The sequence below is a fragment of the Adelges cooleyi genome, unplaced genomic scaffold (genome assembly GCF_023614345.1).
Source record: "Adelges cooleyi isolate 19-005CV unplaced genomic scaffold, UGA_ACOO_1.1 ACOO_flye_CR_arks_rails_tigmint_CR_PRNA_574, whole genome shotgun sequence".
NCBI classification, from domain to species: Eukaryota; Metazoa; Arthropoda; class Insecta; order Hemiptera; family Adelgidae; genus Adelges; species Adelges cooleyi.
In genome coordinates, this window is record NW_026096268.1 from 7,826,590 (window position 1) to 7,898,678 (window position 72,089).

The 72,089-nt window shown below is 30.7% G+C and overlaps 4 protein-coding genes and 2 long non-coding RNA genes across 10 annotated transcripts; 5 read left to right on the forward strand and 1 right to left on the reverse strand.

Annotated features, from left to right (window-relative positions):
* Positions 1 to 455: 455 nt before the first annotated feature.
* On the reverse strand, positions 456 to 2,474 carry LOC126843607 (serine/threonine-protein phosphatase PGAM5, mitochondrial-like). Of its 3 annotated transcripts, XM_050581235.1 has the most exons (6): positions 2,168 to 2,472; positions 1,519 to 1,685; positions 1,208 to 1,425; positions 1,011 to 1,144; positions 772 to 935; positions 461 to 699 (listed from the first exon to the last, which is right to left on the reverse strand). In XM_050581235.1, the coding sequence occupies exons 1-5, from the start codon at positions 2,350 to 2,352 to the stop codon at positions 788 to 790; spliced, it is 852 nt and encodes a 283-aa protein (XP_050437192.1). In that variant the 5' UTR covers positions 2,353 to 2,472; the 3' UTR covers positions 461 to 699; positions 772 to 787. The 3 variants fall into 3 exon arrangements, with proteins under 3 accessions (XP_050437193.1, XP_050437191.1, XP_050437192.1); XM_050581236.1 differs by having other exon boundaries at positions 456 to 935; positions 2,164 to 2,474; XM_050581234.1 differs by having other exon boundaries at positions 460 to 935; positions 2,168 to 2,471.
* Positions 2,475 to 3,866: 1,392 nt separating this feature from the next.
* On the forward strand, positions 3,867 to 8,610 carry LOC126843612 (uncharacterized). Of its 3 annotated transcripts, none has more exons than XR_007686448.1 (5): positions 3,867 to 4,087; positions 4,526 to 4,586; positions 4,660 to 4,809; positions 6,924 to 8,414; positions 8,483 to 8,610. It is a non-coding gene; the product is annotated as an uncharacterized LOC126843612 (long non-coding RNA). The 3 variants fall into 3 exon arrangements; XR_007686449.1 differs by having other exon boundaries at positions 3,869 to 4,087; positions 6,924 to 7,028; XR_007686447.1 differs by lacking the exons at positions 6,924 to 8,414; positions 8,483 to 8,610 and having other exon boundaries at positions 3,870 to 4,087; positions 4,660 to 5,034.
* On the forward strand, positions 8,611 to 11,653 carry LOC126843611 (uncharacterized). Its single transcript, XR_007686446.1, has 2 exons — positions 8,611 to 8,719; positions 10,639 to 11,653. It is a non-coding gene; the product is annotated as an uncharacterized LOC126843611 (long non-coding RNA).
* Positions 11,654 to 16,071: 4,418 nt separating this feature from the next.
* On the forward strand, positions 16,072 to 30,682 carry LOC126843073 (RYamide receptor-like). Its single transcript, XM_050580381.1, has 4 exons — positions 16,072 to 17,160; positions 28,253 to 28,668; positions 28,726 to 28,911; positions 30,407 to 30,682. Exons 2-4 carry the CDS (start codon positions 28,282 to 28,284, stop codon positions 30,680 to 30,682), a joined length of 849 nt encoding a protein of 282 aa, XP_050436338.1. The 5' UTR covers positions 16,072 to 17,160; positions 28,253 to 28,281.
* Positions 17,333 to 25,728, forward strand: LOC126843608 (RYamide receptor-like). Its single transcript, XM_050581237.1, has 6 exons — positions 17,333 to 17,460; positions 21,331 to 21,746; positions 22,256 to 22,441; positions 23,204 to 23,413; positions 23,487 to 23,555; positions 24,478 to 25,728. Exons 2-6 carry the CDS (start codon positions 21,360 to 21,362, stop codon positions 24,802 to 24,804), a joined length of 1,179 nt encoding a protein of 392 aa, XP_050437194.1. The 5' UTR covers positions 17,333 to 17,460; positions 21,331 to 21,359; the 3' UTR covers positions 24,805 to 25,728.
* Positions 30,683 to 31,969: 1,287 nt separating the features above from the next.
* LOC126843609 (UPF0193 protein EVG1 homolog) lies at positions 31,970 to 41,411 on the forward strand. The gene is made up of 4 exons (XM_050581239.1): positions 31,970 to 32,084; positions 34,894 to 35,133; positions 36,472 to 36,615; positions 40,922 to 41,411. Exons 1-4 carry the CDS (start codon positions 31,991 to 31,993, stop codon positions 41,161 to 41,163), a joined length of 720 nt encoding a protein of 239 aa, XP_050437196.1. The 5' UTR covers positions 31,970 to 31,990; the 3' UTR covers positions 41,164 to 41,411.
* Positions 41,412 to 72,089: the final 30,678 nt, after the last annotated feature.

Below are 72,089 nucleotides of genomic sequence, written 5' to 3' on the forward strand. Positions count from 1 at the left end.
ATTTATACATTTTTCTGGCTCAATTATAGGATTTAACAGCTGAAAATTAGTCAGAATTTAGGTCTAAAATATACATATAACAAGTGTACAAATAAAAAAATAAAATGTCAAATTTTTGTTTATAACGAAAAAACCCAATAAGGGATTAAAGGCAAGTTAAACCCAATACCCGTGGATTATTATGGATTAAAAACTTGAAATTTAGTACATGGCCTTCCTATAATAGAATGCTTTGTTGCGAATTTATGAATACTTAAACTTCATGTACTTTTATAATAAAATAATTTTTGTAGGTACAATTCATTTAAATTGTATCACAATAATTGACTGTGATATTTTAGTTTTTTTAATTTTATGGCATTACTTTTATTGTTTATTTTAAGGTGATTGCATGCGATCTGGTTTTAAGGAGTTTTGTATAGGCAATATTAATTAAGAGAAACATTGGTTTTAATAAAATTCTACAATGTCAATATATTTACCAGTAAATTTGTATAAGCTTCTAGGTATTATTTTTAACTTAAATCATTTGCTCTATAAGTAAAAGCTATTTTGGTTTATTTTTGGCCAAAAAGAACTCTTATACCTTTTACAGAATTGAAATCGGACCATCCTGAGTAGTCGAAATTACATACATACATTTTTACAATATTTATTTGAAGAAATCAGTCGACGTTGATTGTGCCGTTAATTGTAAACCTATTGAGTTATTTTAATATCAAAAAGAAGTACATAATAATATCTATCTTGAAAACGGAATGAAATAATTACAGAAAAATAAAAATGTTTAATAACTGATCGCATCAGGTGGCATATAGCCTGAATTGCTGTAATTGAATAAAATCACATGTCCACCAGGAGGAATAGCGAGTGAAGTTATACTGGCATGGTCCAAACTAAGGCGCAACCACGCTTCCGGCGGTAATTGCAACGCCCTATGCATAGTAAAATACAAAAAAAATAAATATATACTTAAAAATTTAATGTTACTAATTTAACACAACAATCACCTCATAACGAAATATCTGATAACGTTGGCGTGGCAAACAATAATTTCATACGAATCTTCTGTTTGTTCAGGAGGCGCTCTATGAAAGAATTTTCTGAAGGCAGCCTCAATTTGAGCTCCTTCTTGATAAAACTCCTAAAATACAATTTTGATTATAGTTTAACAATAATATTTTACTGTTGTCACTCGCTTTCCTACATAATCATCGGGTTTCCAACGTGGATGGGGTGGATCCGGTGGTATTGGAGCCCCTTCTCTTAGTAAGTCGGTCGAACTTACAGGTATATCTCCAGGTAAATGTTTTTGAATCAACGAACAAGTTTCCATTGCTCGTGTCATGGTCGACTGAGCAATTGAAGTCCATGGTAATTTTAATGCACTTAAACGTTCTCCAGTTAACAAAGCTTGTTTTCTCCCTTAAAGCAAAAAAAAATAAAGGTTACACAATTTTCTTTGATCAATAATATTATAATAATTAACCATGTTCCATATTTTAAGATAAAACATACCGAGCTCAGTCAGTTGTCGTTCTTTGTCAGTTTCACCTTTTGTATTGTATTGGCCGTGTCTAATGAGAAAAATGTACCTGACTGCTTGGGATACTTTCCCATCCGAACTGTTATGATTTTGAGTGTTATCCGGGTAAGGTGATTTCACGATACTGACCGGTTGACGTCTAGAAATCAAACATTCAGATACATAAAATCACATACTCACATGCTTGAAAATGTAATTGAAATAAATAAATACAAATCATATTTTATTTTGACGACCACTTGGTTTATTTGCTTCAATTATTGTGCGTTAATGTCAGTGGTTTAGTTAAGCATACAACGTTTACAGCGGACATCATATTATAAACACATAGGTATGACATTGACACAACAAAATAAACAGTTATTAAAACTTGAATGGGGTATTATATTTACACTATTTACACGCCTTGCGGTTACTCCCATTTGGATATCTTGACTGGTTAGCCAACGTTTGCTCAGTCTACGGGAGAACGCGGTGCGAGCAACATCGAACCAGAGCCCTGAAGATGGAAGTGTTTCGAAACGTTGGCGAACCAGTCAAGATATCCAAATGGGAGTAACTGCAAGACATGTAATTAGTGTAAAAAAATATACAGTATCGACATACGATTGGCTTACCTACCTGTCCCAGTTTGCATCCCACTTGGATTGTTTGTTTTCAGAAATATTGTAATGTCGCTGTTGATTTCCATCGCTTAACTCAGTCTTGTTGAATCCATAATAATAATATGTGACTAGACTACCGCAAGTCGCACCTACGCCTAATGTAACTAACGGACGTAAACGGGAAAACTTGGCCATAATCATAATATGATGAAACAAAAAAACAAATAGGTACTAAAAATGCAAATTAAACGAGTTGCCGTTGGAACTTACTCGAATATTTAAAAAAAAAAAAAAATTGCAGTATATAACTTGAAGAAAGTCCGAAGTTGCGTTGCGTTCATTGATAACAAAATATATTATGTATTAATATTATTATCTACCATGATTGCCTTGCAGCGTTATCTTATCCAAGGAGTAAACAAAAAATGATAACAGCAAATGACACAGATTTTATACAAAACTAGATTTCCAACTAGTGATAAGAATGGAAGTCGATGTTTTTGGAACTAGTATGTTATCTTTGTTTATTAAACAATTAATTCGTTTATTTACGGAATTGAAATCGGACCATCCTATGTAGTCAACATTTTGTCTGGCTTTTTAGACAAAAACTTACCGCTTTCAATCCCTCTGAATAAAATATTGTTTAAAATAATTATAAATGTTAAATAATTTATTACTTGAAACAAAAATTATAAAAATATTTCTTGTACGCTTTTATTTGAGTAAACAAAATTTTACTCCGAATAAAAAAATCATTTAATTTACTAAAAATAATGTAAATTATATGGTTTTATTAATTTAAAATAACTTTTTTATTTGTAATTAAAAAAAAATGTCCATGTTAACCTAACCTAACCTTTGAGTCATTGAGGTATTATATTGAAACCATCTTTTTAATATTTATTGCCATTCTTAATTGTTTATTTAAATCACCGTCAAAATAATTTTCAAAAAAAACAAATATATAAATATTATGTAACTCAAAGGATTAATTTGCTGAACAAATTGAAATCAAATGAAGTATTTTTAAAAAAAAAAAACCCCGAGTGTAGATTAACTCATCACAATAGTCTTGTCTCATCCATATGTAGTACGCTATTCACATAACCTAGCTTAATTAATATACTACATCAAAATGAAATTTACCTAGAAAAATTATATTTTCCCAAAATCAAAACATACAAAAACCAACCATATATTATAATAAGCTGTATATAGTATATTCAAATTCATTATATGGAATGTAGATACTAAACAACGGAATGCCTACCATTTATTTTTTGTTCTAAATTATCAGAATTTATGTCTTACAATTTAAAAACATCTTTGTTTTCATTTGACGTTACATATTACATAGTACATTATATATTATTTTTAATTAAAATAAATTAAATATTTATACTTTATACAATTATTTCATTGGCATTGTAATTAAAAATAATATAATGTTAGAAGTCGGGTCAATTTAATTTCGTTATCAATGCAATTATCAACATGCGGAGTACATACATAAGTGGAAACAACATTTAGATGATTTGACATAATGGAAAAATAGGATAAAAATAACGTAACAATGTGTACACCATGATGGGAATATTTAAATATCATTTAAGTAATTATTATAATATTGAGTGTTTTTTTTTTGCGTTATGCCGCAACATTTATCAGCTATTGCTAATTTAGGTACTTAGCTGTATTTATAGCATGTAAACACGTTGGTATTTGCCATACTTACTCTTCTAGCCCCTCTCCTTTCAAGAATAACTTTGCAATCCGGGCATTTATATAAGGACATCAATTCTACCAACAACACTGAACACTTTTAGTCTGCTTACACATTTCAATCGTCAACGTCGTGTGGGATTACTGAATTTTATTGGTCAAAGCAAATTATATAGGCAATTTCGTCTAAAAAACTCTAAACTATAAATTTGTAAGTCTGTTTTAATTTTTCTATTATATCCATAAGGTTTAGGTTTTCATTTTTATCACTTCATGTAGTATTTAACGGTTTATAAGCTCATTTGTGTACAGACATTATTCGAAATATAATATATTTAATAACTTGAAAATTACTTTTTTGTAAATAATAAGTTATAAACATGTAAGGTAATTTCCAATACGTAATGACAATTAAATTCACTAATTCACTCGTCACTAGACCCGGATATTATTTAAATAATAAATCAATTTGCACTCGAATGAATTTAAACAACTATTAAACGATTAATTATGTTATTTTCCCAAAGTTTAAACGTCAAAAAGCGTCTTTCTAACATCGATTCCAACCCAAATAAGTTATGATTGTATTTAATTTGTTAATGTTTTTTGTTTTGTTTTATAATTTTAGTGTTTTTTTTTTTTTTTACAGCTTTGGAAATAATTGGCCATTAGCTGTTGGTTGATTTTTTTTTTGGGTTCGTTTTGGAAGGGTTTGTATCACAACTTAACGTCGGTTGCTTTTAGCATGTTTTACTTATGTTAATAATATTGTTCTGTTTTCAGCAAAAATGGCTTCCGCTAAAGTAGCGTTACTTTTCATGGCTCTAATAGCTTCGTCGGTCGTACAAGCCGGGCCATTAGGAGCTGGCGCTTGCATGACTGGGTGTTCTGGACATGTTGTAGCATGTTTTTCAGCTGCCGGGTTTTCCTTAGGTAAAGTTCCTAAGGATGTTATGGCGAATACACCTTCTTTAGCAGGGTGCAACGCCGCTTATGATGCGTGTAAAGAGGCCTGTCTGATCTTATCATTTTTGCCAACTCCATAAAATGGTCACACCTAAAATTACGGTTGTGTGGCATACTCCTGAAGACTTAATTTTTTTATTTAACTGTTTATTTTACTGACCCTACAAAAAATAAAATACGAGGTTTATAAATTATAGCATTATCTGTATTTATATTAAGAGGGCGTCGCACAGCCCATTTTTAAGGAGTAAAGTATAGGCAATTTTTTATAAAATCTTAATTTAAAGGTTCAACTGTGATCTGTAATTATTATTTCAATAACTAGGACTCTATTTTGGTAGTTAATTTATTTTTTGGACTATCACAGCATCCTTGAAAGCGATTTAGTAATGTTTTTTCGTCTCTACATGTTTAAGCACACTGAAAATAATTCGCTTAATTTTGGTTTTAGAGTAAAAGCACCCATTATAAAATTAAAAGAAAACAATATGCCGGAGGGCAAGACGGTGCGTTTTTTTCATTGTTTCAATTGTAACGCTCAATTCATAGTTAAGAAATAACGACTATTTTAACATTTTTAAATGACTGTAATTAATTTTTTTTAAAAAACGCACCGACTTGCCCTCCGGAATATTGTTTTCTTTTAATATTATAATGGGTGCTTTTACTCTAAAACCAAAATTAAGCGAGTTATTTTCAGTCTGCTTAAACATGTTTTTAGCACTGAAAATCACCGGTGCGACGCCCTCTTAAGATGTTTGTAGTGTTAATATATTTGTCGGTAAAATACGATTAAGAACGTTTTACCATTTTGGCCGAACGATTGAGAAAACTTAAAACTCACAAAGAACTTACCGCTGACCCACAAAAACAGTACGATTGAGAACGAATTCAACGTTGCCATATCGTTTATTTAGCTATCGAACGATTCAGCACATTGTATGTAAATAAAATATTAAAATGTTCACAAATTATATTAATTATATCAAAATTGAATAAGTATTAATCAGCATGTTGTATTTTTTTGGTCATTAACAATTAATGTATATAAACAAAATGTGTAATACAATTATTCATATCATAGTCATAAGTTTAGTTGTAATAATATTTTTAAAAAATGAGACGCTGAGTAAATGTATTTGCCTTAAAATCATAAAAAAGTTTTTGTAACCTGGATATCGTAGGCCAACATACCTCGAATATTTTAATAAATTAACCGAAGTTGTATTTTCTACATACCACTTATGTTTATTATTAATGTCTAAAAATGCATCTTCGACTTCCTCATGATTTAAAAATTGAAGACCATAACATATTTTAAGCCACTTTTCTAGGCCATCAGACTTTGTATATGCGTTTCGAAGTTTATTTTCGCTATTTATCTAAACAAATTAAATGTTTTAACTAAATTATAATATGTACTTATATTTTATTGTTATAATTTTTTAAGTTTTATACTTTTTTGAATATTATTTTAATAAATAATATAAATACAAAGTATATAAATATCAACAAATTATAGTGTTCGACCGTTCGATAACAATTGCTAAATATGGCAACCTTGGAAAAAAATAAACTCTATCGAGCGTTCTCAATAGTAACACTAAAAATTCCGTTCTCAATCGCCCGATAGCCATAATTGTGCCGTTTAATAGTGTTATTGTATATATTATTATGTATACAATGACAGTATAAAAATTCTGATTTCATAACTATGCCATTACATAGATATTGTAGTATAAACATTTTTACAATATTTAAATTATAACGATGACAAGACGAGATTTAAGAATATTAGTTGAGTCGTTAGAAATATTATTGTTGTAAGAAAACATTTAATTATTAACTTATACCTATACTCATCGAGTATAGACTCCACGGTAACTATGGTTGGCTATATAAAGTGAATATTTAATTAATCTTTATTAACGTTCTCTCTTACTACTTACCCTTTTCAACGACAAACAACAACTGATATTATGTTTTTTAAAGCTTATTTATATAATATTTAGAACAAAAAAAAAACATCAGTTAAACCAAATGTTACTTATTAACGGTAACTTAAATTTATATTCAATTAGCCAAAATTTCCAGTACATATGAAAATGGGCACTGTAAATCACCCCGCATTTAAGATCATTATACTTCAAGTGCACTGTGCAAATTGTGACTGCTGTAAGAAATAGGTACGTATGCTACGGCTGTTAATGTGTTTAATATTTTACCAACACAATGTGTCTGGTGGAATTTCCGGTGCACAATTAACTATTTACCATATTTTTAATTTTTATGTTTTAAGATAACACTGAATTAATATTTATTGTATGCGACGCATATTAGACCTATGTAACATTACATTAAAATATTAAAGTTAAAAATCGGTTACCTACTACTTTTTTGGTTTATCGAACTTATGTCGACGTTTAGATGCTAAAGAAAAACTGAGTATTATTTAAATCGCTGAACCAAATTAAAAAATCTCACCCTTTCTTCTTCAAAATCGATAAAAACACTAAAAAAATACATATTTTTCAACTTAAAATTTCTGTGCTCTAGAACTTTTTTTTTTTAAACAGTCGATTTAGTTCTGAATTTGTATGGAATTTTCTTCAGACGTAGTACTATTGATAAACATTGACAAACCAAAAAAATATCATGAACCCTTCCACCCAGAAGTGCTCGAAACTTCGCCTTTATTTATCGTTTGTTATTTAAAACAATTTTCTCAAAATTCTGTAGTATTTTATTATTTCATAGAAGTATCTGTTACAGTGTACATTGGAAAGAAATAGGATGTCGCCAAAAGTCTGAGTTTGTAGAGGAGAAAGAAATATTGTATATAGTACTAAATACAGTAATTTACTTTTTTATTACTTTTTTAATAGTCAAATAGTCTTAAGATGTAATAAACCTATTTTGTACCTATAACAAAATTTTTTCAGTGTTCATCAATAGTTGTATAAACTTTAATCCACAAAAAACCTTCAAACCTAATTACAATACTTTAGTCATCAGACAATAGCACTCAGTCAATGTCTTCGCCATTTCACTATTTTGATAAAAACACGATATTCTCAACAGCTCTTGACTTTCAAACGGTTTCATAAAACAAATAAAAGATAATTTTAACATAGCTGTAGACAATATAATCAAATACATTTTCATTAAAAATAACAAGTTACTTTAAACAGTCAAATAAAAGTGTATTCAAGGGGATTTATTTGGGGCGGTTTTTAAGGAGCTATGTATAGGCAATTTACGAAAAAAAGTGTATTTAATAAATTTCGACCATGTCAATTTATATTTAGGTTAATTTGTACAAGCTTCTGGATTTTATTTTTAACGTATACCTTGTTTTCTGAGTAAAAGCCATATTGATGGTGAAAAATACTATGACAAAATTGTGAGACTTCGTCTAGTCTAATTTTGGTTTTGTAAAAAGACAGTAATTTGTTTAGCTACTTTACAGGTTTATGTTTATAACCGATTTTCATTTAGAAAATCAGTTTTTGTAATTAAATAAATGAAATAAGAAAATTTGTCATTATCACTACAACCAACTAGCGATATAGGTACTTATAATATTGAGTGTATTGTTTTTTCGTTATGTCACAACATTTATCAGTTATTGTTTTATTAGGTACTTAGCTGTATCTATAGCGTGTAAAACGGTTGGTTTTTACCATACCTACTCGTTAAGTCACTCCTTTCAAGAATAATTTTGCAATCCGGGCATTTATATAAGGACATCAATTCCACCAACAAAACTGAACACTTACACATTTCAATCGTCAACGTCGTGTCGGATCACTGAATTTTATTAGGCAAAGCAAAATATACAACAAATTTCGTCTAAAAATCTCTAAACTATATATTGGTAAGTCAGTTTTGATTTTTCAATTATATCTATAAGGTTTTGGTTTTCATTTCTATCACTTCATGTAGTATTTAACGATTTATATGCTCATTTGTGTACAGACATTATTGTAAATATAATTTATTTAATAACTTAACAATTACTTTTTTTGTAAATAATGAATTATAAATATGTAAGGTAATTTCCAATACGAAATGACAATTAATTTCACTAATTTGCTCGTCACTAGACTTGGATATTTTTTTAATAAAAACTAAATAATAAATCAATTACAAATAAGTTATCACTCGAATGAATTTAAACACCTAATAAAAGATCATTTAAATATATTTCCAATTTCAAATCTTTATAATTAGGTATTAAAATAAAAATGGACATAATAATAAGAATTTAAATTAAAAAAATATTTAAATGAAATTCTAGGAAACTTTGTAGGAGAATTATATTTGGCTAGAGATTAAGCTTCATATGGCTGCTTAGTCTCAATTCCAAGGTGAAAACGTTATAATCTTAGATAACAAAAAGCTTAATTAGTTTAAGGTAAATCTCCTATTAAATAATATATTTTTTTTTTTCAACCTATATTAGGTTGGTTTACAACGTTTTAACTTCGCTCTCCATTTATCACGATCTTCAGCAAGTCTTTTTAATCCGGCGTAAGTATCAATCCCTGCGTCATTTTTCAGTTGAGATATGTACGAGTTTCTTGGTCTTCCTGGTGGTTTTCGTCCTTCAATTGCACCTTCTATTATAGTATGATGCAATTCTTCGTCATGGCGTAAAACGTGTCCCATCATGTCCCATCGTCGTCGCTTTATGGCTTTAATTATGGATCTTGTTTCTCCAACTTGGGTCAGTACATCTTCATTTGTTACTCTTTCTGTCCAGTTTATTTTCTCCATACGTCTCCAACACCACATTTCGAATGCATCAAGGGATCTTTTTTCCTTTTCATTAATGACCCATGTCTCGCAGCCGTATAAAGCTACACTCCATACAAACGTTTTTAAAAATGTCTTCTTAATTTCTCTGCTAATTTTTTTCGAAACCAAAATTTTCTTTTTCTTGATAAAAGCTGCCTTTGCTTGCCCGATTCTTTGTTTAATTTCCTGAGAGCTTTTTCCGTCTGATGTTATTAAACTTCCCAAGTATTTAAAACTAGAAACTTGGGAAATAAGTTGGTTTTCTAAATAAATATTTGCGTTAATTGTGGGTTCACGTGCACAAACCAAAATTTTTGTTTTACCTGTATTTATACGCATTTGATACTTATTTATAATTATTTGCATTTCTGCCAGGGCTCTCTGAAGGTCGTGCTCTGTTTCTGCTAATAATACGATGTCGTCTGCAAACCGGATCATAATAATATTATATTTCAAATTATGTACAATTTCAAATAATTGTATTTAAAACAATACATAACATGTATTTCTAACATGTTTTATTTGATACAGTATATAAAAAAATACTCCGAATAAAAATCCTTAAATTTGCTAAAAAAAAGTTTTGTAATTAAAAAAAAATAACGAGTCCAGGTTTACTTATCACAATAGTCTTGTCTCATCCTTATGAAGTTTGCTATTTACATAACTAAGCTGTTTATAAACGTTGTCTTATTTACCCAGAAAAATGATATTTTCTCAAAGTTTAAATGTCAAAAATGCCTTTCTAATATCGATCCAAACTAAATAAGTTATGATTGTATTTAATTTGTTATTGTTATTTTTTTGTTTTATCATTTTAGTGTTATTTAATTAATTAATTTAATAATTTTTTTTAAAAGCTCCGGCAACTTTGGCCATTAGCTATTGGCTGATTGTTTTTTTTGGTTCGTTTTGGTGGGGTTTGTATCACACCTTAACCTCAAGTTTCTGTTGTAGCATGTTTTACTTATGTATATAATATTATTCTGTTTTCAGCAAAAATGGCTTCTACTAAAGTAGCGTTGCTTTTTATGGCTCTAATATTTTCGTCAGTCGTACAAGCCGGTCCAATTGCAGCCAGTATTTGCTATGCTGGATGTGCTACAGTGGCTCTAACATGTTTTTCAGCTGTAGGTTTTACCTTTGCAGTTCCAGGGTCTGTTATAGCGTGTCAAGCGGCCTGTGTGGCCGCATATGATTGGCCAACTCCATAGAACGGTCACACCTAAAATTACGTTTGTGAGGCATACTTTTAAAAACTAATTTTTGTTTATTTTACTGACCCTACAAAAAAAAAAATTAGGTTTATAAATTATAGCAATATAATATAGCTGTTTATTTTTTTATCTGTACCTATTTATATTAAGATGTTTGTACTGTTATTATGTTTGTGCCGTTTAATAGTATTATTGTACATAATTGTATGTATACAATGACACAGTTAAAAGTCTCATTTAATAACTATGCTATTACATTAGACATTTTTACATTATTTAAATTATAATGGTGACATGACGAGATTTAAGAATATTAGTTGAGTCGTTAGAAATATTATTATTGTAAGAAACATAATTTTTTTTCTAAATTATTAACTTATATATTACTCATTGAGTATAGACACCACGGTAACATTAGTAGGATATATTATGAAGTGAAAATTAATCTTTAGTAACGTTCTCTCCTACTCTTTTCAACAACAAACAACAACTGATATGTTTTTGACATGGTTATGTCTACCTAGTACTATCTTTTAACAGTATTATATGTATTTACTGCGAATATCACTATTTTAAAAAAATACCAATTTAATGGATCTATTTAGACGATGAAAAGGAAATCTTAAAAAAAAAATAGGCACGGAAACAAAATACGAATAGGTACAATAAAATAAAACAAAAGCCAAGACATTTAGTTTCATTTTCCCCTTTTAATTATGACGTAGTTAAGTTAAACAAAAATTACTTATTATAAATAATTGACAAAATATATAAAAATTATACATTCCTCAAAATATTTTGTTTTGATTTTTCCTATGTTATTAGCTTCAGTGCAGAGCTGCGAAGTTATTGTTTTAACAATGATGTGTTTTTAATTTTATTTTTTTATTTTTGTGTCTGCACTCAAGATATCTCGTAAACTGCTGAACCATTTCTTCGTGTAGCAACTCTATAGATCAGAATTCATACCTCGAAGGTACTTTATTAGGCCAGAAATTAAAAAAAGTAAAAATCGAGAAAAACACCCAACAAATTTACAAATTTTACTTTTTATAGTACTTTTTATAGACTTTTTAAAATTGTTTTACTGTAATAAATATTAATTTTTTACTTGTAGTTACCCGCTAAAACAGACTAACTCCTCAGAAATGTTGATGGAAAATTACAACAATAACATGTACGTAAAAACGAGATTAGTTATGTTTAATATGCCCCTATACGGCAAATTAATATACACCTAAAAGCCACAATTAATTCATACCATAATTAGACTAAAATATACAAATACTCGTCTATCATACCAGACTTTGACGGCTAATGCCAAAAAAATGTATTCACTCGAAACTAGTCCAGACATTATTTTAAATATACGGCTAACACTATTTCATGGAACAACATAAGGTAACGTGATATTTAAATAATTACATTTTCAAAATATTTAGTATTATACATATTATAGTAAATAAAACACCATTGGGATTTTATAATAAAATATTTGATGGACTTTTGATACCACAAAACACAAATATTAAAATTTCATGTCGACAATGTAGTTATCTCTTGTATTCCACAGCAAATTTGGGTACGCTTTGTTAATAATTATCTCATTGACCATTTTGGCGAACGAATGAATATACCGAAAAGTGGAAGAAGTTCCGAATACATTTTTCAATTTATCGACAAATTTTCTGGCTGACTCCACAATTGCTTCAGTTGTTGTTTTTATATTATAATCATAAATTGACAACGAGTATCCACTAGGGTATTGCCAAGCATTTGTTATTGTATCGATTTCAAGTTTAATTTGTTTGACTACAATATCCAGTTGCTGTTTGTTTGAGTTTTTCAAATAATCAAAATGTATAGAATTTGTTATCGTTGCAAAGAAATGGTCGTCATCCAATGTCACGGTTTCTATAAAATCGGTTAAAATTGCAACAAACTCATTTGTTGATGAAGTTTGTATTGTAAATTCGTTCAGTTTAAGAGTGCGTATTGATATGACGAAACGACCTATATTTTTCAGCATGATTAATTTCAACAAATCAATTACCATTCGTTGATACTTCCCGGTGTATTTTATTCCTTCTAATCCTGTGTCATTGGCTTTCGCCATAAGGTTATTCAACTCTGGAATCACAAATTCACTGAAATCGTCCGACTCTAGATTTTCTTTCCAAAAACCATCGAACAGACATGATTTGTTCAAACTGTGAAAATACAACTGTGACAAACTGTAAAACGGAGTACCGTAGTTCGTGGCGTAGTCATTTTCGGTATAAGCCTTGAGTAATTCATTCAACATTGTTTTGTTATAAATTATTGCATCTCGAGTGTATATATATTCATAAACAACTTTTGTTTCATTTTTACCTGTAACGGTAACTGCGTTTTCGTAGTACTCACAGTGTTCACAATTTTTATCAAAATAATAATTATCTTCACAATTCAACCTTAAATAGTTTTCTAGTTCGGCAAATACAACATTGTGTATCGCCATGCTCTTGGTGAACGTTGTGTCATAATTATTATTATTGTCTATAGATTTGCCGACAATAGTTTTTTGCTGGAAGCTGGCCATTTGTTGAGCGTACATGTAAAGCAGCCATAGCTCATTCAGTTGGATACCTTTTTTGAAGAACAATACTTTAATTATCTTGATTGATTCTTGAACGAATGAAGTTTCATTGGTCGATAGTTGTATAATACTATTCAGATACAGACACTTTGGTGAATACTGATTTTTGGTCCAGTACATATGGAAATGGGCACTGTAAATCACCCCGCATTTAAGATCATTATACTTCAAGTGCAAATTGTGATTGCTGTTAGGAATATGTACGTATGCTATGGCCGTTAGTGTGTTTAATATTTTACCAACACAATGTTCTTTTTGCGGAATTTCCGGTGCACAATTTACTATGGCAACGCATTCGATTGTAATACAAAAAATAACTCTCCACAATTTCGTTAAAACCATATTTTTAATGTTTATGTTTTTAGATAACACTCTGAATTGATATTTATTATATGCGACGCATTTTAGACCTGTATAATATTACACATATTACATTAAAAATATTAGAGGTAAAAATCGATTACCGACTACGTTTTTGGTTTATTGAACTATGTCGACGTTTAGTTGCTAAAGAACAACTGAGTATCATTTTAATACAAATTCTTTTGTTTGAATGGTACGTTAGGCATTTTTTTATCTTCGACGAGGAGCTGAGAACGTATTGTTCTTACAATGTCGAAAGGTAGGTATACTTTAAACATCAACTGAATAAACATTGTGTATAAAGTTGGTTAGATACTGTTTTTTTAAATTATACTTTGGTAAATTTATTGGTTGTAGTTTATGTATTTTGTTATAGTACATATAGCTACAATGGCTTGTACCTAAATATTTTTCTAAAATCGCTTCTACGCAATGAGACAAATATATTGATAATTTGAATATAAAAGACAAACAGCTTAAATGGGCTAAAAAAGTTATTGCATTGAAGCTAAAAACTTTTGTCAATTTTGTTTTTAGTGGAAACCCGAATAAGTGACTCGAACACTATAAGCGTGGTCTCTGATGACTGTTATGAGTTTACAAACTTGAAATTAGTAAATGACCTTCGTTTTTTGCTTCAATGCAAATCTTAGTAATGAATTTGATTATGATGAAATCACATTCAAATTTAAAAATTTATTTGACCCAACCTAGCTAACTAGGCCTTACATTTTTAAAATTTAAGCCCCCCCTCACAATTGTTTTTTATTTTGTGGAAAACAAGTTGTTTTTCGGTTTATGAAAGTTGAACTTGCTTGTATGACAGCGTACTATATTGTTACAAATATTATAGCGAATTTTGTACACATTTTGTACATAGATATTCTTGAAGACATGTAAGATCTCCGTCCCCATTGTACTGGCTTTTTTTATATTCTAGGCGTGAATCATAAAAACACATATTGTTTTTTTTCATATCGCTTAGTTTAAAGGTGTATACGTTTTAAAGTTGTTGTTATTTTTGTTATTATGTTATTTTATATGATACATTGGCCATAGCTGTAATGTAAACAAATTGTTTACGATTGTGTGCTTGTTAAAGTACGAACTTGTTATTGTAAATGGGTCACAGCAGATGTTCTTTTAGTGTTCATTTCCAGACTTTAGTCGTATACTACACATAAATACGCCTATATAAAATGTAGTATTACAAAAATGTAATACAATTATTTATCCACACTGAGATGGGGTACAAAAAGTACATACTATGGATACATTATTAGCGAGCCATAGCTACTATGGCCTATGTTTAATAGGCTAAATAATTCCAAACAAACTATTAACTTTTTGTACTTCTAAACAAAAATGTTTTTTGTATAATACATTTAAATTGTATCACACTAATTGATTGTAGTTAAATCGAATACAGATATATATATATTATAACTTATATTTATAAATGGTTTTTAATGGTAAACATTGATCAAAATGCTTTTTCAAAGTATTTAAATTTGTAATCTTTTAATATCATGACATTACTTTCATTATAAACGTTTTAACGGTACATTCATTATGTCGATAATATTTTACTTATTTTAATCCAATCTATTATTTAGACTCTAAACTGTTTAATTTTTCTTTTTAATTTGCAAAATAAGTGAACGAATTAACTTTGACAACACAAATTATAAACGAACTTCTCTTTTCTTTCTACAAAGGTCCCTTTACTTGTATTCGAAATAAACTAATTATTAAGTAAAAATCTATACATATAATTGTCCTGTATTGACCAAACTTTTACTTTCTCTTTGGTTTTTTTATCAATTGGCAGCGCTATCACATCTAAGCTCGTTTTTAGAGTCTGAGATTTTATTTTGCAGAAAACAATAACCATGCTTTTACTTTTGAAAATCGAATTTCTGATTGATTTGCTGGCACTTTGTAATTAGCTTTTAAATTGTTTTAGTGTTTCGCATAGATTGCTTACTAAAAAAAATTATCGACTCAAGGCAGGACCGAGGCATGTCTTTTAGAGCAGGGCTTATAACATTTATTATATTGGCGGCCTGTCAGTTTTCGATAGAAGTTCGACATGCAGCCCGCGTTACCTACCTTTTTTATCTTGAAACTTATCGTTGATTTATTCTAAGTAATCCACTAGGTTTTGAAATCGAAAATAAAAAATAAAAAATTATCCCAGAACTCCCAAAAGACTTCTGGTAATCGAAAATGAAATACAAATTTATATTAGCAGTGTAATAATACATTATATTACACTATTATATTACATAGTACTTTACATTGAGTACATTGTATAACACTTAAATTTATTATTGTTGGTTAATTTTGACACAGTTACAACAATATATTTTGATACAATTAACTATGTACTCATCCTTGTTTTGCGGACATATCTTTCGGCGTGGGTCAAACGACAAAAGCTTTTGGGGGGCCGTCTAATGTAAAAACAGGCTAGCCAGTTACAAATCCCTCAGGATATCTTTAGTAGTATAATACATGTGTTACAGAATATAAACTAATTATACGTACACTCTGGTGCTGAGTTGTCTTATCTGGCAAGTTCAACCAAAAGAGACGTTAAATTGTCACTGAAACAGTTCTCTTCGGTGTGGGTAATACGAGTATAAATAGCTATAGTCATAGAATTTATGAAAGTTTTCTATTACTGATGTTTAATTACTAAACTCATTGTTGTAACTGAGTCGTCGAATCTAAAAATATTTATTTTTTAAAATAATGTTCAGTTATAATATTTCGGAAACATTTTAGATTACATTTTATCTCAGAAAGCTGAACACAAAAAAATACTTCAAATTTTTGTACTCTATCTTTTAATTATTATTATCTTTACTTCATCCGCTACAGAAGTAATCATTTTAATCGCAGGGAAGACTTATTGGGCTATATCTATCTTTAACGATATCCTATAGCCACTATAGGATAGTGCAAACCCATTGAAGAAGAGTTGTGGTCGATTATTTTTTTTTTGTCTTTTAATAAATTCTAACCATTAAGGTGTTTTTCCCCAATTATCCAAAATGTACAACACTTTAAATATTAAAATAAATTACAGTGATCGAATAGCATTGTGGCAAGATGAGATATTGCTCGTACAATGCTTATATTTTAATATTGACAGATGACTTTAGAAGTTCAAAGCTATCAATTCAGAGCTGACAACAAACAAAAATGGTTTTATCCGAACGATTTTTAGATGTAACTCGCTATTGTACCCTCAACGAATTAGCGGTCCTGCGCAAACCCATAATACAGTGATATGTAAGTACCAGTATAGTTTGTGAAGTACCGGCCTTGGGTGAAACGTGCGGGGAATGAAAAATAATCAGTCTTCACGTGACACCGGAACGATGAGAGCCGTCGTTTGTTTGTTTTGGATTATGCGCTGTTCCGTTTTTCTAATACACAGTGATTTATACAGTCAATAATATTATGTGCAACAAGTGCATAAAGTCTATCACAAAACAGTGTGTTTACAATACCTACCGTCTTGTCCGTTTGTTGTGTTAGACAAGTATGGCAAGCAATACAGTTGCCACAATCTTAGACCGGATCGTTACAGTAAGTATACTTATGCATAATTATGTCTATCACCAACTGTTCATCTACAAGACATGGTTGTGGTTCGAATGTTAATAGATTATATTTTTAATTAAAGGTGCCATATAAATACTTGAGATTTTCAATAATTCCTAAGCCGAGCTCTGATCTGCTTGGATTTTGTCCAGCAGTGTTTTTACCTAACAACTCAGAGAATGTCATCCCACTGTTATTTTAAACTTACAACCTTTTTCACTCGTGTAATATTATTATAACCAAATCGATTCAATTTTAAATCACAAATCGATTACCGGTTTTCCATATCGTAATTGAAGTATCTAAATACAAAAAATGTTTTTAAGCAAACTACATTTCACAATACTTGTAACTTATCAGATTTATGTTTACAGTATTATATTATGTTGTTATTTACTGTCGAAAAACACTTCCCCGAACCATACACAAGTTTTTAGTAAACTTAATTTTTATTCGATGTCGAACAGTCGAAAAAAAATCAGGTCTTTGCCAGAATAAAAATATTTTAATTATACAAATAATTTAATATAAGCAATTGTTTTATCAAAAATGTTTTATTAAAAGTCCTTTTTTGTTTTTTTTTTGTCAATCCGTAGATTGGTTTAATTATACAATGTTCCTGTATCCTTCTCTATCTGTAGCGACTTCCAACTCCAATTCCAATTTTTTTTTCTAATAAAAATGTTATAAAAATGTTTTAAAAAGTCTACCCACAAAAAGTCAGCAAAAATGGTCAATATAGTTTATTCGTACAGCAGTTTTTAACTTAAATTAAATATTCGGCCTGAACATAACAATATGGATAAAATATTATTTATAATGTGTTGTTATACAATTTTAAGTACCCATAAACCGTTTGGTGATAATTCGTTTGCGATTGTATCGCTTTAACGACTGTTTTTTTCCATAAAAAATTTCCCCCATAGTGGGGGGGGGGAAGGAATTCTCACGTGTGAGCGTTTCATTATTGCACCATTTACATTTATAAATAATTACAAACGTATATTATATATAATATTATGTATATGTGTACACTGTGTTTCATGTATATGGCTCTCATCAAATAAAAAAAACCCCTTACAAATTCTTTTAAGTTATGTACGTGTTATCCTTATATTATATATATATATATATTATAAATCGGTTTTCGAATACTTGAAATTATCAAAATACACACTCGCACGTTAATAATTGTTTTTTTAATGACAAAAAAATATTGTAGAAAAATAATTATACTTTATTTAAACTTCTCTTTAGGTACTTGGTGATACTGTACTATTCTTGTTGATATTATGTGAAATTAGATGTTACATTGACCGTCTTGGGAAAGCAATGTAAAGCACGGCTACAGCTGTATATAGAAAAACAAATTTGAACATCTTATTATAAACTATGCTTCTCATTTTCCCATGTAGACGCACCTTCTTTCCTCACTTTTCTTATTCAAATCTCTTCATTAACTCTCGTTTTATGTTCCACCATTAAATTATAATTATTGCTGGGTTCCTCATTTTGTGTATACCACTAATTTTGTTTTATTATTTCTTCATGTTACTGTCATGCTATTAAATATGTAAGCAAATTATATTAAGAAAATATTGTATAGACTACTTTACAAGCTTGCTTTGTGTACTCCTTTTGTATGTGTTTTTTTTTTATATTAAAGGTTGAATTTCATCGCTACCAAAAGTAAACGCATAATGAACGTAAATTATTAAATCTAATTTAATCTATTCTCTCATAAAATGGTCGTGTAAGGCTATTGTATGCTTTGAAAAGGCCAGGAGGACATACATGTCACATTTTTTATGATTTATATATCTATTCAGACAGATTCCCTTTTTCATTTACTATTTTTAAAATTTTTTTTTTAAAGATAATACGTTATACAATAAGATGTATTACTTAAATTTCGATAAAGAAGCCGTTACAAACTTTTGTTCCAGGTCAACAAGTGTAACAGAAGTTATATATAAAACCAACGAGACTAAAATGTTATAACGTTATACAAATTTAAATCGATCTAGAAATTGCCAGATGGGTGGTTTGGGGTGAATACGGATTTTCTCTGGATATTCACAAAAACAGTGTCTGCTTAACATGACTAAAGTTGTGAATGAAAGTCAGTGAAGTGAATGTGGAGGGTCTAAAACGGGAATGAAAATAAAATATATGCCACGTGTATCCCACGTGAAGCCGGTCACGTACAGATGAATGTAAAACAAATAATAATGTAATAAAACCAGAGATAATCAAAAGGCTTAAACCCATTTTAATGTGTTTATTTTTTATTATTTTCACACGTTTGAAGTTATAATAGGCGCGACGGGAAAAGGAAAATTAATGACAATACGGCCTTGGATAAGTTATTTGAATAATATACACCAAAAAATATGAATAATAATTTGACAAAAAAAAAAATCCTATCGGCGTTAAAAACGCAAAGAAGTTTAATAAGATTTTACCACGTGGTTGAGGAAACAAAAAGTATATAAACAAATGATATTGTGTGATAAAAATAGATTGGATAAACTCAACCTATTGGCCGTGTAACAAAAAGACTAGATTAATTTATGTTAATTTATTCTATTACATTAAAAGGGAAGAGGTACAAAAAGTTTTATTAGAAAAAATATGCACTACTTATGTTTAACGACGGTTTTAGGAAAAAATTCATCAATTTTCATTTTTTAAAATTAACGTATACCTAGTTTAGTATTTTTACCTTTATTTTTATTCTTTAATCGCAGAATAAAAAAAGGAAATTAGCTGAATCGAAAACGTCGAGTAGCTGATGAACGGTGATCGATCAAGAAGTATGGCGAGTAAAGATAAGCCGACGGCCGAATTCATACTTATAAAGTTGATGAAATATGGTGTCCATGAGTTGTAATCCCATTTAAAAACAAATCTAATGATTTATAGCCCCAGTTCAAAAGTGGACTTAGTGAACAGTGAAATTGATAACTCAATATTACGACGCTAGGGAAATTTTAGTATTTTTATTTTAATTTTATTATCGGATGAAAAATTAAAATATATATTTGATTCGCCGTTCGAAAACCCAGTAAATTATTTATTTACATCTTTGCCACGGACAGCTTTAATTTCTTAGCTGATTGACGGTGCACTACCGCAAAAATAAGCATATCCTACAAAAAATGTCTCATTCATTAATTTATTTTGTCGGCGCTGTAAAGTTATATTCAAAAACAAACCAACGGCGGTATGCATAATGTACGGTTAGGTATAGAAACGCGTTAGGGTATATTAAAGATTCAAGAGTCGACAGCCGACGGATAATAAATTATACAATGAAGCAATAAAAGTTGAAGCACAATTGAAATTTAATAGACATATTTAAGTAGGAGAACGGCGCGAGTAACGATAATCGAAATAACGCTTTGATTTGACTACATTATAATAGTAATAATTTAACGGTAGGTGTTTGACATTGTAAAAAAATAACACAGAGCGATTGGGGAGAAATGATAAAATCTCTTTTAAATATATGCTTCGATGCGAATCTGTGGGTAGCCGTAGGTCCAATAACCAAGCACAATATAAACCAGCACAGTGGGAAAGAAATCGTTTCAGCGATTTAAAAGATATCGTGGGTACAGACAAAAAAAAAAGACAAATCATTGTAAAAACAATACCTTCTCAGTTTACTATTTAGAGTAAACCGTTACCTATAAAAGTCTGAAAAAAGACCATTTTTAAGTATTCAAATATGTTCTAAAATATTGAATGGACCATAGTTAACCAATCGCCCTATATAATATTTAAAACATAAATAACACAATAAATTCGGTGTTTTCGTGTGAACATTTTTTTTTTCTTTTAATTTTTCAGTTGGTGTAACACTTTGGGGAAAAACAGAAATGATCATGCCAGAAGTCGTGAACGTTTCCAGTATTGACGAAGTGAGCTCTTGGAACGTTTCTGACATTGTAACGGACATTTCGTGCCAAATGAAACCATACGAGGAAACACTTGGCTCGGTTGTGTTCAAATCCATAGCCTTTGCGATAGGTATGCTCGTCATAGTCACTGCGCTCGTCGGCAACGGTCTGGTTTGCATTGTGATCACATCTTCCACACAAACGATATCCGTCATCAACACGTTAATCCTGAACATAGCCATTAGCGATATGATCATATCGTTGTTCTACTTTCCATACTTGGTAAACGTCATTTTCATGAACTACTGGCCTTTTGGCGAAGCTCTTTGCTGTATTTACACTTATTTGAATACGTTAGTCATTCAGGTGAGTTCCATTCAAACGTACCTATATATTATATAGTTTAATAGTGTGACTGCAACGAACCGTTGAATTAACTGGGAAATCGAAGAATTTGTCAAGTAATAATTGTCTCAAACAATATCAAAAAACGTACCCAAAGAGTTGCCTAAACGCCCTAAGTTTAAACCATCCAACGTTTGTTATGTGCTATAAGGGTAGTAAAATAAATCATTTGTAATCTCCAAAGGCACAAACCTCGTCGGATGTCCCTTATTAAATACCCGACAGGAGTTTGCCTTTGTCAACAATTGCCTATTCAACTCGGTCAAGTGATACCTAATAAAATAAACCACTGACACAACTGAAGACAGATGAGAATTGACAGTTCGTTAAAGGGTTTTAATTAATTATTATCTAACTAGAGTGCAATGTTCTCTGTAGAATGTCGTGAGTTGCAAGTGACACCTAATTTAGGCGTTTTAATTATTATTCATATATTGACTCACTTGTCAAATGTTAATATGTTTCTTTAGGTCAGTACCTACACAATGGTCGCCATCAGTATAAACAGGTACGTGGCAGTTATGTGGCCTTTGAAGACGCGAGCGAGCAAGCACAACGTCAAGTCGATAATCTATTTGGTTTGGACATTGTCGGCGGTTACCTCGTTCCCGTATCTGATCGCTAACGGATTGCAACAACCGTTTGTTTGGTATAAGGTAATAGTGCTTGAAGATTTATAGATTAAAAAAAAAACCTACGAACCCTTTGCAACAAATTGACTTAAATTTTACAATATCGGCCAGTGAGCCAAAACGGATCTGTTAAGTAGGATTTAAAAAGCAGGTAGTAAGTATATGATGCAACTATGATGACCAATTTTAAGTTCATTGATGTTTATGTTTTATCGGTCCAACGATGAACGTCGACTAGGTCGTTAAGGCGGATGTCGTTTGCTTGAAAAATGTTCGGAGGAAGTCTTAAAGGCCGGAAATCTTTTAGTTTTTTTTTTATTTCAAAGCAACTTTGCGCCAGTTCGATGAAACAAAACTCAAATTCCGGTTTGGGCACATTAAGCTGACGAAATTGAAGTCGTTTGCCGGCAAAAATCGTTGTACAGTTTCATTTCCAAATTAGTTCCAACTTATATGGAATATATTCTTTAGTATTCATAGTATCATCGTTGACCAACCAAACATACATTGTAAGCCCTTTCTACCAAAAGGAGTGGAAACTGTATTTCCTTATTTCGCTTTTTAGATGAAATTTTAGGGATTAAGGTACGACTTCTCGTTTATAAAATTGCTACACGAAGAAATATCAAAGGCAGAGAATTAATTGAGGTGGTTCGAAAATATCAAAGACAATGTAGTAATATCTCATAATGGCAGCGTTGGACCTTAAAGGCTCGTTAGCTCGATGATGATGACAATAGTAATATGAGTGACACTTATTCGATTGCTCTTAATATTATTTTCCAGAAATGCGACTTGTACATTTGTAATGCGACTTTTTCGAACAGAAAACTTAAGAAGTTGTACATCGACACATTGGGCGTGCTGCACACTTGTATACCGACGGCGGTGCTTTTGTTCACATACATCAGCATTGGAGTGGTTCTGTGGCGTCAAACGACTCCCGGCGAAGCACAGAACTTAAGAGACCTGACAATAGTGAGATCGAAAATAAAAGTAACCTCTGACCGAATGAAATAATAATTATTGTTAATTGCCAATGACACTATCGGTCGATTGATTTTTGCAGATGACGAAAATTATGCTTATCGTTGTGTTGGCATTCATAATTTGTTGGTTGCCGTTCAGCATTCTGTTCGTAAGTAAACGTGTTGAGTTTGCAACAAAATAAAAAAAAATAAACATTTTTAGACAACCTCTTAATTAAGCATAACATTTCGGTCGACTCTATTTTTTCAATTGTGCAAGAACAATATAAAAAAATTTTCGTTTAAACTGCTGGCTATATTAGTGCCGAAATAAATTGCATTTTGGTTTATAGTACTGATATATTTTACGGGTTCGCATAAAATATGACCTTTTTAAACGTTAAGTTAAAAACCAAGCCAAACTGAGTAAAAAAATGTTTTAAAAAAATAGGTTAATCATAAAATTATAGGAAAAATACTTTAAAAAAGTTGTATAATTATTTTATTGTATTTTATTCACTCAAATCATTTATTTATTCGAATAATTCATATTTATTCAACTGAGAATTGACGAACACATAATAGATTATTCGTTTAAAATATCAGGTATAATCTTTTCATTTTCCATAGCTGTTGTTGTTACTGGCTATTTAATTAAATTTCGCCAACTAAAATGCCAAAACATGAATATTGCATTCCATAAAGCGTTCGGGTTGGATATATGCTTTAGGGGATGTGGAAATATTTCAAAAAGACCTTTCTCGTTCACTTATATTTGTTACAGTCAACATATTATAAATATATTAAAGTATACACAGTATGAACCATCTGATGTCTTACATTAATTTTCTCGGAAAATGTGAATATTTTAAGAAAATTATTATTTTCCTAGACTAGTAGTATTTAATTTACTATATATTTTCAATAGAAATTTTAATCTTCATCCCTTATAGCGCAGCGATTTCCCGTTAAACGGTGGATAGAAATATAGATATTTTCCGAGAACACAGACAGAGGTGTCTTGCATCAGACGGATCACCTTTTTGTAAATAAATATACACATTTTTCACTATTGTAATGCGTTCTTTTCAGAATACTACGCCGTACGAACCGATAGTTTCGATGAACACGTGGGATCACAGAGCTCCTTTTTGCTTCATGCTGTACTGGCTGGGCATGTCGCATACTTGTCACAATCCTATTATCTATTGTTGTATGAACAACGAATTCCGGAAAGAACTCGTGCGCTTGCTGCGAAAAAATCCATTGCTCGGAAGGTGCCTTTGTAGGGTAAACACGAGTGCAGCCGAAGCCATGCCGTTGCAGGCGAATCATTGTCAGTCCGACAGGAGTTCATCGCGAGGACAACCGAGCAGCGTGGCCACTGTTCCTGTGGATTTACCATTTCGAGTCTTCTAAAAAAAATGTTTTGTTTTTGTTTTGTTTAATTTAAAACAGTGTTTGGAATATTCGATTGGCATTTCGAAAACCGTCTGTGATGTTGTAAAATTGTTGTACACTATTAATATCGATTCCAGTGAGATATAGTTCCTAAGACAATTAAACAATCATCAAAATATTATAAATATACAGGTTAATTATTTTATCGTGAACCACTCAATATCTCATAGGGTTTACTAAGAGATTACATTTTTTTTTTTCATAATGTTTTTATACAGTATGATCTCAATTTTTCACAATTTTTTTTTTCGTTTTAACACCCTTCCCAACTTATAATATATATTTTTTAAACCCAGTGAGATATTGTGTGGCCCACGATACAAAATTCACCCTGTGTTTATTAAAAACGCACGCTTTGGCGGAGTAATGTAAGAAATATCATATTTGAAGGGATCAGTGGATAAAGGTATTAATACTAAAAAGCTTTGGAACTTGTTTGATGTTCAATATATGGAATAACTTATAAGAGGAAAAATATAGGTCTAGGGATGCTCTATAATGCTTTTATTACACTATAATAATTTTAGTCTCATGCAATAAAATGCTTTTTTGAAAATATGTCATTGAACACCTTTAATCCACTGACCCCTCTTCATTTGTAAAAATCCTTTATTAACTGTGATAGTCACAGAGATTAGTGAAGTATTTAAGTATTTTGTCGGTGGTCGTGTTAAACTGATATTTATATATATATTTTTAATAGAAACCTTCACGACCACAACTGTAGTACTTTATTACTATATTTTATTTTTATCAATCAGACCATGAACGGCCAAGTTGTAGCCGTTAATAATATTTGAAACATGCAAATAATAATCACCGATGTGTATTTATAATATATTATTATCTACTTATGAATATTGTTTGATACACAGTCATTTTTTTTTTGTTTTTAACTGATTTTTTTTTTTTATTCATTTATGAAATTTTAAAGAAGTGTATAAGTGTATAGTTTAAAAAATAAATAATGCATCACTGATTTTTTAAATTAAAATAAAATAAATTACATCTATGTTGTTTCCACACGTTTGGTTGTAAATGTATCAAATTATAATGTTACTATAACATATTGTAAGTTTAAAAATATTGCTGTGTCATACGTTGTACAGAAAGGAATTTTACATATTTTCCTAATTGTCATGTCAGAGTATCTTTGCTTCATTCAATATTTCATCTGCGGTCAGTGGCAAGTCGATTTTACAACACAAAATACAATTATTATTTTTACAGATTATTTCTTCTTTTTTGTCGTTTATTCAATTTTATGTTTTTACTATTTCCGACGAATAAGTCCATACACTGGTCTGCGTATCCGGTTCGAAGGACCACCGACATCATGGGCTTAAAATAGTTGTCATGCTGTACCTTATAAGAATATAATCAGCTAACAGAAACCGGACAATAATTGTGTTATGCCGATGCGTTTGTGTGTTTCTTCTACTTTATTCTCGACCGTGTGTACTAACTGAATTAAGGTACTAACTGAATTATAGTAGGTAGACGAGAAAATATGCATTAGCGAAATTGCCGTGTAAATGTGACAAACACATTATTAAATGCGAACAAAGGTTTATTTTGTTAAACTCGCGAGAATTTCTAATATAATAATAATAATAGCGGATTTGCAGAATACAAAGATTCACATTTAATTTAAAAAAAACAAATTTCAATTAACGGTGGCCAATGCAATGTAATAAACTGAAGAGTATTTGCAATGAGATCAGAAATAGTAGTACAGCACTAAAGCAAAAATATGAAATCATTTATCACTTTCGTTTCAAAGTGGAGAACAATTCCTTCAGGAAAACTGACACACTTTTCAGCTAAGCAATTAATTACCTCGGTAGCAATAAAACGTTGATTTTTTTATACAAGCTATAATAGTAATAATAATCGACCGTTTAGAATAATTTCTTTAGGGTTTCCAGTGTTAGGTGAACATGTATTTACATTATAATTACAAGTATAATTAATTGTGTGTAATTAGGTAAGACATTAGCTTAGAAACTAACAATGTACAGCTCCTCACTATCTGCATGCAATATAAAATATAGTATATGAAAAGTTAAAGTATTCATAAAATATCAGTACTAATTTCAAGCAAAATTAAAACTCAGATATTTTGACTTTTGCACAACCAAAATGAGACCTGAACCAGAATTGGGAATTATTCGAATATTTTTTTGTTTAAATAAAAAATTATTCATACAAAAAATATTATTCTATTGAGTAAAAATTGATACTAATTATGTTGTTAGTTTGTTCAAATTTTTTTTTTTTGTTCAAAGAAAAATATAATATTCTGTGAAGTGAAAATTTGTAAATATTTTTTATAACTCAACATTCTAGTTTTCTGTAAGAGTTTTCTGTAAATGACCATAGATATGTTAATTATTTTGGTTATCCGAATAAATGTATGTTTTGCTCGTAGATTGTAGTATTTGTTAATGAACCTAAAACAACACTACTCAAATGATGTACGATTTAGGTGTCATGCGCAAACGCAGAAATGTGCCAATAGCTTTTGGGGCAACTTGCAAAGGCCGGACGAACTGACAAGGGAAAAATACACGAAAAAGCAGTCCTCACCTGACATTGTAACGACGAGAAATACTCTGTTTTTTTATGGTCTTGTTAACCAAGTACAAAATATACTTGGTGATTTTTAAATTAAATTTGATCGATATTTTTATACAATAAATTATAATAAAGTGTGCGAGAAACACTACCTATCGTATTACTAACAAGGATGGATTTACCTGTATTAGAGTTGACCCGGTCATAGATAAAGCATTCACACTCACAGTAAGTCAATTGTTTATACATTATTCATAGCGACATATTAATAATGTGATAGTTATATTTACTTGGCCCGGTTGTCTGCTTATAATGACTGTATTCATAGAATTATTATTTATCTGATGACAATTTGTATAAACAGGTTCATTACATATTTTGGCTTTTGTGTTTAAAATAATAATTATAATCCCGTCAATATCATAAAAAATATAAGATTTTACATTTTTGCCTCGGACAGCTTTAAATTCTTAGCTGCTTGACGGCGCACCATCGAGAAAAAAATAAAATTAAAGAATGTCGCATTAATTAATGTAACTTGTCGGCGCTGTAAGGTTTCTTCGAGCCGAAAGTAATTTAGGTCAAATTCAAAAACAAATCATCGACGGTATATACATTTAGGTATGCAACGTATAATATTAGGATTACTATTTAGGGTAAACTGTTACCTAAAAAAATATGAAAAGAAAATAATAATTTTAATTAGTCCAATATGTTCTAAGTTATTGTCTGGGTCAAAGTTAACCAATCGCCCTGTATATTTAAAACATAAATAATACAATAAATTCGGTTTTTTCGTGTGAACATTTTTTTTCTTTTAATTTTTCAGTTGGTGTAACACTTTGGGGAAAAACAGAAATGATCATGCCAGAAGTCGTGAACGTTTCCAGTATTGACGAAGTGAGCTCTTGGAACGTTTCTGACATTGTAACGGACATTTCGTGCCAAATGAAACCATACGAGGAAACACTTGGCTCGGTTGTGTTCAAATCCATAGCCTTTGCGATAGGTATGCTCGTCATAGTCACTGCGCTCGTCGGCAACGGTCTGGTTTGCATTGTGATCACATCTTCCACACAAACGATATCCGTCATCAACACGTTAATCCTGAACATAGCCATTAGCGATATGATCATACCGTTGTTCTACTTTCCATACTTGGTAAACGTCATTTTCATGAACTACTGGCCTTTTGGCGAAGCTCTCTGTGACGTTTACTCCTATTTGAATACGGTCGTCATTCAGGTGAGCTGGATTGACTCTTTTGTCAAATAATCAAATGTTAATGTTGTATTTCCTTAGGTCAGTACTTATACGATGGTCGCTATCAGTATAAACAGATATGTAGCAGTAATCTGGCCTTTGAAGACACGAGCAAGTAAGCAAAACGGCAAGTCTATAATATTTTTGGTTTGGACATTGTCGGCGGTTACCTCAGTCCCTTTCCTGTTTGCCAACGGACTGCAACAGCCGTCTATTTGGTATAAGGTAATATGCTATTAAGATTTATACAATTAACGGATAACCGGTGTTGAGGTAGACTAATTTGGGCGGATACGTTTGATTTGGCTTGTGCAAAAGGGGTCCTTATCACTTTTATTTCATTTTGAGAAAATTTAAAAAAACTTACTAGTTCTTTTTGAATTTAAGATTTTTTAATGAATTTTTTTTTTAGTGTTTACATAGAACATGTGTGTCATTAACGCAAATTGCTTTTAACTCATTAGACATTATAGTTAAAATAATAACGATTTTCGATTGGAATCAACACATTAATGGATGTTTAGATGTTGCCGTTTGTGTTAGCACATTGGGTGTACATATGTTTAAACATTATCATGTTTCTATGTTTGTAGTTTTAGCACAAAATCTGATGAGCCGATTGGAACAATTAACATTGTTTTTTATTTCCCGCATATCAAAAATGGATTTTTCGTATGGCGTTGATAATTTTACGTTTATTGTAAAATAAAATTGTATTGAATAATTAATATGTACAATATTTACTTGTCTATTTAAAGAAAAGAATCTCCATAAAAACGGACAATAGCGGTCATAACTCGTAGGTTGATAATATTTCGGTGACACTTATTTGAGGTATAATTTTTTTCAGAAATGCGACTTGTACATTTGTTATTCAACGTTTTCGGACAGAAAACTTAAAAAGTTATATATAGATACATTGGGATTGATCCACTCAGGTATATCGACCCTGGTACTCTTATTCACATACATCAGCATTGGAGTGGTTTTGTGGCGTAAAACGACTCCCGGCGAAGCACAGAATTTAAGAGACCTGACAATAGTGAGATCGAAAATAAAAGTAACGTCTGACCGAATGAAATAATTATCAACTGCCGATAAAATAATTAACGGACGATTGATTTTTTATTTTTATTTTCAATAATTTTGCAGATAACGAAAATTATGTTTATCGTAGTTTTAGCATTTATAATTTGTTGGTTGCCGTTCAGCGTTCTAGCCGTAAGTAAACCTGCTATTACTTTTGCTAGTACAATAAATAACTATTACTGTTTAAATAAATTACATTTTCATATTATTTTTTTAATTTTAACATTTCTCCCGCCAAAATAATGCCAAACTGATAAGAAATAAGTGATAACAGGTAAGAGACAAGTGATAATTACAGATTTATTTAATAAACTAGATTGCTTTGTGTACAATCGTCAATAGAGATAATTAAAGTTGCCATTTTCCGCCATATTTGTGGGAGTTAGAACCTTATTACATGAAATGGTCGAAGCCTACTCCCATTCTTATCACTAGTTACAATCTAGTTTATTATTTATATATACGTGGTGATGAGAGAAAAATGATAAGATATAAGTGATAACAGATGAACCGAAACAAATCCATGATTCAATGTTTTTCGTGTGGAGCGTAGAAAATAACTATTTTTAACGTTATTTTACCACTGCATAGCTTAAGACTGTTGGATTTGTTTTTTGCTATGCTTTTCCAGAGTACTACGTCTTACAAACCTATAGTTTCGATGAGCACGTGGGATCACCGAGCTCCTTTTTGCTTCATGCTGTACTGGCTGGGCATGTCGCATACTTGTCACAATCCTGTTATCTATTGTTGTATGAACAACGAATTCCGGAAAGAACTCGTGCCCTTGCTGCGAAAAATGCCTTTGCTTGGAAGGTGCCTTTGCAGGGTAAACACCAGTGTGGCCGAAGCCATCCCGTTGCAGGCAAAACACTGTCAGTCGGACAGAAGTTCATCCCGAAGATAATAAATTAAGTAGCATCGTCATTGTGGATAACCATTTTGGGTCACTTGCTTTTTTTCAAAATTTTAAATTTAACATTTATACAAGGTTTGATTTATTGGACTGAAAAAAAAATGTACCATATCATTTTAATCGGATTTGTAAAAATATAATAAGTGATAACGACAATTGTAAATAGTGTCATTGATTATGGATACTATTATTATAATAATATATCATGTATTTTTATAATACCTAGTATTAATTTCAGTACGGTATAGTTACTAAGACAGTAAATTATTTTTAAACTATCCTACTTTTATCGTGAAATTATTTTGATCAGTTAATATTATTTTTGGTAGATTTCAAATCGGCTCAAAATCCTTATAGTTTTGGTCATTGTTGAAATTTATACATTTTATTTCTTGTCAACATATATATCATGTTATGATATATTAACATTTTATATTCTAAATAGTTATCTACACAACTACATAACAGTATTTAAATGTTATTATCTATATAGATCTCTTAAACCCAAGGACACAGTCGTTATTGGCGATAATCATCGGTCATCGCAAACAAACACTGTTATTATTGTTACTCTAAAGTAGTTGTATAAGTTTATTTTTATTTTGAAATTATTCATTTTGGTATTGCATTTGTACATTTTATTTAAATATACATTTTAACTATTGTATAATTGTATTCACTTAACGTTTTAATTATGATCATATCTGTTAAGATTACAATTTGTGTTATGATCATTTTGTTTGTAGTAACTAATAAGTTAAAATGAATAATACTATTTTAAAGGAGTCTTAGAGGGCTTTTTACCGCACAGTAAAATAAAACAAAATGATTGAGTTAGTAATGTAGAAGCATGAACATAGCGTTTAAAAGGTTTTGTTGTAAATGCATAAACCGAAGTAAACCAGCCTAAAAACATTGTAATAATTTCAACAAAAAACTAAGACAAATAACAATAAATGGTACAAATGATAAATATTATATTTGAAAGTTCCGTGACTAATTATAAAGTTTTGATATTCATTGATGTAAAACATTAATCGTGTAGAGCCGCTGTCATTATAATATTATACTCGGTTGTAACTAAGTTTTTTTATGATGCTTTAATTTTGAACCGTTTATATTGCACACACGTCCGTTGCAACAAAAATTTAGGGCCGGTTACCATGGCAGGGTGTGCTGTCAACAACGTTGGACTGACAATAGTTTTATTGTGATATATTTTTTGAGATACCTTACAGCAGTTATTCGTGTCTGTTCGTCTTCGAGCTAATAGTATTCAATTAGTTTTAACACAGCAAAATGGCGTACAGGACGAAAATTTGTGACGAAGGCGGCCTTTTCAACGCGTCCAGACCGTCCGGATACAGCGCAGAGACTCGAGCTTTTTTAAACGGTATTATTCCTACACAAACAACCAGATGAATGAATAAATAAATAAGTAAAAACTCTAATGGAATTTTCAGTTTCCAAAATATGATTTAGATTTCTTACTAGAATAAAATAAAAATTACAATCAAATTTAAACGTTTATCAGACATATACTGAGTAAAAATAATTCAAATGAATTGTTGTATTTGTTTAAATTATGGTTTGATCGAAGAAATCGACAGACAAAATAATTAGAGTTGGTCATTTTCTTCGAATCATTTTTTTATCTAGACGAAGCCAATTAAATACTGCCTTTTATTCAATAACTTATTATTCGATTGTGTAGTACGAGATATTTCTTAAATGCCTTAAAAATACTAATAGATATAATTTTAAAAAATGTTGAGTTAAAAAAATATACCTATTCAAGATAAACATTAAGATAATTTTCAATTAAATTAAAAACAAAAAGTGTATTTATTGTTTAACAATTAAATGAATAAATACTATAATATGCATTTAATACATATTATGTATTTATTTAATATGCAAGATAATTCTATTTTTTTTTTTTAATAAATAATAAATAAACTAATCTATCTTTTGTTAATCAAGTTACAAATGATGATAGATATTATTGAATAAAATATTATCTACTATGTATTTTTTAATTTAAATTTTACCCTACTGTGATAAATATGATACAATATATTATTATAATAATTGTAGAACTTAACATAAATAGCACCCCTCATTAGTTGAAATGAATAATATTGGACGCCATCTATGAGATAACATTGCAGTAATATACTTTGGTTAGTGTATTTTTTTTTTAAGCCAGATGCCTTTAGTGGTTGGGAATATGCCTTATGACCGGTTTGTTATTTTTTTTTGTTTTTCTCTCATCTATACTATTGAAATTAATTAAAATATAAATCTTACAAAGTAAGTAGTTTATTTATAATGTATGAAAAACTATTTACAAATGATTAAGGTATTTCCTGAATAAATACTGACTTCTAAAATATTCCATTAAAATGTGTTTGTCATAACTATTTCAAGTACTATTTATGCTTAACACAGATTTTAATAACATTGCTCAAACTAAAAAGCATTTCAAGATTATAAAAGCACAAGATCGGTGTAATTTTATATTTCTAAAACAAAAATTAATTGGCAAAAATGATTAATAACTATTTGAAGTAAATTCTTATTTACTGTTTCAACTAATTTGTTATATTAGTATTCTTTTAAAATAAATTTTCGAAATAGTTTTAATTACACTAAAAAAAGCCAAAAACTGATGTAATCATACTTTTTAAGAAGGTAAATAAAAATGTATTCGACTTAATTGTTTGAGTTTCGTTGATAATTCCCATTTTAATTCAAATACATATTTATTCGAATTAATAATTGCAAATACGTTTAAATTAATTGTATTTATTAAAACAAAAATGTTGGTTAAAATGGTTTTCATCTATACTCAAGTAAAAATAAAACTGTATTCATTATTTGAATACATTTTTGTTCTCTTAATAATATTAATTTTATATAATATAGTGTATTCGTAAAAACTATTTGCTAGCCATGTTTTTACTCTTTTTACTTTTAACACCTTAGAGATGACTAAAAATGTAAAAACCTAACATTCAAAATATTCGAATTAGTCCCTTCGCCGTCAAGTGTCATAAATAACTGCGCTAAAAGGACGTTAAGTCGATATTATTTCATGCAACTCTTTGTGTCATTCGAGTTAAGTCGATGTCGCGTGATTCTAATCTGAAAGGCAAAACGAGTGAATTTTTATTTTCTCGATTTAACTAATCAAATCCCTCGTGTTTGTATTTTATTCAAACACTTGACGCGCGCGTGCGAATAATTCACACTATTACCATTTCTGCCGGCCGGTGTTGTGTACTTGATCATTTTTTAAATTTGTTTTTCCTAAACGTCAACATTGTTTTTGCTTTTATGTGATTTTCACGTAGCCGCCAGAATGATCCAGACACCAATCGTATAATAAGCATACAAAAAAAAAAAAAAACAATGTGAACAAAGGTTTTGTTAAAGTTTACAAAAAAGCTCGACTTAAGCAAACAATATTATATAAAACAAAATAATTTTTTTTTTGATGAAGTTTATTTTTTTTTCCACCGTCGCACAGCTACTGTTTGTTACCATTGACATGAATATGTCTTATGGCCAGAGTAGTTGTTTTTTATGGGAATGAACCTAAAATATTTTAAGGTTTTTAGGGGTAACAACGTCATACAGCTATACCAGCTATAGACAGCTGTGATTCTCTCTTCCTCATTCCGTACCAAAACCCTGTATGTTGTTAGCTCCTTTTGGAGTGCCCTATTCGTTCTTCAATTAGCTATGGTAACCCGTCATGATGCAAATCTAACCTAAATTGCCCGATAATGATAACACAAAATAACCAGAAGAGATACTTCTCAAGGCTTACATGGACGATAGATATCTACCACACCTGTGGGAGAATCAGGATAGGCAGTATGAATATTACCATTTTTCTCTTATTTCAGGCGACAGTGTTCCTTTTACCGATTTCGAGTTCTCAGCGACTGTCTCTTTTGGTTATTCCGCGGTGATAAGAAATGGCTGATTGCGTATGTCGATAAGAGACAGTTGATAAAGAATAGGTGATAAGTGACGGCTGATAATGGCTCCTGATAGAGGTGACAGGTGATACGAGATTAGGGACAACTGGAGGGGACATGTTTATGATCCGATGTTATTCCTTCCGAGGGAAAAACTAATTTTCGGTGTGTTTTTGTTTTATTTATTTCGGCAAACGTGTTTGGTGTTTACAGATTTGATTAAGGAGAGCCGGTTGACCACGTTACAGCGCAAATCCGTGGTGGGCTGGCTGAGATCCGGTACACCGCCACAGTCGCAGCAGCAAACAACAAGGTCCGTTCGTCCACGGGCGCCTGTGTTCAACGCAGCGGCAACCGTCAAGAGGTACCGGTCGTCCAAGCCCAGAACGCTCAAAGACATAATCGAATCCGGTGCTTACGAACCGGAAACGTTTGTGCCCGACACGAAAACAAGTAAATCGATAGCCTATATGTATATATATATATATATAAATTTAAAGTAGAATGTGTATTGCATGGGGTAAACACAAAGGAAACAGAAGAGAAACTATATAGTTTTTACATGGGCTTGTAGAAAATGGCGACGACATTGTTGTCAGTGAAGGACATTTTTCAGTGTGACCAGAATGACGAAATTACATTTCTCTGGTGCATATTATTAATTTTGTTTCACTACTGCAACCGTGTTGTACAAAACATAAATGACATATTATTTATAATATTTTTTTAGTAATAATAGTTGATAAAGATTAAACTGTGCCGGGTTTAACAACTTATAAAAAAATAATTTATTTTTATTTAAGTGGTCACACTGTCGATCGCCTTCTTGATTACTTCGTTGCTGAGAATATATGTTGTAGCTCTATATTATATTTTTACTCTGTCATCCGAGTTTAGACTCAGGCTTTTCTAACAGACTTGAAACAGTTTGCATAGATAACTGGTACAAACTATATTGATTTGTGTTCATATTAGCCTTATCGTTATGCATTAAACATAATTTTTTATAGTTTTTTCAATACTTTAGGCTTCACCCATTGTAAATATATTTCCCCTTATAGACTCCGTGTTGTTTAATATATAAACTTTTAAACATTTACCACTCTTGTATGCACGGTAGCCGCTGTCACTCTTAACAGTAGGCTTACTATTTGTGTAATAATATAAAATTAATTGAAATAAGTCAAAGAAGATTTTGTGTAAGTGTTGTTTGGAGGAGTCACTATTATAATACTTGTAATTTTGGAGTAGTGCTTCTACATAAACACCGACCGGTATGTATATTAATCAGTAAGAAATAATTATATTTACAAAGCGCAAACAAGCGCATGAGCATTTATCCGTTCACAATTTCCCTTTAAAATGACAAAATAATTTCAATTATCACTTGTAAGTTTGACATTTAAACAGCCTGACCGAAATACACTGAAAAAATAGATTAAATAAAACAATATGATATCAGAAATTTAATTATATTTTTATGTCAAAGCTATTATGTCAGCTGTTTGTACTTAATAAGTCTTGATCCGTCTCAACTTTGCATAGCACCGTATTCATGTATTTATCAGGGTTTTTACTTCTTTTTATAATTTTAGACTTATCTGTATTATGACTTATATAGCAACTTTTATGCAATAGCCCCGATGCAATGGGCCGTGAACTTTAAAGGTGAACTCGGATTTGCATAGGCAAACACAGACGGTTTTAACCTTTATCCAATTTAAATGTGCGGACGCCGGATGATAATATTTTATACAGTTCATAACGAGCTGGTATTTTTTTTTCTTTTAGAAAACTACAGTGTCGAGAAAGAAAGACTGCAGAGTATTATGACGTACGGTAAATTGACCAAAATGGATCCTGTAGCAGCGCCTAAGAAACCTAACGTTAAGAAACCGTCGAAAGTATACACCGAAGAAGAGCTTATAGATTCAGGTAATATACTTTGTATACAATAACAGTTATTTATAATTATTTGGCAACACTAAAAGCTGTGTACAAATTATGATTTGTTCAACTCATTATATTTATCTTATAATTTATGTAATGAAAATGTAAAGAACCTTATATTTAAACTTAAAATAGCTTGTATTGAATTTCTATGACAAATAATATTATATCACTTCAAAACATAACGTACATTAAGTTAGGTTAGTTTTAGAAAGTTTGTTAAATAGGTTCCCAAATTTTCTAAAATAACTGTCTATAAAGAACAGATGAATTGTTTACCAACCTAAAACTTGTAGACGACGAAACAAAATATATTATTCAATATGGTACGGTTTAAGAGCCAATAACAAATGGATTTTTAATTTCATTTGATCTTGTGTAGATCCGGTCCATCCAAGTGTTTTCATGTATGAATGTACACAAAAGGTTGACCAAAAATCAATTCTTAATTTTTTTAAGGAGCTGGGGTAAATCACCATTATTATTACTATTGGATGGCTGATTGGTTTACGTTTTGGCGTACCTTATACCTATATATATATATATACATATTTAAGATAGGTTAAGTCAATTAACCAACAGTGGCCTACATGAAATAATAAAAGTAATGTATGAAACACGTGACTAGTGTTTGTACTTGAAAAGAACAACATATGTCGCTGGCGCATAGTAATAATTAATGGAGTCTAAGAATATAATAATATATTATACTTTGTGTAAGAGTATTAAATGAATATAGTATCCTTATATAAAAAAAAAAAAACAGCTAACCTTGGCGTAGGAGACAACATTGTTTTGCAATTGTTGTTTTAATTATTATTTTTAAAGTAATGGCTTACAAAATATATATTATGTAATTCCGACCATCCTGTACTATGGTGTAGGCCGAAAACTGCTCGCCTTATAATTAACTTTGACGTTAATTATTGCTAAACGGATCTAAGTGGCGTCCGTTGACTTAATTGAGTTATATCGTTATTTCTATTGAAGAGCTGGAAAATACGAATACACGTGTACGAAAATGAAAATGCCTCGTTATTTTACTTTGAGATGATAGTACTTTGTTAGGTATTAAAGTATAATCATATTAAAAAAATAATAATAATATTAACGATTTCAGATTTTGCTTAGCAATTCGGTGTTCGCGTTTCTATTGGAATACTTGAAAAACTTAAATGTTATTACATAATATATACCTTACATGCCTTTTTATTTTTTTTACAATTAGTAGTCACAGAGATAATATTCCAAGTGAAATAATATTATCCTCTTTCGAAATGCGTTCGTTTTACTCGATTACTAATATTATTTGTATAATCTTATAATTAGAGTATCGACTAAAGAAAACTATAAATATTTACATAACAACATCATGCCGACAGTATAAATAATATATTTTAGTTTATAAATGTCTCGCAATTGAACGGTTCGCGCAGATGTCTTGAGATCCGTTTGAGTTGTTTGTACAATTCAAGTGAAGTAAATAAACAAAACTCCCGGGCGTGACAGATAATCACGACTATCTTTTGCAAAACTCACACTTAATAATGTTATTTTTGTACTCAGCTCAAAACATGAATAATTGGTGTCTTACCTGCATGATACATCACATAACATAATTGTTTTGCGGACGATTGGAAATTCTATTATTATCATTGTTGGGTTATTATTTTATAAGTTGTATTATCTATGCAAAAAAAAAAAAAAAAACCTTTTCAATATTTCCATCGTGAACGCCGAGATTTGATGAGTTTTCTTAAGGAGGGGGGGGGGATAAAGGAAATTCTGAGCTGGTTATAGCCCACTTAGTTTACTACCCTGGTTTTTGTATCGAATAACACAATTATTATTACTATTGTACCTAATAAAAAATATCAGTATCGACAATGGAGAGAAAACGCCTCCATAATAAAATAGCGAGTTAAAAAAATATATATATACACAATTTATACAATGTATAATGTACAATATTAGATTATAATACACAATTTATGGTTTATCTAGAAGGAAACGTTTTTTTTTTTACATTTATGTATACCATTACGTTACACTGACCCCGGTGACATTTTATGTGGGTAATTTGTGTGGTTTATTAGGGCGGCAAATCTTCTGTACTTGATTTTTCTTAAATATTCCAAGTACGTGCTTCCACGTACTCTTCCAAACCCAAGGTTTGTTCTGCTAATTTGTATTCCTGTCATTTCCGGTTATCGCGGTGGCAAGTTTTCAAATACAATTATTTCACTAATTATCTATTAAATTATTTTTATTTTCTGCTTGGCCTCAAACGGCCAAACTTAAAATAAAACACTTATATAGTACTTAAACTGTGTGCTTATGCAGTTAATTAAAAAATATATATGTATATTAGTTTTACTTATAGTAAGCCATTGCGGTAAAAAAAAAGGTTTATTGTTTTCGGTTATTTAATATACTTTTTTTTTTGTTTATTCCAAAAAACTACAATACGATTCAAACGTGGTAAAAACAAATATTGTTGTAGAGTCTGTAAGAACAAATATAATTTATTTACAGAAATCAATATACTTACCGTTTATCTAAAAAATACATCTAAACTGAGAGTTCTTTGGACAAAAAAAAAAAAATCTAATTAAGATTCGATTTGTTTTGAAATGGCAAGAGAGCACCAAATTATTAAGTTATGTCGAATCTGTGCAAAGTTTTAAGACAGTTATGTTAGTACTTAACCGGATTTTTTTTTTACCAACGGCTAATCTTGAAGAATTCTTAATGAGTAAAAAAAAAAATTAACCATTAAGCTAGTTATAGCCATTTGTTGGCTAATCGAAGTTGAAACTTGTGTTTCAACCACGTTTGTGGTTTTTTATTGGTGGTTTTTTTTTTTAATTTTAAACGTGAAAGAGTGGATTTATTTGACTCTAGACTTCTTCGAGTGCTTTGGATTTGCATTACGGTTAGGCCGGTCCAGAGCTGACACCCTATGTGTAATGGACACTAAAATCTTAAAAACACTCATTACTGGGAAAAAAATACTTAATAGGCTTTGCATTGAAGATGAAATCATTATCCGGTAGTTAAAGAAGAGAATATTTCTAGTAAAACTCACAACAGTGAAACTTTTAAGTCTAAAGAAGACAATACTGAGAAATCGGTTTAATTTGATATCCAACTAAGAACAGTAAGAATATCCTATACGCAGAAGTACTGCTATTGTTTGTAATCTTACAAGTTATATAGGTACAATATTATACCGGTTGAATTGATTTAGTATTTTCGAAAAAGACGGATCTTATTTTTGTTGACTGAAAACGAATTATTTGCAAATAATTCGTTTGAAAAGTTTTCCTACAAAATGTACTTATTATTGTTACACGAATAATATTTGATTAAGTGTCTATAAAATGGTTTACCCAATTAGGTGTTTTCTTGTAAGTGGCAAGCGTAGTAAATAATACATCTTCGGACATTGACATGTCGTTTATTTTTTATTGATTGTAATTAACATAGTATTATTATGTACTTCTTATTCAATAGTGTAATTTGCAGGTAGTAATTTCCAAGTAGTCTGTGATTTTTTTTTTTTACACTTTTATAAAAAAAAGTAATTCCACGTATAAACATACATTATTGTTTCTAATAAAAAATATTATACACTAACAGCGTTACATTAAGTCTAACAGTGCTAGAACCATCTCAAAAAGGCGCAATAAATAGACCGTCTGGAAAACGTTCACTTGGACGGAAAAATTGATTTTGCGGTTGGCTTAACTTCTATCAAAACATGTTTAACATCAACATATTAATGTTATTATTGTTCCCGCGAAACTAGAAAACAAAAATTATACACAAAAGATGTATAATAATATTATTACGTGGGACGTACCTATGTATGTTTTTTGTTTTTACATAGTAATGCTTGTTGTTTTCTTTCTCAGCTAAATTTCTGTTGTATTTTTTTAACTATATCATTTTGATCCTTCTGTTTATTACGATATTATGTACACTTTACACACGCGGCTATGGTAATAATATTAGGTAGGTATAGACAGTCTTACGGTTCGACAAAACATCAGGGTAACCCTGAACGACAATAATAACAATATAATATCGATGAAAAAACCCAAAAAGGTTATCGTTTGGCCAATGTATTCGTTAAAAAATAAAATATTCTTATTCTTTTCAGTCGGAAAACGGTGTACATACAGAGTGATCCAGCGCTGATAGCGCCGTGGATCACCCTGTATTTGGGATTTTATTTGTTCCTCGGTTTTCTTATTATATTATTAATTCCAGTCGTTTGTGTTTACAGTTATTTCGGAGATAGAAGACCGCGAAAAATTCCTTTCCGACATGGAAGTGTTGGGCGATGCGGCCAAGTACGAAAAGCTCATGTTCGGCGAGATCCTGGATCGCATTAGACATTTGCAGGAATTTTCAAGAAAAACCACCAATTCTTACAGAAAGGGCGACATACAAGCAATAGCCGTCAAATACCAAAAACCGCGATTTCAGCTATTGAAAACGTTGGCCAATACCACACTGATGGATTAGATTAAAAGAAAAACAGTATAATTATTATTATAACGTCGCAATGTACTTAAGCTTTTTTGCCATTATATAAATACTATACCCTCAAAATCGTTTCGGTTGCAAAAAATATTTTTACAGCTTGTTTGGAATGTCACAATTAACGTTCAAGTACACTGTGATAATGCTTTCTTTCTCATTATTAAAATTATAACGTGTAAAAAACAGTGTAAGAATTCATAAAGTGTTTTGGAATTTAGAAGAGACAAGAGATAATAAAACTATAATAAAGAAAGTGTGCAATTATTGCAATAATTGGAATTCAGTAAAAAACAAGCGGCATTGCTCGTTGAAAAAATTAAATTATATTAAATAATAATTGTCAAATGTGTCCAGTTAAAATCAACGCTGTAAACTGTAAAGTAAATATTACAGCAAAAGAATTTTTTAATTATTGTTAAATAAAAGTTTTATACAACTATATATTTTAAATTGAAAATGAGAAGAAAAAATATGTTAGTCAGTGAAATATTTAATTTGTTTTATTCAGTTAATTTACAAGACAAAAATAATAGTAATAAAAATTGAAATATTTCAAACACTTCACATAACATTATATAATTACTCTGAATATGAATAACGTTTACAGTTATTAGGTTTTATTTTTATTTTTTTACTTTTACTGCTTGTCGAGGGTAATGTGCAACCATAAAAACATACACCTGCTTACATGCACTGCATATTATAACAAATCCTGTTTAGTATAAATATAAATAACATGTTTACGGACACTCAACCCTTTTTAAAATTTGTTATTACCTCTAAGGACATGATAAAAATAATGAACATGAACCAAACAATTAAATACACAAACCATTGCATTCGAATATTATAACGTCATAATGATTTAATCGTTTCAGATAGTGCGATAGTGTGACCACTTTAAATAAAAAATAAACACTTTTTTTACAGGTCGACACTGCACAATATAATCCTTATCAACTACTATACAGTTCAATAGATAAATCCAAACTTCACATGTCAATATGATAATGTATTATAACTGTAAAGTAAAACCCTGCACAGATTTTGTATGTGTACAAGTTTACTCCGGTTCTACTTCCTTTGATGTGTATTTATAGAGAATGGAGATATTTTATTAGAAAATGAAAGGGCTTATAATCGTCGCTTGAGTTATAGTTTTTTAGATTAAACATTAACGGTGTATTTTTATTTTTATTTTTTCTTAGCCGTAGTTTTAAGACTAAGTTAAAAACGTTATTACAAAAGTTACTACCATTCTATCATATTATATGACGTGTTACGAGGCATTTTTTTTTATTATTATTAAATTATCAATATCTCGTAAAAAGTTTTTGTAAAAATATTAAGATAAATATGTTTGTTTACTTACAAAATATGCGAACTATAACCGAGAAAAGTTTCCAAAGATTTTCGGGAAAAGTGCATTATTTTGAGGTGTGAACAATGTTCAATATTACTAACCTGCGACGATGGACCGGGCGACCGTTTGATACAAACGACCCTAAAGTATTTTATGTTAAAGGTCTGTATGCATTTGTAATATACTACATTCTCGGGCTGGCTTTATTCATATAATTCCACTATTACAGCTGTAAAATGAAATTCGCCTTACTAAACATATATAATAATATAAAAACCCTCGTTATTTCACGTGCAACAATGATAATATATCCACCATTATAACGCGGCCGTTGTAATAACAGTAGACCTTACATTTTACTTAAAAGGTAATCACCCATGAACGGAGTATGACTTCACGAGAAAAAAAAATATTACCTGACTGTTTTTCGGGACTACAAAAACAGGGTAATTCGTTTGGCACTACACTATACCGTTTTCATTGAAAATAATTTAAATCTTATTTAACCTAACCCAAATAATTTGTGCTTGGATTTATTTTTTTTTTTTTGTATACTTTTTACAACATAACGAGTGTTTGATTTGTATCATTTTACATATTTTGTCTTACGATTTATTGTCATACTCCGTGAGACAGCACTACATAATGGGCGCTAAGAATAGCATTCAAATGTAGACTATTTTGTTTAAATAGAACTATCTCAAAAACTATTAAAACATATATTTAAAGTATACACACGGATTTTTAGGAGAAAAATACTAGCTGTTTTTGTTATCCAAGTTGTAACAAAATTATGTTTTTGGATAGACGTTCTTAAACCAAGTATAAAGACACGTTCGGTAATAAATAATGTATTACTTCAGCGGAATTTAAAACAATTTGTCTGGCTTTCAATCTTATTCCTAGAAAAAACATTGAATATTTTCCAAAACTCAATTGATTTTTAATATGTTTACCGCATCATGTAAATACTTGTTATGTTTACAATATTTCATATCATTTTTTTTGTTTGTGTATAGTCATTGTAAGTCTAACAGCAAAATAACCACACTCAAAACACTTCTAACAATTGAAAGAACGTTTTTAATTTTTACTTCAACCAAAATTGTACACGCTAACCAAACACTTACAAATTGTGATTTTGGGTTTTACTGCACATCTAATCTGTTTTATTACTTAAAGCGATAGTAAATTGTAATTTTAAATACTTACTAGAAATAATGTCACATTTATAAAAATATATTTTTTGAATTAATTCGACAACCATGAACTAAATCACATGTCATTTTGTCTCTTGTTCTACATAAAAAAAAAAAAAGGAAATCTGGTCTATTTGATTGATTTTATTGCAATTTCATACCACCGATGTATGTTTGTGTATTATTAGGACAACCTAAAAAATAAGAAGAAATTTAATATCATTAAAAAGACTGTTCGTACCTGTTCAATGTATCGAAAACTATAGTTATACGTGTACCTACAAGTGTATAGAAAAAATAATTTTGAAAATATTCATAATTCCCTGGAAAGCGAGTGTCTTACATCGGATGGATCACCCTATATTATATGGGTTATTAGGTATATACTGTCCAGCCTTTACCACCGTTAATAATACACTTGGGTCGTTTGGTCGTTAGGTATTATTACACACACGGAACCGGCTCTTTTGCCGGCAACCAAACGGAAGAGTAATAAGTATACCTTCAGCCAGGGTCTTATGTATGAGTTCACACGGTCGTTTCAATGGGAATTATGCAAATCGACTGAGCGTCTGGGTCCGGACGCCGTATAGCTAGATCACCGGTCCTAATAAAATAGCTACCGTGTACACGCGTTGTATAATACATCATAGTATTCCATATAAAGGGAAAAAAACAGGTAGGCGTTTACAAAGATGACCGGACAAAAGACAATATAAGAACAGACAGGGTACCCTGCGATTTCAATGAAAAATAAAGAAAGCCACCAACATCCAAAAGGAACGATGTAAGAAAATATATATATATTTTCTTTATTTTTATTGTCTTGGCCTGTATTGCTTGTAAACCGCGTTTCATTGATGATGGCATTGACGAACGAAAGTGAAAAATAACAATAATAATAATATTATGGTATTAATAATTAATATCGTGTGTCGTTAGCGTCTAGCATATGTCGCCGACGGGTATGTGGTCATGTGGCCCAACTCGTTCATTCATGAACTTAGCTCTGAATGAAATGGATGGATCCAATATAATAACATAATATGTTGTATATTCGAAGACCAACAAGTGGGGGTGCGATGGACCGGCAACGATGGCTGTAATAATAATAATAATAGTGTTAATACGAGCGGCAGCGTTAATAACAAGGCATTATACTATAATAATAATATTATCACGATACGATTATGGTCTTATGTACAATAGCGATCGAGTCTTTTCACATTACAGTGTAAGTACATAGTTAGGAATTGTAAAATAATACTTCATTTGAGAAAACGCTAAACGAGCGTTCCGAGAAAAATATAAGAACAGTTTTAAGTCGAACTCAACAGGACGTCATCCCCTGTTTATTAGGGATTTAGGCAATTTCTTGTAAAATCTTTTTTCAATTAGTTTATTGATTAATGTTAAACTGCGGCGATGTGTTATTATTAGTTCAGTAATTAGGACTCGGTTTTTGGTAGCCCATTTATTTTTCGGGCAATTACAGCATTCTCGACAGCGATTTAAAACAAAATGAGAACTTTATCTCTAGGTTTTCTTGACGGTTTTATTTTTAGTACCTAAATTTGATAATTTTATTTTGGAACATAAACCGATATAAGTCTACTTTTTGGATTTGTTTCGTCTAAACCGAATTAAGTCTCTCAATTCCTTTGCATGTAGTAATTACAAAACAAAAATCAGAGTATTATAATTATCTTTTATTTATACAAAAAAAAAAAAAAATCTTCATTTAGTTCCAAGGCTAGTTGGGAATTAATCAGATAAAATGAAAAAACTTTGTTAGGAATAAATATAAGAACATTTTTCCAGTGGAACAATCCTATTTTAAAATACAACTAAATGGTGTTGTTGGATTGAATTTTGTGATACAAACTGAGATGAACTCATTTTACATATTTTGTGAGTTGTACTTATTTTGTTATTATTTTACTTTAATTTTAAACCAAACCAGACAAAACGAAGCAGCAGTCCAAATGTGTAAGCATATGTATGCTTATTCCTAAATGAGTAGCAGTTGGAAGGCCAATCGAGAGGCAGACTAGCTCGATAAACCAAGCATTTTCAGCAGAGAATAATATTGTAACTGATTGAACAGACAAACTGCCAATCCTTGTTGTTTGCATAATAATTTGCATATTTGCAATTCACATAGCCAGTAACACCAGACGTCTCTGGAGCGCCTATAATAATATTATACGAAATGCATAAGCGAACGGGATCAAAGGAGTGCCCCGCCAAAGGAGACCCTGTGCGACCGATATCCTGGGGCCTTATTATGTACAGGGTGTCTGGCGCGAGATTTACATATTTTATTGATTGTATATATTATGATAAACGGCTATACTATGATAATCGGTTTGTTTATGCCGTCCAAACTATTGTGGTGGTGGTCTGTGTGCGAAAGGGCAGACCGCGGGCACCTTGTATTTGTTATTCCTGTAAAGCCCGGCCAGCTATTTCTCAGAACGGTCTGGATTCCGAGTGTATTGAAAAAACTGTATATTGACTTTAACGTCGATGTTTGTTTATATTTGTTTTTATGTCTGAGCAGCCCCGAAGGACACAGTCGTTTCGGTCACTTGTTTCAGTAAGTTTTCTTTTTTCACCGACGTATACGGTTTCCAAAGAGATTAAATGTACAACGCTAACCCACCTCCACCCACCGGGCCATCTCGTTTGACTGTTAGTAGACATTACACGGCGAGACGGCCGTTTCATCTTAATAAAAGGATTACAGTTTTGTAGTTTTCTCGTTTTAGTTAATATGTTATTTTACAATATTCAACATTTTATAAAAAAGTTCAATTATTAATTAGACCCAGTGAGACATTGAGTGGTCCACGAAAAACAAAAATCACCCAATTGTCTAATCTAAAACGCGCCATGTATTATTTACCATGCCTATATAGCTGTTATAATATGGCTATGTCTGCAAAAACGGTCGTGTGTCATTCAACACTTGTCGTGCGGACGTGCACTGGCGGAAGGATGGTTAATCTAAATGGAATCTATATTTTGGTGTTTTAATTGTTTCGTTAATTAATCAATTTCCAGTCGGAAACAGACGTGGAAATTGGCAAAATTCAACGTAACCGAGCGCGCAAATGGAGCTTGAACGGGGTTCGAATGCACAATTTGAAAAGCCCATTTAAATAATATAAAACACACCACAACTGCACTTGACAGTTTTCGCTAATAGAAATACCGTCCGTTTAAATTAGAATAATTATTGAAAACCAACAAACCACTCGACAAGGCGGCGGAAGTTATGACATTAAAGTGTACATTTTACACGTGTGTTGAACACTAGGCCGTTTGTTTACCGGACATATTATATATTTTTTAATACACCCAAATAATTTCCACCGGTAAAGCCAGCCTGCGTTTTATTATAATAACGACCTGAGTACCTTAATGCGTTTTTTTTTAAAACTTATTTCCCATGAAAATGTCACTCGGGTTCAGTATGTGTAGCCCTTAAAAATGTGTCTTTTTTAAATGTTTTGCTCTAATTTTACTGGTGGGCTCATATAGTTGGGTTTAGTGCCTTAAAGAGTCCTAATAATTTAAGTTAATTGTAGTTTAATATTTGTCGTTTGTAGTTTATGAGTGTGTGAAAACGCATACAACAGCTGCTAACCTATATTTTTTTAACAAAGAAAACATGATAATATCTAAAACAATTCGTACAAAACAAGTTGAACAACAAATAGGTATTATTTGTACACTTGGTGTTCCAAATCTTCACTTGAATTGAACTATTTCAATAACAACGCATTATTAATATTATTTTTGAAAAAAACATACTAGCTACGGCTAATGGCATTCTTAGGAACGGCGATTAAATATGTAATATTGCGCTACTATATGCCATTTGGGGTAGTTAAAGTTAAAAAAATAATTTCATTAAAACCATTAAGGGTGAGTACGAATTAGCGTTACTCCCTTTTTTTTTGGCACAACACAACTCGAGCTTTGCATTGTATAATTTTATTCATTGGAACCACATTCAAGTCAAAAACTAAGTAGTAAACGCGTTAAGTAAAACAATTTATTGTTTTATAAACAACACAATAATATAATGACGACGGTGAAAAATCACATTAACGTTGATTACGTTTCCAGGTAGGCAGACAAGACGTGTTTGCCCAAAAAATAGCGTTTTAAATAACAGACCAACACAATATTTAAAACATAATTTTTAGCTTATTTCGAATATCTAAGAACAACCTACATAGGTAGCAGATGGCAATTGAGGGAATAGTTTGTACTGTCAAAGTTGTATGCTATTCCTTTGTGTTGTTTTGAGAAAAAAATTAAATAAACTAACGCTCGTTTTGATTAGTTTAGAGGCGGTAATAAATTTAAAAACAATTTTAGTTACCGACTTGATGAATATTTTATATATTTTACTATATTTTTGAAATAAAAAAACATTTTTTTTTTAAAGTATGACGCGAAGCTTATTACATTAAAAATTATGAAAAGTAAAAAATTAAATACAAATTCGATCTTTTTACGGTTAAACAGTCTAACTATAGCTTGGTGCAAGGAACAAATCAGTTTAGTTCTCAGCTTGGAGAAACTAGTCAATGTAAGTCTAGCCACGGTCAATGATACATTGAAGATAATCACCAGTCATATTATCTATCATTAATATATTAAAGTATTATTATTATTATTGTGAAAAGGTATTTTGTAAAACAAATGTGTGGTCACTTTTTTTCTGTGTAAAAAGTGTAAATTTTTAATCTCTTATCGATTGATGTTCTCTACTCCTATTTATCGGTCTAGTGGTTACAAGGTTACATTGGGTACAAACAAACAAAAGAAAAACCACATTTTTGTAAAATCAATAAGTTTCGAGCATAGCATAGAAACCAAAAAAATGGTACCGATAAGCAATAATAAGGACTTGCATGCCAATATTGTGACACTACCAGAATGATTTTACCTATCAATTCTTAGTGCATTTTCATTTAACATAGTATTTGTATATTATGATAAGTGTTTGTAGAGCGATATCAACAATAGCTTATTCAGAGTTAAGTTATTAACGTTAAGTTACTTCGCCTCTGTTTTAAATGATTCCGCCAGCTTAAGTAGAGCTTATTATCAGTTGTATATATATATATATATTTTTTTTAATTAAATGGATAGTTGCAATTATGAACAACTGTGCAAACTCATAACGACTTTACGACTACGGCGGGTAACGCCGTCAAGTGTCATCAGGTAAAAGTTCAGCAGAAATTTTAAAGTTTATTCAAGTTATTTTTCTCTGATTTCATAACGGAAGGAACAAAAATAAAATAATAAAACTAATATTATCTCAAGCTGACATTGAGTTTACCCTCCCAAAAAAAAAGGTCCTGTTTACTTAAAAAAAATATTAGCCTACATATTTGAAAATGACTCCTGAAGGCACACGTTTAGAGTATAGGTAATGAAACCCAAGCTACGTTTCTGTTTTAATGATTTATCATTTTTTACCCGCCGTCTGCTCTAGTGGATAATATCTTCAAGTTAAACCATAGATGCGGTAACTGATTTTTATATAGATAATAGGTTCAATACCAGTGCAGTCTCCCTTCGTTAGTGTGTTGGGGTTTAGTACGCCCCATAAGTTAAACTAACAACAAATCTTAAACAAATTTAAAAATAATGCTTAACAATTATACAACTTAATTTCATAACAACTTGTATGTATAGGATTAAGTTACTACTACAAAAAACAATTTTTAGTAAACATTTTTTAATAGAAAATATTATTTTTGGTGTTGAACTTATAAATTAATTAACATAAAATTAAAAAAATAAAACCCTTTTCTTAAAACATGTTGTTTTTAAAAATAAAATAACCACTTTTAGGTTTAACCATTCGTCAGTAGACAAATTGATTTTCAGTCATCTACTTCACTTTTTAAGTCTGTGGTAACAAAAATACAAATTGGTACATGAATAATGTGTTGGGGTTTGAAATACCCGCTTATCGATATTACTCAGTTCAAAACACAATATCAGCAAAAGATGTGGTTATTTATCAACCAAGACGGTTTTTAATCATACAGTAACATAGAAAGCAGGATGTCATGGAAAAGAAAATTTGATCTAGTTTGATAACTATTAGTATCACACAAAATCTTATCACGTGGGGTTTAATAAACCCCAACACACTAACGAAGGGTTAAGAAAAAAACAATTTTAGCATTATTGGAGATTAAAAAAATATAAAATGTTGTGCTTTGAGTTCATCTAATAACTAAACGATTCAATATGAAAAAATGGAAATGTAATTATTTTATTGATCAATAATAATTAGTGTGCTACTCGTGTTCTTAGATTTGGTTGTGTCTAAAAAGTAAAATCATAATACACATAATGTTTAGCATTGAATCAAAAATAGTAAGTAGGTGACAAATACATAGCGAAAAAATATTTTACAGTATACAACTTTATAACAACAAATGTTTAGTCAGTTGTTTTTTAAAGATTATTCCAAAATCTAAATGGCGAGATAGGCACAAAAAACATATTATACCTAGCGACTGTGTTTCAAAAAACACTTGTTTTGGCTGAGTTCAAAGTTTAGTTCTGCACAGAAGACTTAGTTGTGTTGTCGTCTTACATTTTGTTCTTTGCAAGAAGGTAAGTGCAAAATCCTTAGAACAAAATTACATATCATTTAAGTTTAAAGCGAATAAAATAATTTTTGCTTGTGATAATGCTTTTTCAGTGTTGTCCATGCAAATTAAAACCAACGAAAATGGTTTCGACGACATTGTGGAAAGTTATCATTTGTATAACAATCAAATGGGTTGCCATGTTTTGTGCGCCAGAACACCGGCCGGAACCAAATGACTATTGTGTCGTTAAACTGTTGGATACATTATATGGTAAATGGATCGAACGTACTCCTTATAGTAATTACAATTTGTACGTGAAATATAATACGGCCAAATGCGGGTTCGTGTACAGTGCCCATTTCCATATGTATTGGACACGAAATATGTATTTGGAAACGAATCCAGAGCGCATTAAACGATTTTCACACGAGGAAATTTCTTTCTATGAAGAATCAAGCAACATGATTAACCTTTTGTACGATAAAAAAAGTATCCAAATGAATGAACTATGGCTAATATATGTATACGCGGAAAAAATGAGAGATTTCTACAAATATTATCTTGAGAGAGGTAAATTCGACGATAGTAGATTGGATGAGAACATGAAGATGCATAATTTTGTAGTGACACAACTGGAAAACTATTTAATTTCCAATTGCGATGACAATTATTATTTTGATCGCAATTGGGAACATTGTGAGTATTATAAGAACGGCATTAGTGTTTCGGGTAATAATCAATCAAGTTATTACATAAAACGACTAATAAATACTAACAAAATTGTGTTAAACAGAACACTCTACAATGGTCTGGATATTAAAGTGGGCGTAATGAAATTTGGTTTGCCGTTTTTTGGAATGTCACAATTATTCTTTAACAGTATTTACACATCTGGACTTCATAGGTTTTGGGAAGAATATCTGGAATCAGAAAAATGGGAGTTTGTGGTACCGTTGTTAAGAAGTATGATCACGACAGCGATTGGTCCAGGATTATCAGGTATAACAGAAACGGGAAAATACCTTCAAATGGTTATTGATTTGTTTAAAATATTCATTTTAAAAAAAATAGAGCGTATGCTGATATTCATTTTTAAATATCGGTTTAAAAGAACTCATAACAAATTTATATCTCTTTTAAAAAAGTATAAAGGTGCCATGGCTTTTGTAGACGACTATTTCCTCGCAAACATAAAAAAATCTCTAAATTATGGATTTTTTAAAAACCCCGAAAATCAGCACGGTATAATTGAAAAAATCAATCATGAAGTAGACATACTATCAGGAACATGGGGATATCCTATGGAATACATATATCCAAAAGATGCGAATATTTTTGATTTGACAAATGATTTTTTTAAACAATGCGAACGCTTTGGATCGGCTAAAAATCTTCGTTTTAGTCGTTCTTTACTACAAATGACCAACGATATAACCATCAAAATAAACACACTGAGTAACCGTCAAACCAGAAGTCACTACACTGTGGAATTAAAGTTTAATAACTTTTAATGCACTATATTTTCTAAATTTTGCTATATTACTCGTTTTACTTATTGTATCATCCAAAAAAATACTGTTAAAATGTATCAATTGTTTTGTTCTGAAATAGTTATAATTATGTCTTAATATTTTAATAAAATATGCTTTGAAAATTATACAAAATTATCCCAACACCAATAATAAAGGTTATTATTTTGTTTATAAACTCATAGATGTAGGTATAGAAAACACACAGGCAATATGTACATGGTGACCTTTTTCTGTAAATTGTACATATCATAACCAATGTATGCCTAAGTTGGCAAAAATGAGTTTTTAACTGGTAAAATTTTAAACTAATTAAAAAACAATGTTTATTACTTAAATAAGGTCATCATTTTCATGAACAGTTTTTCTGCATTATCAATTAATATCTTAAAAATAATTATATTATCAGAACCTAAATGCACAGTGTTGCTCTTAAGCTACATTAAAATTATTGCGTTTACGTCAAAGTTATCAATTAAAGATCAAAAATTAAAATTGAAGTAGGTTTTAGTACAAAATAATTTTTAGTATCCACTACAAGTCTGTTTTTTGTAACTCAATAGTTTAAACAAAATGGTTTAATTTCAAAAAAACGGTGTATATAATATTTTTTGACAAATAAATACAATTTTAAAGTAAGGGGCGCACTCTAGCTTGTTATATGGTACAAAATATGTTATCAGTCGAACAAAACATAATTATATACTTAAATTGATAATGTTTAAACGTTGCACTTGGGTAACACGATGTATTGTAGGGTTAAAAAGAATACCGGAGATGAAGAGTACACCTAATCCAAATAAAGACAGAAGTAGCTAGAATATCGATTATCACTACTTTTGCCTGATTCTAGTATACTGTGGAAATATGTAAAACTTAATTAAAGACTAAATGATAACTATTAATAGTTAAAAAATAAAAAATTCAGTACGGCATCTCTTTTTAGAGTGTTGTCTAAAATTATCAAAACTATCAAAAAAATGTTCAACGAAACTGTAAAGTGATCTATTTTTTTATTATGATCTAATGTGTCATCGTACTTAGGGCACTGGAACTTCTGCAAAAATAATAATAGGTATTGTGTCGGTGAACTGTTTTACACACTAACGGCAATAACGAACATACTTATTCTTAATAGCAGTCGCAATAATTTGTGATATTGCTTTAGTTGTCGACCATTTTTTTGAATACATAACAAATTCTTTAAATCATGACTACTTAATAAACTCAAAAAATCAGTATAATCGAATAAATTTAGTAAGAGATTAAAATGATATCAACAACTTGGGTATATGATAGATATCTGCAAGTATAAATGTGTAAAAAAAAGTTATACTTGTTATTGAAATAAAAACAAACATTTAGTCAGTTGTTCTTTAGGTTATTCCAAAATCTAAACGGCGACATATAGAGACAATAGACCGCATGTGCGTAGTAAATGTGTTTTAACAAAATACTTGTTTCGACAAATAAAGTTTTGCACAGAAGACGTCTTAATTTTGTTGTCGCCATACGTTTTTATTGTATTTACAAGCAAGTGCAAAATTCTCAGAATAAAAATTATATCTTTAAATTTTGAAGTTAATGAAAAACTAAAAAACTGTGATTTAATTTCTGCGTTTCCTAAAAAAAAAACTAATAAAAATGGTTGCAATGAACTTGTGGAAAGTTATCATTTGTATATCTATCAAATGCGTTACCATGTTTTGTGCGCAAAAACAGTATTACTGTGTTAATGAACTGCTACACGTACTAACGGCCATAGCACACGTACCTATTCCTAATAGCAGTCACAATATGTACATGAAATACAATGATGTTAAATGCGGGGTCATTTACAGTGCCCATTTCCATATGTATTGGACAAGAGATATCTATTCAGAAATAAATATGGAGAAAATTAAACAATTCCCAAAAGATGCAATTTCATTCGTTGCCGAATCATGCAAGATGATTAACCTTTTGTTTAATAAAACAAATATCCAAATCAATGAGCTATGGCTGGTTTACAAGTATGCGCAACAAATAAACGACTACTACGAACAATTCGCCGACCAAGGTACAAACGATGATCGTAGCTGGGCTAAGATGTTGGAGCAGCACGATTTTGTGTTTAAAGAACTAGAAAACTATTTGGGTGCCAATTGCAAAGAAAACTATTATTTCAATTCCGATTATGAACATTGTGAGTATTATAAAAATTTCATTGTCGTTCCAGACAAGCAGACAACTCAGTATCAGTATACAATTGTCATAATAAATGTTAACAAAACAATGTTGAATAAATTACTCGACGACAGTTTAATGATAACAAAGGACGACGCCAATAAAAACGGTGTTACGTTCTATAGAATCTCACAGCTATACTTCAAAAGTGTATACGATTCATCTCCATTTGATGGCTTTTGGACAGGAAATCTGCCTTCGGAAAAATGGAAATATGTGTTACCGTCGATACAAAGTGTTAAGACCATGGCGATTGGTCCAGGATTACAAGGAATAACAGAAACCGGAAAATACCAACAAATGGTAATCGATTTGCTTAAAATAACCATTCTGGACAAAGTAAGACGTTTCCTCGTGTTAACGTTTAACCTCAAAGATGAGTTTAATTCAACAATACAACAATTTATACCAGTTTTCACAAATTGTATTGATACCGTGGCTTTAGTTGACGACCATTTCTTCGGATACATTAAAAATTCGTTAAATTATGACTATCTAAACATCTTTGAAAATCAGCAAGTTATAATCGAAAAAATTAAATACGAGATTGATACTATGACAACAGCTTGGGAATATCCTACTGAATTATTTGTGTCAAATAGTATAACAACACCAAAGGATATGATGGATTGGATAACGGATTTTAAAAATCAAACGAAAAAAACATTTGGGTCATCTTCTATCTTTGCTTATGTCCATTCATTTATCAAAATGGTTAATGATATGTCCAACAAAATACAAGTATACACATCAAAAAACCGTCAACCAAGAAGTAACTACATCGTGGAATCAAAGTTTTATAATTTTTGATGTACCTAATTTTCCAAAATGTATTGTTATACTCGTTAACTTGATGTATCTTCTAAAAAAAACTGTTACATGTCATCAATTGTTTTTTTTTTAGTTTTATTTACAATGATTTAAAAATTAAGATAATTACTGTATTGAAATTTCGACCTTATGATATTAACAATAAAATAAATTATACTATTTACTACCAAAATTGTATTATAATAGGATTTTTAATTTCACTAATAATTAACTATATTATTGTGATAACAAACTCCTATAGGGACTAATATTAAAATTGAAAATACACATTAACATAAGTATCACAAAATATAAACCGCTAGTATATAGCTATATTGCTTAGGATGGTTTTAACAGCATTTTACACAAAAATGCTTGCACGTAAATATCGCTCTAAATCATTATTTTTTTCGAACAACCCTTATGAACAGTATCTAAAAGTAAGAAATATGAAAAAAATAAAATTCCTACATTCCGTTATAATAATAAAAACAACTTTATACAAACAAACGTTTAGTCAGTTGTTTTTTAAGATTATTCCTAAATCTAAATGGCGAGATAAGCACTAAAAACATATTATACCTAGCGACTGTATTTCAAAAACCACTTGTTATACAAAGTTTAGTTCTGCACAGAAGACTTAGTTGTGTCGTACATTCTGTTGTTTACAAGAAGGTAAGTCAAAATGTTTAGAACAAAATTACACATCATTAAAGTTTAAAGTTATTATAGAATTTAAAAACATTACTGTTATTTCAGTGTTGTCCATAAACATAGCAACTAACGAAAATGGTTTCAATGAAATTTTGGAAAGTTATCATTTGTATAACTATCAAATGGGTTACCATGTTTCGTGCGCAAAAAGAGTATTACTGTGTTAATGAACTGCTAAACGTACTAACGGCCATCGCACACGTACCTATTCCTAATAGCAGTCACAATATGTACATGAAATATAATGATGTCAAATGCGGGTTCATGTACAGTGCCCATTTCCATATTGTATGATATGGATTGTATTGTATGTATGTATTGTATGATAAAAAAAGTATCCAAATGAACGAGCTATGGCTGGTTTACAAGTACGCCCCACAGATGTACGACTACTACTTTTATGTTGAGAACGTCTTTGAAAATCCTAATGGATTAGCTGAGAACATGAAGATGCATGATTTTATAGTTACAGAACTAGAAAACTATTTGATTTCCAATTGCGAGGACAATTACTATTTTGATCGCAATTGTAAACATTGTGAGTATTATAAGAACGGTATTAGTGATTCCGGTGGTAATCAATCGACTGATTGCAAATACACAAAACGAGTAATAGAAGCTAACAAAACAATGTAAAATAACTTACTCGACGTCGGCTTGGAGTTAAAACATAACCAAACCGAATCTGGTTTGCCGTTTTATGGAGGGTCGCAATTATTCTTCAAAGATAACCCTTCACTGGCACTTGTTGACTTTTGGAAAGAAAATCTTGTGTCGGAAAATTGGAAATTTGTGTTTCCGTTAATACAAAATGTTGATACGACGACATTTGGTTTCGGATTACCAGCAATAACAGCAACCAGAAAAATACCAGCAAATGGTAATTGATTTGTTTGCAATAATCGTTTTAAACAAAATAGAACGTATGCTCATATTCATATTTAAATATCAGTATGAATCAACGATAACAGATTATTTATCTCTTTTACTCAAATTTAAAGATGCCACGGTTTTTGTTGACGACCATTTCTTAGCATATATAAAAAATTCTCTAAATTTTACATTTTTAAAAGAACCAAAAAATCGGCACGATATAATAGAAAAAATCAATTATCAAGTAGACATATTATCAGGAACATGGGGATATCCTATAGAACACATAGATCCAAAAAATTTGACAAAAACTGAGAATATTTTTGATTTGACAAGTGATTTTCTTGAAAAATGCCAACGCTTTGGATCGGTTCTATTTCTTCGTTTTATTCGTTCTTTTATAATAATGACCAACGATATAACCATCAAAATAAACAAAATGAGAAACCCTCAAACCAAAAGTCACTACACTGTCGAGTTAAAGTTTTATAGTTTTTAATGTACTAAATTTTGCTGTTTTACTCGTTTTGTTCATTGTACCATCTAAAAAGTACTGTTCCATGTCATCAGCTGTTTCATTCTAAATAATGATGAATATTTTTATAATTATGTATTTAATATTGTAATAAAATATGCTTTGAACATTATAGAAATATAATAATTATGGTGGAAATTAAAACCGATAGTATTGTTAAGAAAATACAATACATATACCCAAATTATACTGTAACAGGATTTTCATAATCCCATCACCAAATATAAACTTTGTTTATAAACTCTTAGATATAAGTATAGACAACCGCGTGTATGGTGTGGTTTAAACTAATAATATCTTAAATTAACTGAACAACCATGTTTATTACTTAAACAACAACAAGATTTTCATAAATTTGTTTTTTATCTATTGTCATAATATAATTTTTAATTGATATTATTTTTGAGAAAATTCTTGATTTCCATTCTAGATTTACCATCGGTCTAATTTTAAGACCAAAATCTCTAAAACTTTGCTTAAAAAAAAAATTAAATAAAGAAAAATCTTTTATTCCTCCTAGGGGAAGGCACAAATGTGGTACAGGTATTTTCTTATAAATTGATACACTGACAAGTGACACGGCATGACGAACAGAACTTTACTGAAAGAAATGTTTTATTAGTTTTTTTTCAAAATAAATAAATCACACCCACTAGCTTAGTACTATTCCCGTTTGAATACAAATCTACGTTGTCGCCGACCTACATTTTGTTGTTTACGACAAAGTAAGCGTAAAATACTAGAAACAAGACAGCTCAGTACATTTAGTATTATTTCAGAGCGTTATCTAAAACATCATAAATAAAAATAAATAAAAAAATGGTTTCAATATAGTTGTGGAAAGTCCTTTTTTGTACAACGGTCGAATGCGTTTTCATGTTTAGTGCGTCGGAACTACCCCGAAAAAAACATTATTGTGTTAGTGATGTGTTAAGAACATTAACGGCAATATCGTACGCACTTCTTCTTAATAGCACTCACAATTTGCACTTGAAATATGATGATCTTAAATGCCGGTTCATTTACAGTGCGCATTTCCACATGCATTGGACGCGGAAAATGTATTTGGAAAAGAACCAAGAAAGAATTGACCAATTTCCAAATAATGAAATTTCATTCGTTGACGAATCAATCAAAATGATTAACTTGCTGTTTTCCAAAAAATGTATCCAAATGAATGAGCTGTGGCTGATATACAAGTACGCCCAACAAATACACACGTTCTACGAATATTTTGTCAAGAAACACGTTGAAGATTCTGATGGATTAGTTAAGAACATGGAGATGTACGATTTTATCTATGAACAACTAGAAACCTATTTGAACGTCAATTGCGAAGAAGGTTATTATTTCGATCCCAATTGCGAACACTGTGAGTATTATAAAAACCCTATCACCGTTCCAGGTGAGAACCAAACAAACTATTATCGATACCCACTGAACGTAGTAAAGGTCAACAAAGTATTGTTGAACGAATTACTCGACGTTAGGAAAAAAACCGAACAGGAACACGGTATATTATACCGTGGTCATCAGTTTCGTGGTACATTGCAGTTGTTTTTTAACGGTTATTTCGAAGATTATAGATCAGAAAATTTGAAATGTGTGTTTTCAAAGATTGAAAAAGCGAGGACGGCGGCGGTCGATCCGGGATTATCGGGGATTACCGGGATAATAAACACCGGAGTATATCAACAAATGGTAATGGATTTGTTAAAAATAACCATGCTGAATGAAACCAAATGTCGCCTGAATTTAATTTTTAGTCTCAGATGTAAGGATCAGTCGACAATAAACGACCTTTTTGCAGATTTGTTATCATTTTTATCGGATTTCATAAGTGCCATGGCTTTGGACGACGACCATTTCTTCGCATACTTAAAAAGCTCTTTAAATTATGACTATTAAAGCCGTTTCATAAAATCATCACACGATCGGCTCCGTATTATTGAAAAAATTGTGAACGAGATTGAAATTATATCAATAACATGGGAGTACCCTACTGAATGTTCGGTGTCAGATCTTACAAAAACTACGAACGTTATTGAGTCGTCGGCTACTTTTGTTAAGGAATTGAAAAAAACGTTTGAATCGTCTTCCGCTTTTTTCTATGCTCATTCATTCATCAAAATGGTTAATGATGTGACCTACAAGTTTCACACATTAAAAAACCGCCAAACAACCAGTAACCACACTGTCGAAATAATATTTAAATGATTTTTGATGTACTAAAATGTCTAAAATGTTATATTTTACTCGATAGCATGATTGTATGTGAGTTAGTATTAATTATAAATTTAATAATGTAATAATATATGCTTGGAACATTTTTTACAAACATTATAACTATGGTGAAATTTTGAAAGTAGCTACTTTCTGAATAAAATTGTACAGTTTTTATGACCTAAATCATTATTTTTTTCGAACAGCGCCAATACATGTAAAAAAAATATATTGAAATAAAAACAAATATTTAGTCAGTTTTCGTTTTGTTTTTTCCGAAGTCTATATGGTGTTATAGAAAAAATAATCCATGTACATGATAACTGTGTTTCATCAGAATACTATTATGACATTTAGTTTTGCACAGACGACTTACTTGTGTTTTACCAGTTTTAACACATGTCATAGATGCCTTGGCTTTAGGCGACGACCATTTCTTCGCAGACATTAAAAATTCTTTAAATCGTGATAATTTTGACTCCAAAAATAAGATCGCTATAGTCCAAAAAGTGTCACGCGAGATTGATACTATGACAACAGCTTGGAATTATCCTACTACATTATTTGTATCAGACATTAAACCAACACCTAAGAGTATGATGGACTGGATAAAAGATTTTACAAAATCAGTGAATAAATCATTTGGACGACCTCCTGTTTTTCCTGTTGTTCAATCATTCATCAAAATGGTAAATGATGTGTCCAACAAAATACAAGTATACACATTGAAAATTTCGGGAGTAGCTATAGTATCGAAATAAAATTTTATATTTTTTTTTATAAGTACAATATCTAGAATGTAATAATATAATCGTAAGCTTTGTGTATGATTTAACGAAATATTTACATATTTCATTAGGTAAAAATATTAAATTTAAGAAAATAATACATAAATAGCCTTACTAAAAATATTTGATTTTGTTCTGTGCAGTAAGTGATTAAGTAGGAAACTAATATTATTTTTTTAACTTTTTTTTTTTGCCATAGTACGTTAATTATTGTTATTAGATGGTTTTGTTTGTGATAATTTGTTTTCTATTTCTTAATAATTGGGTTTTGTTTGGGGATGGGTTTTCAAAACACTTGTTGATTTCGGGTTTAAAATTTATATTTGATGATTTTTTTTTTTTGTGTTGGTTTTATGAAAACAAATTGTGTATACTTTATTAAAACTATCTGTATAATTATTGTTCGCAACAATGCCCATTTCTGGAGATGTATCTTCATTTTTGCTAATGCAAAAACTAGTTTGAATTTTACCGGGAATCGTTGCTACTTCTGTCTCATTCGCAGTTAAATAAGGCCGTGATAGTTATCAGCGGTCAGTGAAGTCAAGTCAGAAATCATGGTTGCCAGAGCTTATATCGGTAATGTTATGTCACATTACATTCGTAGGAAAGCAGTTTTACAAAATAGAACTTTTTTGAAAGAAATGTCTAATCGGTTGTACTTGAATTGACGTGGGAACTGATTTTCACTTTCACACTTGTGCTGATTAAATACAAATTTCGGCAGCGTGTTGTCGCCGTACCTAAATTTTGTTGTTTACAAGAAAGTAAGACGTGTAAAAACTCTAAGAACGAGATACTAGAACTATGAAATATTGTTTTTTTTTTTAAATACGACTGTTCTTATAACGTTATTGCTCAAAAGGTCGTGTGTGTTACCGACATGTGTTTTTCAAATTTTGTTTGAAACGCGACAGTCATATTGTGAACGACATTGCTTAATATTATTGTACTTTGTAAGGAAATAATATTTAAATATCGTTGGCTTTTCTAGAACAAGGTGATTTTAGCTAAAAAAAAATGCTAGCTGTACCTATTACCTATACGTCTTATACCTCTGCGTTAGACGCTGATTGCAATGTAGTTACAATAATATGTCATAAAGGGCGAAATAACGAATAAAATCATTCTATTTTTTGTATTTATATTTCTTATACTTTTTGTTAATTAACAATGATATTTTATAAGATGGTTTTGTTTGTTAATAATCCACTATTCTTTGGAGAAGGCATTGAACACACTTAAAGATTTTTCTCATAAAATTGACATTTGATAAAAAAAAATTTATTTTTTGCCATAGAACATTTTTATTTAACATAAGTATCACTAAATAAAAATCCCTAGTATATAGGTACAATACGCAGGTTGGTAATAACAGTAGTTTATACAAAACTGTCTATATGTAAATATCAACCTGTGAACTATTATTGCTTTCGAACAACACGTAGAGTATGGCGTATAACATAAAGCATTATACTATAATAAAACCGCCTTTATAACACCAAATGTTTAGTCAGTTGTTTTTTAAAGATTATTCCAAAATCTTAATGACGAGATACGGCCAAGTAAAACACATTTGCGTAATACCAACCATGTTTCAAAAAAAAAAATAAAACTCTTGTTTTGGCCGATCAAATAAATTTAGTTCTGCAAAGAAGGCAACTCATACATATTGTTGTTTGCAAGAAGGTAAGTGCAAAAATTCTTTGAGCAATATTATATCATTAAAGTTTAAAGATATTATAGAATTTAAAAGGGGTACTGTAATTTCAGTGTTGTCCATAAACATAGCGACTAACGGAAATGGTTTCAATGAAATTTTGGATTGTTACTTTTTGTATAACGATCGAATGCGTTATCGTGTTTTGTGCGCCAGAAAATCCGAAAACAAAAGGCTATTGTGTCGATAAAGTGTTAAAGACACTAACAGCAATATGGAACGTACCTGTTCTTAATAGCGGCCATAATTTGTGCTTGAAATTCAATGATTTTAAATGCGGGTTCATTTACAGTGCACATTTCCACATGTATTGGACACGGAAAATGTGCTTGGAAAATAATCCAGACAAAATTATGCATATTCCAAAAAGAGAAATTACATTCCTCGACGAATCGATCAAGATTATTAATCTATTGTTTAACAAAAAAGGTATCCAAATAAATGAGCTTTGGCTGATTTACATATACGCAGAAAAAATGAGTTGCTTTTACAAAACTGATTTCAAGGAAGGTAATATCGATTATGACACAATAACAGGTAAGAACATAGAGATGCACGACGTTATCTATGAACAACTAGAATCCTATTTGAACGTCAATTGCGACGAAGATTATTATTTCGATCCCAATTGTGAATACTGTGAGTATTATAAAAACGCTATCACGGTCCCGGGTGAAAAACAAACAAAATACGATTATCAATACTCACTAAGTGTTATAAAGGCCAACAAAAAAATGTTAAATGAATTACTTGACGTTATGCGAAACACCGAAAAGAAGCAAGGTATCGTAGTAGACAATATTAACCCGTTTCGCGGTATATCACAGTTATACTTCGACAGCTATGACGTTTCATCTATGTTTCACTTTTGGAAAAATCATCTGCAGTACGAAGAATGGAAATGTGTGTTGTTCAATATGAAAAACATCATGCGGGCGTCGATTAATTCACAACTGTTGGGAATAACCGCAATAACGTCAATCGGAGTGTATCAACAAATGGTAATTGATTTGTTGAAAATAATCATGCTGAAGAAATTAATATATTGCGTGAGATTCATATTTTCCCTCGGTACTTTGGGTACCAATGAATTATGGGATCGACCAATAAATGACGTTTTCGCGATTTTAACAGATTTCATAGGCACCATGGCTTTGGACGACGACCATTTTTTCGCATACCTAAAAAGTTCTATTGATTATGACTACTTAAGCTATAGCACAAAAAGGCAGTTCGAAATAATCGAGAAAATTATGGACGAGATTAAAACTATATCAGCGACATGGGGATGTCCTACTAAAAGCTTGTTGTCAAAAATTACAATACCTGTTGGTAATATGGATTTGATAATTGCTTTTCTTAAGGACTTGAAAAATACATTTGGACGATCTTCCGCTTTTGGTTATGTTCATTCGTTTATCAAAATGGTTAATGCCGTGACCAACAAGATACACACATCAAAACCCTATCTAACAAGAAGCAACCACATTGTCGAATTAAAATTTTATCATTTTTGATGTACTTAAAATTATGTATTGTAATTATAGTACTATATTGTAATTGTGTTTTTGAAACCTAATCGTTACTGAAATTTCTCGTGTATTATTTTCTATTCGTTTTGGCAATAAAATGTATTTTTCAATTTTGTCAATTATAATTAATTTTTATTGAAAAATATACCTAATCGGTTTCATAACTTTCAAACAAAGGTTCATTTATTTTATAATTAATATCAGAAAAAAGATATAACCTATAAATACAGGAATACAAAATTATAGCAAATTTTTTTAGAATTATATTATCTTAAAGTGTTATAGATAGAGTGATTCTGTACTGCTAAACAGACTAACGGAAATACGAGTATCATCAAATTCTTAATAGCTGTTACAATATTTTGTACTTTTTATATTACAATAGTTATTGCTATAGAACTGTGACCTCTGTATCCCACTACACCCCGACCCCACTAAGCCTCAAACCCACTGTACTGGCTATTTATGGATACGATTAGAGTTGATCATCAGTCTATAAAAATGAACTGCCATAGTTACCCTTATATCATAATTTACTATATTATAATGAAAATATTTTCATTACCTGGTGACTGTTGATTCACTCACACCTAGAAATTGACTATGGTCAAAGTATAATTTTCCTCTTTTCTTTGGGTCATTTCTTAATAAAAAAATGTTTGTCTACAGATTTTTGATAAAATTGTGTATGTTATGGTTTCATTCTAGATTTATTAGAGTTAAAATTTACCTGTGATCTAATTTTTAGACCTAAATTCCTAAAACTGTGCTTGAAAAAGTGAAATAAAGAAAACATTTGTATCTTATTTAGAGGAAAGGGGTTATGATATTTTTTTAGTTTGTCAATGTTTTTCGGTAGCACTAATTCATAGAAGATTCCATACAAATTTGGAACTAATTCTACTATTTTGGAAAAAGTTATAGAGCGTCGCAATTTTAAGTTTAAAAATATGTACATTTTTTGGATGTATTTCTCGAATAAATTGCAATCATCGCAAAATATTCTTTGTCCATTCCCCTGGTACCTAAAATATTATTATGCTGTTATACCTAACGTACTCAAAGTCTAGCTGGCATAATAAATATTAAACGTCAACCCACAAATGAGCGTCCTTGATCGATAACAATTTCAGGTTTATGTGACTTGTGTTCTATGTATGTTTTTGTATGTATAGTAGTCTATCTATTTCTACTGTTATATTTGGCTAGGACAGTGCGAATGGCGTTAGTTCGTGATTGAAATTTAAGTTAACGCATCCATCATTTTTTTAAATTAACCACAATTTATAAAAAAAAAAATGTTGCGATGGAAAATCATGAGCACATTGTTGCCAAAACACCGCCTCTCAACTCCGCGTAGTAGGTTACACAAACCTATGCTTTGCATTGAACATACAAATGTTTATTCAATTGTTTTCTAAAGCGTATTCCGGAATCCAAGCAGTGAGACACGTATAGCAAAATATCACAAACCTAGTGCTATTAACTGTGTTCTAACAAAATACTTGTTTTGGGTGAATACAAAATCTAGTTTTGCACAAAATTTGTCATCGTGTCGTCGCTATTTATTTCGTCAGGAAGTAAGTGTAAAATTCTAAAGACTGTATTAACTTTCTATGGCTTAAAACGAGTTAGACGAAAATAACGTGTAATAATATTTCAGAGTGATAAAAAAAAAAAAACAAATAAAATAAGAATGTTGGCGATGAAACTGTGGAGAACATTTTTTTGTACGACGATCGGATGCCTTGCCGTATTAAGTGCGCCGGAGCTTCAGAAAAATGAAAATTATTGTGTTGGTTTACTGTTAGACACACTAACGAGAATAACGAACGCAGATCTTCCCAATACCAGTCACAATTTGTACTTGGAAACAAATGATCTTAAATGCGGGTTCATTTACAGCGCCCATTTCCACATGTATTGGACACGGAATATATATTCAACGAAAATAAAAGAGATAATTAAACTGTTTCCAAAAAAAGAAATTTCATTTGTTGACGAATCAGTCGAGATAATCAACCTGTTGTTTTTCAAAAAGGGTATCCAAATGAATGAGTTATGGCTCGTTTATATATATGCAGCAAAAATGAGTGAGTTCTACGAAGATTATGTTGAGAAGAGTATGAACGCTGATGATAATAGATTATCTGTGTACATGAAGATGCACGATTTTATATTTACAGAACTAGAAAACTATTTAATGGTCAATTGCGAAGAAGACTATTATTTCGATTCCAATTGTGAAAATTGTAAGTACTATAAAAACGGCTTGAACGTCCCGGGCGATAATAAGGAAACTGTTTACAGCTACACAAAAAGTGTAATAAACAAAAACAAATCAATGTTGAATGAATTACTCAAAAAAACCGATAAGGACCAAGCTTATCGTGAAAAATTCATAACCTTATCACAATTATATTTTTACGTTTTATACGTACCAAGTGTATTGGAAGACTTATGGTACGACAATTTAGAGCGTGCAAAATGGATTTCTGCTGTGGCCAAGATAGATGACAAAATTTGTTCGGCGAAGCGTTTGGGATTATTTGGAATAACAGACACCGGAGTATATCAACAAATGGTAATTGATTTAATGAAAATAATCATACTAAAAAAAATTAGATTTTGCCTCTTATATTTGTTTGAACTCAAAGACATGAATGTTCCAAAGTTTTACAATTTTGTTGGAATCTTAAAACAATTCATAAATGACATGGCTTTGGACGACGATTATTTTTTTGCATACATGATAGATTCTCTAAATTATGCTTTTTTAGTAAACCATGAAAATCAGAAATGTATAATCGAAAAAATCAATTATGAAGCGGACAAGATATCAAAAACTTGGGAATATCCTACTAAATACCAAGTGAAATATATAATACCCGAAGCTTATGTTGATGGCAATATTTTGGATTGGACATATTATTTTTTTAAAGTATGCAAACATTATGGATCGGCTCCAAATATTCGTTATATTCGTTCTTTCATAAAAATGGCTAACGATTTAACCGTCAAAATATACACATTGAGAAACCGTAAAAAAAGTCACTATACTGTCGAGTTAAAGTTTTGTTAAATTGTTGATGTAAATTTACGTTCAAGTTTATTGAATGTATGTACTAGTTAGCTCGATATTCATTTAAATAAATATCTGTATGTGTCATAACTTTATTCATAATAAATCATCATATCATAATTTAAGCTTAAGTACAATATAAACGGTGTAAAAGAAATTATTATTTGCTGAAGTTTTCTGTAAAGTGACTGGCATGTTTCAATAGAAAACGTTCATTACCAATGAAGGCCTATTTTCACAAAAGTGAGGGTTTAACTGATTATATCTCAAGCTAATTAAAAAAAAAACATATTTAATATAGTCAATATCGGCAATACAAGTTGAATCACACTGTTAGCCGTTTCCCCACTTGTTTTTTAAAGTTTATTCCTATTAATTGGTACGTAGGTACAATGAACAATAATCGTAACTGTTTATTTACCAAAACACTTGTTTGGCCGAGTAAAAATTCTAGTTGTGCGACAAAATTCGAAACAGCGTTGCCGCCGAACGTCGTAATGTCTGAAACCGAAAAAAATGGTTTCAACGAAATTGTGGAATGTTATTTTTTGCATAACCATCGAATGCGTTACCATAGTTAGTGCGCCGGAACTACCGCAAAAAACATACTATTGTGTTGGTGAACTGTTAAAAAAACTAACGGCAATATCGAACGCACCTGTTGTTGATGGCAGTCACGATCTGTATCTGAAATATAACGTTCTTAAATGCGGGTTCATTTACAGTGTCCATTTCCACATGCATTGGATACGGAAACTGTACATGGAAAACAATCCAGAGGTGATTAGACAATTTCCAATTAATGAACTTTCATTGACTACCGTGTCGTGCAAAATAATCGGCTTATTGTTCCACAAAAAAGGTATCCGAATGAACGAGCTGTGGCTGGTTTACGGGTACGCGAAAACCATGACGTGGCTCTATGAAAAAATCGATGAAAACAGTATAGCTGAGAACATGGAGTTGCAAGATTTTGTACTAGCAGAACTAGAAAACTATTTAACGGTCAACTGCGACGAAGGATATTATTTCGATCCCCACTGTCAACACTGTGAGTATTATAAAAATGTCATAGCCGTCGTCCCAGAAGGAAATCAAATGGACGCTTACAACTACACCAGAAATGTATTAAAGGTAAACAAAAAAATGTTAGGGCAATTGCTGCTCGTTTGGAATGAGACAGAAAACAAGCTCGGTATAAAAAACGATAATCCATTTATTAGTTTATTTGAATTATTTTTCAACAATTTCTACGATTCGCCTGCGTTTGATGAATTTTGGGAAGAAAATCTAGATTCGAAAAAATGGAATTTAGCGCTGTCAAAGATGAAAATCTTGAAAAAGTCGGCCGTTAAATTCGGTTTATTAGGAATAGTAGACACTGGAGTATATCAACAAATGATAGTTGACTTATTGAAAATAATCATGCTGAATAAAATAAAATGTTGCCTCATTTTAATATTTAGCGGTACCAATAAGGAGTTTAATTCAACGATAAAAACTATTCTGAACAAAATTAGACGTTTCTTTGCATTCAAATTTAACTTCAAAGACGAGTTTAATTCAACAATCACAAACTTAGTTGCTATATTAACGGATTTCATTGATGCCACGGCTTTGGATGACGACGACTTCTTTGTGTACATAAAACATTTTTTAAATTATGACTATTTGAAAAATCCAAAAAATCAGCACGTTATAATCGAACGAATTAAATATGAGATTAATACTATTTCGACAACTTGGGAATATCCTACTGAATCATTATCGGTGCCAAATTGTAGAACAACACCTAAGGGTGTGATGGATTCGACACACTATTTTATTGATCGGTTGAAAAATACATTTGGATCGTGTTCCAATTTCCGTTACAGCCATTCGTTTTCCAAAATGGCTAATTATATAAGCATCAAAATGTACAAATCAAAATACCGCAAAACCAGAAATGATCACACTGTGGAATTAAAATTTTGTTAAAAAACATCCCCCCAGAAAGATGATAGTCTGTCTATACTAATTTTTTGTTTATTGTTTTCAGATTACATTACCTAGTTATTAGATTGATCATTAACAACAAAAATTTAACCTATAAATAAATAAAAAATAAGGCGTTATTTTATAGCAATAACAAATACTATATCTTATGTTATACTTTAAGTGCATCTAGTAATTAATCTTGTTTTATTTGAAAAACGGCAACGAGAAGATTATATTGAACTTCGATACTCGTGTTCGTAGATCTAATGGTTGCAATGTTGAAATCGGTATAGACAAACATACAAAAATAACGCCTAAAATAATATTCCGCGTTAAACAAAATTTAGGGCATAGGGCATAAGTACATATTTAGTCAGTTGTTTAGATTATTCCGAAATTTAAATGGCGAAATAGAGACCATGAACGTCATTGAAACAATGTGCAGCATCTGTGTTTTAACAACATACTTGTTTTGGCTGAACGAAAAATCTAGTTTTACACAAAAGACATTATTGCGTTGTCGTCTTACATTTCGTTATGTCTACTAGAAGCTAAGTGCAAAATTTTTAGGACAAAATTATATCTTTAACGTTAAATAAAGAATTTAAAAAAATGTAATGTGATTTCAGTGTTTTCCGATAAATATCAAAACTAACAGCAATGGTTTTAATAAAATTGTGGAAAGTTATTTTTTGTATAACCATCGAATGCGTCACCATGTTTTGTGAGACGGAACAACCGCAAAAAGAATATCAATGTGTTAGTGAACTGCTAAACACGCCAACGGTAATAAGAAACGTATTTATTTCTGATAGCGGTCACAATTTGTATTTGAAGACAAATGATCTCAAATGCGTGTTCATTTACAGTGCCCGCCTCCACATGTATTGGACACGAATAATCTATTCCGAAAAAAATACTGAGCTCGTTAAAAAAACTCCAAAAGATGTACTTTCATTCGTTAAAGAATCAAAAAAAGATAATTAACCTGTTGTTTAATAAAAAAGGTATTCAAATGAATAAGCTGTGGCTGATTTACATGTACGCGGAAAAAATGAAAGGGTTCTACGAAAGTTATGTTGTGAAAGGCAAAAAGGTTTGTAGTAAATTTGTATACATGGAGATGCACGATTTGCACAACTAGAAAGCTATTTAATGGCCATGTGCGGAGAAGATAATTATTATTTTGATCCCAACGATGAATATTATTGCGAGTTCGTTCCAGGCGACGACAAAGAACATTATTATGGTTACATGCAAAATGCAATAGAGGTTAATAAAACAATGTTAAACAAATTACTCGACGAAATGAAAGAGACCGACAATGACCCAGCTTCCGAGTACAGTGATTTATTCTTAGATTTAAATCAATTATATTTTTTCGTTTTGAACGCTCCACATTTGTTGGATCGCTTTTGGTATAACAATCTAGGGCTTGCAAAATGGAGCTATACGGTATTCAAGATAAATCACAAAATGAGATCGGGCATTGATTTAGCATTGGTCGGAATAACAGACACCGGATTATTTCAACAAATGGTCATTGATTTAATGAAAATAATCACACTAAAAAATATACGTCTTTGCCTCTTGTATTTTATTAACCTCAAATACAAGTGTACTTCAACATTAAACAATTTTGTCACAAAGTTAACACAATTCATAAATGACAAGGTTTGGGACTACGACTATTTCCTAGCATACATAATAAATTCTTTAGATTATGACTATTTAAAAAACCCCAAAAATCAGAAATTTATAATGAAACAAATCAATTATGAAGTTGACATGATATCAAGAACTTGGGGATTTTCTACTGTACACGCAATACCAAATAAAGTACCGGGTAAGATTCTTGTTGGAGACAAAATTCTTAAATCAACATATACATTTTTTGAAGACTGCAAACGATATGGAGCGGGTCCAACTATTTGTTTTATTCATTCTTTCATAAAAATGGCTAATGATTTATCCGTCAAAATAAACTCAAAAAACCGTCAAACCAGAAGTCACTACATTGTCGAATTAAAATTTTAAAATTGTATTTAAGTTTATTTAATGTATTTACTAGTTAGATTTTTGTTCGTCCAAATCTAAAATTTAGTAATATAATCAAAAATGCTTATAATATTACATATATATTAAATATGATAAAATTTCTAACCTATTATATTATCAACTAAATAATAATTATAACTATATCTTTAAATACAATATAAAATGTTACTTCATCTTAAATAATGGTTAAAAAAAAATTACATGGTATGATAGCTGATATCATGGTTTTTGAAATGATAAAACAAGTATAATATGGTGCGACAATCTGTACATTTTTAACAATAACCATAATGTTATCTCCAAAGAACATAGAAAATAAAAATAGCCCATACAATATCTTTTATATTTTCAATTTTGCGTACCATCTTTAAAAGGCGCATCGCCAAGTTATGGTATTAATAGTTTAAAAACACAATAATATACTGAAATTAAGTGGTTTCTTCGTGTCATAATAATATAATATTATTTATTATAGTTTTTATATTTATTATTTACATAAAATTTCCATCGGCCTGACCAGCAAAATTGTATTGCCTAAACGGGTTTCAAGTCAAAAGTATGCAAGTCGAAACGGTGCACACCTCGTTAACGCTGGTCGTCTGCACCAAGTACACGAGTTTGTGGAGTCCAATCTCCCACGGTGATTTCTTTTCATGAAATACTTACCCAACAACAATAGTAATAATTACTTTAACGCCAAAATCGTCCTTTCGCGACCCGTCCAACGAGTGCTATTGTGTGCCAATTGTTTTTACTCGATCAGACAATGTGTGTGTGTGTGTGTGTGCGATGAGTATAAAATAATACCTTAAGTGCGGGTGGCCCGAGTCGAGTGCACTTCAAACAACGCAACAGGTCCGAAAAAATCTCCCAAAAATATTAAAAACGATAAGCGGTCGTCGTTAGTTCAATGTAAATCGGTCCGTTGGGTAAATCTGAAAAGGAAATATCCGTCAATAGCATGTCCATTGTCACTCTCACAGGTCGCACACGGATAGTGTTGAGTGTCAGACGTTGCGTTATTGTATTATATCGCACTCGAAATATTACGGCGATCTCCCCACCCCCTCTTACCAGCTCTTCGAGTGCCATCTCACGGAAGAAAAAGGTGGGTAGGTACTTACTTAAAAATCGCCACCAAACAATCAACCACATCCGTTTCCACAGCCCATTCGGTGTATTTGTGTTAATGTAGTGGTCTAAGCATACCAACAAATACCATGCGTTCGGTTCATTTTAATTGGCTAAAAGTTTTGCTGCTTATCAGCTGTAAGTATTTACGGTTTTCGTTCCTGTGAAAAATGTTTTTCTTATGTTTTATTCGATTCCTATTTGTATTTGATACACACACGGCCCTTCGTCAGAATGAAAATACACACACCGACGTTCAATGAAAGAGTGGCCAGAATGAGAACGTTAAAGTAGACAATCAGATGTGTGAAGTGATAAGATAAGTATAAGAGGTAGTTATGGAACTCCGTCAATAGCGGGAAACCCGAGAGAAAAACAATAGATATATGATCGGCTGAGTGGAAAGAAGGGCTTCTTCTATATTTGTTCATACTTCACAATGTTCGCTACTCAACGCGTGCGATTATATACAAGCGCCTAAACAAACAGGTATCATAAACCCTTTCCCCT

What these genes read in the sequence shown, in the direction of transcription:
- LOC126843608 (XM_050581237.1), top strand. Translation starts at nt 21,360, where the DNA reads ATGATCATGCCAGAAGTCGTGAACGTTTCCAGTATTGACGAAGTGAGC. An exon ending in AACCGTTTGTTTGGTATAAG is followed by an intron (nt 22,442 to 23,203) that starts GTAATAGTGCTT and finishes ATTATTTTCCAG; the next exon opens with AAATGCGACTTGTACATTTG. An exon ending in TAGTGAGATCGAAAATAAAA is followed by an intron (nt 23,414 to 23,486) that starts GTAACCTCTGAC and finishes TGATTTTTGCAG; the next exon opens with ATGACGAAAATTATGCTTAT.
- LOC126843607 (XM_050581234.1), bottom strand. Translation starts at nt 2,352, where the DNA reads ATGATTATGGCCAAGTTTTCCCGTTTACGTCCGTTAGTTACATTAGGC. An exon ending in TGGGATGCAAACTGGGACAG is followed by an intron (nt 1,686 to 2,167) that starts GTAGGTAAGCCA and finishes TTTGATTTCTAG; the next exon opens with ACGTCAACCGGTCAGTATCG. An exon ending in GTTGGAAACCCGATGATTAT is followed by an intron (nt 1,145 to 1,207) that starts GTAGGAAAGCGA and finishes ATTGTATTTTAG; the next exon opens with GAGTTTTATCAAGAAGGAGC.
- LOC126843073 (XM_050580381.1), top strand. Translation starts at nt 28,282, where the DNA reads ATGATCATGCCAGAAGTCGTGAACGTTTCCAGTATTGACGAAGTGAGC. An exon ending in TGAATACGGTCGTCATTCAG is followed by an intron (nt 28,669 to 28,725) that starts GTGAGCTGGATT and finishes GTATTTCCTTAG; the next exon opens with GTCAGTACTTATACGATGGT. An exon ending in AGCCGTCTATTTGGTATAAG is followed by an intron (nt 28,912 to 30,406) that starts GTAATATGCTAT and finishes ATGCTTTTCCAG; the next exon opens with AGTACTACGTCTTACAAACC.
- LOC126843609 (XM_050581239.1), top strand. Translation starts at nt 31,991, where the DNA reads ATGGCGTACAGGACGAAAATTTGTGACGAAGGCGGCCTTTTCAACGCG. An exon ending in TGTGCCCGACACGAAAACAA is followed by an intron (nt 35,134 to 36,471) that starts GTAAATCGATAG and finishes TTTTTCTTTTAG; the next exon opens with AAAACTACAGTGTCGAGAAA. An exon ending in AGAAGAGCTTATAGATTCAG is followed by an intron (nt 36,616 to 40,921) that starts GTAATATACTTT and finishes TTGTGTTTACAG; the next exon opens with TTATTTCGGAGATAGAAGAC.